This window comes from Solanum dulcamara, chromosome 7 (assembly GCF_947179165.1).
Source record: "Solanum dulcamara chromosome 7, daSolDulc1.2, whole genome shotgun sequence".
NCBI classification, from domain to species: Eukaryota; Viridiplantae; Streptophyta; class Magnoliopsida; order Solanales; family Solanaceae; genus Solanum; species Solanum dulcamara.
In genome coordinates this window covers 64,743,279-64,815,367 of record NC_077243.1, presented here as the reverse complement: position 1 = coordinate 64,815,367, position 72,089 = coordinate 64,743,279, and the positions used below count along the sequence as shown (strand labels likewise).

The 72,089-nt window shown below is 35.3% G+C and overlaps 1 protein-coding gene and 2 long non-coding RNA genes across 3 annotated transcripts; 2 read left to right on the top strand and 1 right to left on the bottom strand.

Annotated features, from left to right (window-relative positions):
- Nucleotides 1–17,903: 17,903 nt before the first annotated feature.
- On the top strand, nucleotides 17,904–35,350 carry LOC129896293 (uncharacterized). The gene is made up of 4 exons (XR_008767940.1): nucleotides 17,904–19,417; nucleotides 20,065–20,143; nucleotides 34,825–34,886; nucleotides 35,178–35,350. It is a non-coding gene; the product is annotated as an uncharacterized LOC129896293 (long non-coding RNA).
- A 2,658-nt stretch (nucleotides 35,351–38,008) lies between these two features.
- Nucleotides 38,009–39,610, top strand: LOC129896662 (miraculin-like). Its single transcript, XM_055972599.1, has 2 exons — nucleotides 38,009–38,563; nucleotides 39,335–39,610. The coding sequence occupies exons 1-2, from the start codon at nucleotides 38,064–38,066 to the stop codon at nucleotides 39,489–39,491; spliced, it is 657 nt and encodes a 218-aa protein (XP_055828574.1). The 5' UTR covers nucleotides 38,009–38,063; the 3' UTR covers nucleotides 39,492–39,610.
- Nucleotides 39,611–67,251: 27,641 nt separating this feature from the next.
- LOC129895095 (uncharacterized) lies at nucleotides 67,252–69,247 on the bottom strand. The gene is made up of 2 exons (XR_008767721.1): nucleotides 69,097–69,247; nucleotides 67,252–68,157 (listed from the first exon to the last, which is right to left on the bottom strand). It is a non-coding gene; the product is annotated as an uncharacterized LOC129895095 (long non-coding RNA).
- Between the last annotated feature and the right edge of the window lie 2,842 nt (nucleotides 69,248–72,089).

The window sequence follows — 72,089 nt, the reverse complement described above, 5'->3', positions numbered from 1 at the left end:
CACATGGAAGCTGCACTAAGAGTAGTCAGATATTTAAAAAGGCAACCTGGACAAGGTATACTACTATTCAGTCACTCAGATAATCAAATCACTGCCTTTTGTGATGCAGACTGGGCAGCTTGTCCACTCACCAGGAAATCAGTCACAGGCTACTTAATCAAGATGGGAAAGTCATTGATTTCATGGAAAGCCAAGAAACAGACCACAGTTTCAAGGAGCTCAGCCGAAGCTGAATATAGAAGCATGGCTTCAACTGTTTCAGAAATTGTTTGGTTGTTAGGAATGCTGAAGGAGGTGGAAGCTGAAGTTGAGATACCAGTGCAGATGTACAGTGATAGCAAGGCAGCAATTCAAATTGCTGCAAATCCAGTGTATCACGAAAGAACAAAACATATAGAAATTGATTGCCACTTCATTAGAGAAAAGTTGCAACAAGGCATGATTAAAGTCGACTACCTACCAACTCAAGAACAACCTGCTGATATATTGACAAAAGGGCTGTCCAGAGCTCAACATGAGCATCTAATGTCCAAGCTAGGAGTTTTGAACATATTTGCACCTCCTAGCTTGAAGGGGAGTGTTAAGATAGTTAAGGAGTAGGTAGTTAGAGATAGGGACAGTTTAGTCATTTACAGTGATCTAGTTAGAACTAACTAACTGAATTAGTTAGTTAGTAACTACTTAGTTAGCTATGTATATATATAGCTAATAATATCTGTAACTAGGCTTCAGGGCATTTCAGCCCCAAAAATTAAAGAGACTACGCTGAGCTCTCTTCTTCTCATCTTCCTCTCTTCTTCTCATTCTCTTCTCTTCTTCTTCATCTTTATTCTTCACTGTGTATGTGTATCTGTGCATTTATTCTCAGAATACTTCATATATCAAATAACATTAAAATATCTTCGACAATAATTAATGATCATGTTCTAGTGCTTTCATTTACTTCCTTCACCTGGTCTTTAGCTATTGGTGGTATTTTAGCCCCCCACATTATTGAAGTGCATTTTACATGTGCTAATTGTTCTATCCACAATTTTTTTGTAATCCATCAAGATTTATTTATACCATTATCTTTTAGTTCCCTTTGTAGCCGCACTCTTTCCTCTCAAAATAATGAGTGTTTTATGTATGGATTATTTATTTTATTAAATTTTAATATCGAGTTGGTTGGGGACATAATTAACATTATATTTTCATGGAAAATGCTATGCTAATACTGTTACTGTTTTAATTAGTTTGGCATATTTTAATTTGGATGGAGTTTAATGAAGTAAAAAAGATTTTTGAATCTTGTAGTATAAAATTAAAGATATGTTAAATGTATCAAAATGTCTTTTAATTTGTGGTCTTAAACATATCATATGAAAATTTGAAATTAAAGAATTGCTAAAAAAGGCAAAGGACATTCTTTTTAAAACGGACTAAAAAAAAGGAATAATAACATGTTTTAAATTAAAAGTCTGCGGTGTACATTTCGAAATTATATATGTACCGCGTGGATGAGCATACAAACTCTAACAAAGGTATGAAATTGGCTTGAAGGGCAATGGTTAAAAAGATGTTGGTGTTGGTTATAGTGTTAATGAATATGTAACAGGTTGTGTGGATGTAATGGCTAATGGTATTGTGCTCTTTACTAGATGAACAGCCTCTGGAAAAGGCTGTCCAACGGTCATCCCGGCCATGGTCCCCAAAAAAGGTATAGGTAAAATTTAGGGTTACGATGGACTGCAATTTTCTAGAAAATAGAACAATTTATAATGAATTATGTAAACTTGATTTCAAAGTTAGTGAAAAGAAAACATTGAATTTCAAAGTGATGATTTTTCTTTTTGAATGAATTATTGACTTGAACATGATTTAATGACTTTATACATGATTTTCAAACTCGATAAATGACTTGATATGTATTTATGAGATGATGATTTTGGAAAGATTTTTAGCTTATAAGTCATATTTGTTCCTATTTGTATTTTTGGCATGTATAGGAAGTTGTGCTATTCCAAAGGATGAATAATTGTTATGGATCCTAACGAAACGCTTTTAAGCAAATTGTGTTAGTCCAGAGGACGATTGACCTACACGGGTTGATAGCCCCGATGAAATAGGGACCCTGAAATGGAATGACTCTCCCAACATGATTCTCCTAAAAGTATGGCACCATCTAAAAGGATGGAACCAAGATTGAGTTGATGTATGTTTACTTATTGATTCGCTCTTTAAGTGACATGATTTGATGAGTTATTTGACTTGATAATGACCTGACACGATTTTTGATCAAAATAACTTGAAATTGATTGATTTTTCAAAATTGGCAATTTTTCTGAGTTTCATGATTTATTCTCTCACTGAATTTGAACTGTTTCATTAAAATTGTTTTTTTTTGTTATTATTATTTTATTACATGAACTTAGTCTTAAGGTACTCATTTAGTACCCAGTACTTAGGCATACCATCGTTGTTTTTGATGGTGCATTAGATATAGGAGAGGAGCAGGTTCTTGAGGATCGCATTGCTTGGGAGATATATTAGTAGTGAGCCCATATTCTTCCTTGTGAAACTCCTTGTTATTTGCTTTATTAGATATAAGTTAATTTATATATCAAAACTTCGGCATCTATATCATTGTTATTTCTTTTAATGGTTATTTCCTTAATCCGTACTTGCATAAGTTGAAATAATTAGATTAAAATAAGTCGATAAATAAATAATGATGGAGCAACTATGTGAACGATCATATCTATAAGATGTTTTTGATATGATTCTAGAGCATCGAATGCCTATTGTTCCGGGATCAAATTTGAAGCGTGACAACTCTGTATAATGCCAATACCATCATTAGAACCTTTGGATTTAGGTAGAGTTCCTTTCTCTATTTCCCAAACATTTGCATTGAGACTTGTACCAATCCGACCACCTTTAGTTTGTGCCTTTCATTGTTGTGCAATGTCTCGTCCTTGTGTGATAATGCCTCAAATTTGTTTTGGGTATCCAATGCCCTATCATCTCCATTGTTACTCTTGCTCTACATTGTATTCTTAGCTCCCTTGCTGTTTGCCATAGTTTTCTATCTTCCGTTCATTTTTAGTTGTCATGATTAGATTTGGCACAATTCTTAAGAAAAAATTAATTAGAAGTGTTGTTTGACTAATATATCGCTTATTAATTATTTAATTTTACTTATATGTATGTCTTTTAATTCTACAATAATTAATGTTAAGGGCAAAGTTGGAAAAAAATAATTAATTCTCTCTTAATTGTTTAAATTGACAATTATTTTGAGACAAATATTTAGTATACATGACAATTAAAAAGAGATAGAGGGAGTGGTTGCCAGGTTTCCCACAATGACATAATTCTAACAAAGTTTTCCTTAATAGCATTCTCCCTCCATCCCATATTAGATGGTCACTTCCAACTTTATACAATGATTAAGAAATCATTAATACATTGGAAGACTTCACCATTTTACCCTTTCTTTATATCAATGCAATACACTCCCTCCGTTCCTATTTACTTATCAAATATTTCCTAATTTGATTTTCGTCCTTTGTCAATTTTGACAAATCAGGAAAGGACAATTGTTTCTTCCTATTATATCCTCAATTTATATCACGACCTAATCCACCAGGTCGTGCGGGCATCTACTCTAACACCTAGATAGGAGAACCCTTACAAAAATAACATGCGAAAGTTTAACAATTATCAAATACCAGCCTAAAAAGTCAGGAATACACCATAATTGAATTTATAAAACTCTAATATTTATTACCAGAAATATATATACTAACATCCCAAGAATACTAGTCTAAATAGGTACAAGAGCTTCTAAAGATACAAAATATAAATAAAGTAATAACACAACTACCACCATAAGAAAGGAAGAGTAGAAGTTGTTGGAGAATCATCTTCGTCTTCACCTAAGAAACATCACTAGCCTACAACCAGACTATGCCAAGTGGATAGCAAGAGTAGTATCAGTACAAACAACATGTACTGGTAGGCATCATAGATCAATCTGATACCCACCATATAATATAAAGAAATTAACAAGAAAAAAATATGCTCTTAAGGAAGTACATCGCCAAATCTTTATACACAACTCTTACTATTCCCGATAACCTCATTAAATTCGTTCAAGTCTAACTCTCATTCCTTTTAGTTGGTCTTCTGCCAACTCTAATACAAATCAAGACCTAGCCCTTCTATCACATAGAGGAGTTTTTGAACTACGGGCCACCACTAACTCTGTCTAACCAGTATACTACCTTTAGCTTTCACACCAACACTTTTTTCTAGAATAATTAGCATCAAACTTGAAAGAGAAAAATATTTAGGTGAAATAAGACTTACCTCATAATCGTACTGGCCAGCCATGATGGGACCAATCCCATTTTGGCGGCCTCGCCACAACGAAATTTCTCTCGCCAGGGCGGCCTGCCCGGAGACAAATCTCTGAATTCTCTCCAATCTCCCCTTTTTCACATGTACCAACAAGATACTATTGATATCTGACTCTATGTCACTAATCTTGCTAAACCATGCTTTAATTGTTCTCTACTTGTTTATCCACCGCCTCATACCTACGATACTGAATCTACCAAACATTGTATAATCCAAACTGGTATACACAGAAGTACATTATCAATTTACAATTTTTAGAGCAATATACCATTGCACAATGTAATATCTCAAATATAACTATTAACATGGTAACACTTGGACCTTCAGTCCTTTTATATCAATGATTATACAGGATGGGCATGCTCAATTATAATCAAGTCAATTTCTCTATCATCACACATATAGTCAAGATCAATTTATAGATAATAGTCATACAATAGTTCTCTCATGGAACTCATACCTAAATTATTAGTGTGTCGGAATGACAAGCAATTCAATATTAAGTATGTGTTGGAATGTGACACCCGATTCAGTATATATATATATATATATATATATATATATATATATATATATATATATATATATATATATATATATATATATATATATATATATATATATATATATATATATATATATGTCAGAACGTGACATCCGATCCAATATATATGTCGAAACGTAACACCCTATCCAATATCACAATCACTAACACAATCACAATCCAAGATGAGTAGTTCACATACTTGTACAGTCAAGTAACAGGTTCATTGTATGCAATTGTTCACAAATAGTCATTTCATTAGTTACATTCTATCATTTTCTTTATTAACAATATTTCATCAAGCCTTCTTTATTCAAGGCATCACTTTTGGTAGAGTAAGTTCAAGAGTATGGATTTCACGGTTTTGGAATTATAGACTATCACTACAACATATCAATCACCCAACCACAACAGTTAAACGCATAGAAAACTTTGCAGCATTACTCCATCACTATAAAAGTCCCTATATGATATAGACTAAATCATAACCTACAACCATAAGTAATTACATAAGTTCATGGCATGGGATTTATCAATCCTAAGTCTTTCATATTCACCCTTTTATTTCATGATTTGCATTACTCAAGTAATTCACAAGAAATAATCAGCATAAACACAGACAATTATCAGTATAATCACATCCCTTAATATACATCAATAACTCATAAAACATAGTCTTAAGACCTCCTAAAAACTCAACAATAGTTTATATTTAACCCCGCAAGGGTCATTGGCCTTCTAAATAGTTTTCACCAAGGTTAACATTCAAAGATTGGACATTTATCACTAGTCACATAATAATCATGATCCACAGCATACATTTCCACTCTAAACATCACTTAAAAATCATTTAACCATCCAAACTCCATGCCCGAAAGCCTAGGCATAAAATCTCCCATCAATCTATATTATATTAATGGAATGAATTTATAACTTCTCAATTGAGAAAACTTATCCTACCTGGGCACCAAGCAATTGTAGAAGGATTATAGCATAATCCTTGACTTTCAGAAGGAGAATCTATGGAGACGGGCCTAAAATCCACGGGTTATAGCCTTCCTTGCGCTAGGAATCTCTTATTCCCTTCTCTTCAAGCCTAAAGCAGCTTTTGGGAGTTTCTAGAATAACCCTTATCTATTTTGGCACTTAGGGGAAGAATGATATAATAAAAATACGTCCTCTTTTCATTCTGTCCCGTCAAATCCTGCCACAGCAATCCAGCATGGACAGTGCTTAGTAAAATGGGCATAACATTTTACTCCGAACTCTAAATGAGGCAAACTAGGTGGAGTTGGAAAGAATACTCATATACCTTTAATTTAATAGGTCATGGTCCACTTAATTTAATATAGCTGAGAGCTATGGTCATATGAAGTTGACTCTAGTTTGAATTTAAATTCAAAACTAAATCGGAAATACACTTTCAACTTAACTTTGAGATAGGAGCATAGTATGACCTTAATTCACAACTAATGCAATCGCATACCAAAGAATTGATCCTTGTCTTATGAAGAATGAGATTTGTATACCTTTACCACAAATATTTTTAGTAACGACAAGTTAGGTCTTTACAATTTATTAACATTGAATTAATGTCTTTAAAAACTACAATGAATAAATATGTTTAAAATTCTATTAATTAATAGGGGTAAAATGGTAAATTCACTATACTAATTATTTTTTTAATAGGTGTGCCAAGTCAAAATTTTATAAGTAAAAGACAACGGAGGAAGTACATAGAGTATAGAAATAGCTTGTATAGGGAATTGTTTACATTCAAAAGGCCATATTAATTTTAAGAGTAAAATTAAAAAAAATTAATTCTATCTGAATTTAGTAAGTGATCAAGTAATATGAGACAAACAGTTTTAGTAAAATTTTCATCTAATATGGGACAGATGGAGAATTTAATTAGAACATGTCTATCACAAAAGAATCCAATGTTCCACTCACTTTTTAAGCCACATTCATCAGGTATAATTTTTCGCATTTCATCCCATGTGGGTCAATCATAAAAATAAATAAAAAGAATTTTCTTTTATCAAAAACAAAACTAAAAGAAAAAAGAACTAAATTCTAAAAAAGAAAAAAGGAATTAAAAAATAATAATTATATATATATATATATATATATAAAGGAGAACCCTTATCCTAGTGACGTGGCTCCACCACAAGCAAGGCATTCCTTTTTAGTCAAATTTATTATATATTCTCTCAAATACCCTTCCCATCCTCCATAGAAACGCCATACTCAAATATCGTTACAACATCCTCAACCCTAAATTGCCGCTTCTCTTCCTTGCTTTTACACTTATTGTGGCTCTTTAAAACGTTGTTTCTTTTGACAACGGACGCCATCGCCTTACAAATTTAACCACCGACTATTATATTTCTCTAAACTACTTCCTATTTTCACCGCTAATCCCTATTTCTCAACAACTTCCATTAACAACCTGCCTTGAAAAGATGTGTCTTTCACCTAATGTCTATTTACTTTATTTTAAAAAATCCATTAGTTGTTCCATAATTGTTTCATCGCTTGTTTTCCTTCCACCCCACTTCTGTTGTTCTATCTCTCTGTAAAGGAGAAAATTAAGGAAATCAATTTTCCCAATTCATATTAGTTGTCTACCATCACCGACTACTTGTTGTTTCTTTGTTGGGTTGCTAACTTCTAACCAATAGTTTTTTTTAAAATTATTATACAAGGTTAGTATTTTTTATGCAAGAACTGAGTGACTACATGTTGGTGTGAAAATAAGGTATGTTGCAGGGTGGAGAGGAGATAATCAATATGGAATGCAATCTGTTATGATTCTCTTTTTTTATTTTTAGGTTCTCTTTCATGCTTGGTTGGTCTTGTGTGTTCTTTATGTTATACTATTTTTTTTTGTATGTTTTGTCCCTTTTAAATAACCTTTCAGTATTCTTCTATACCAAATCTTTCAATGTTTTTGTTCTTGCCTTTGGAGGTATCACGACCCGATATCTCAAGTCATGATGGAACCTACTATCAACCCACCAGTAAGTAAACCTAGCCCCACAATCCAGAACCATAGGCAACGAACCATTACAAGCGAAAGAAAAGAACCAAATAATAATAATAATAATGAGAAAAGAAGAATAATAACAATACAACAAGATAACCCCCAAGACCTGGTATCAGTCGGTAGTCGAGCCACTAGCCCAAATAAGGAAGTACAAGGCTTATATAATACAATAATAATAATAGTAATACAGACTATCTCTGAATACAAAATAAAGACTGGTCCAAGTCCATCATAGAAGGAGATAGCTACTCTAAACGTCAAGAGCTCACCCAAGTCTCCAAATCCAAGAGTTGCTCCACATGATATCCAAATTAGTAGTGAAAACCCGTACTATGATGTGCAGGGTGCAGAAGTGTAGTATGAGTACCAACTAGTGTCACTCAGTACGCATCGGCCGATGAAGATCCAAAGATAAACAACATATAAGCATGGAGTATATATCATCAGTAACTAACAAGAATAATAGAGAATCCTGCAATAAGAACATCTGAAAAAAGGGGAAGATAGGAAACTCTAAAGGAAACAAAGGGCGTATCTGGTGGCGCTAACCCAAGACCTAAACAGGACAACATACTAAGAAGGGGAGACAACTAAATGACAACCTACTAACAGAAGTAAGAACATATATCACATAAAGGCCCAAAGGACCGTATCAACTAAATCCCTGCTCAAAATATAGATAAGTAAGAACAAAGGAAGTAACTACCTCCAAATAAGAAACCACCCTTTATACCGCCACAAGTTCGTAAATAGTAAGACAATACCTCCTGAGCCCCTGTGTACCTGGGAAGTTCACTCACAAACAGATAATACCTGTACAGCATCCTATACAACTGACAGGTGCAAACATCTATGCTGATGATAGACAATACATCTATTCATGAAAGTAATACAGCAAAACCAATAGTACCATTGATGCCCAGCACCTCATACCAAGATACATACACCTATTTCCAGTCTCAGCCAGAAAGTAGGACCCATGCGCCTCTGTGGGATTGCCATAAGGGGCTCGAGAGCGCCCCTATATACCGCCTAGTCCCAATTCAGGTCTTATCTCAATCTGTTACATGAACGCATCCTCGATGCCTCGAATAAATATCATAAAAGGAGCACATTCTCGATTTCTCAAATCAGTATAAAAATGAGTGCATCCTCGATGCCTCGAATCAGTATGATAAAATGAGTGCATCCCTAATGCATCAAATCAGTATGATAAAATAACCGCATCCTCGATGCCTCCCATCTACTGATATAATAGTGAATAGGTAGTATGACCCCCCATTCGAAAATCAGTATAAAATAGTTTGGGTTACAACCCAGATTTCTCAAATCAATGCTAGAACTCATTCATGCACCGGGGTCAACTACATCCGTGAGAAAACAATAATCCAATGCAATATATTTCATCACCAGCACCCAAACAATACGCATAATCACATACAAAAATGACTCCACAAGCACCGTACTATTACACCCCACACTCTTGATCTCGGAATGTTTCTTAAGCTTATTAAAAGTTATCATGTGAGCCGTATAATCTAAGACACTATCAAACAACTCTAAGGAAGGGAGAATATGATACCCCATAGTAGGGAAGGTTGGAAATAGGGTCATGAGAAGTCGGAAGGAGTTGGAGGCCAAGTAATGAGTCGTAGGACTCGACTTACCTACATAAGCTATTAACTTAGAAGTTTTACATACTTGAGCTACTTGAGTATATACCAAGCTTGCGTAGCCGGAATTACACAGGTTCTTAAGGTAAGACGAGATGACGAATCCACGAGGAAGAGAAGAGGATGACACGTAGCAGAAAGGAAAGAGTGCCATATGGCAGCAGGAGGAGGTGTCATATGGCAGCAGCTGAAGCAAGGAGGTGACGCACCTGCCTGTTTGGAGGGGGTAGACCCCACTGCCACATGGCAGCCTAGGGGTGGTTGCATGATTGAGGTGGCCCAATGAGGGCCTGACATGTGTCACCCTTAGGGGCTGACACATGTCACCTACTAAGGCAACATATATATGTATGTTATATGACTCTTAGAGTCATTGTTTATCCAAAACAAGGAACAAAAAAAGAAAAGAGAACTTAGAAACTAGAGAGAGAGACTTGCGGGTTTGAGGGGACCAAGGTAAGGCCCGATTTCATTCCATGAATTAGTTATTTAAGGTATTCTATGTTTATATAGAGGTGTTTAATAACCTAAAATTTCATTTTGGGGCAGCAAGGAAGTGATACAAGCAGTTCGCTAAATTTCAGCATGTTAAGAGAACTTCCGAGACAGGTTTTAGCAAGGTATGGCTTGATTCTCTTCTCCCACATTTTGGTAAGGATTTGGACATTTTATGAGGGTGTTAATAATGTAAAGTTAATATTTGGAGAAGCACCTAGTGGACAAAAAATAGCCACGATGTTTTAGCCGTATTAGAAGAACTTCCGAGGCAAATTTTGGCAAGTTTTGGCCCAAAAATTATATTTTTCAGAGACGGACCCAAAATTGGGTCTAAAATTAGATTGTGGACCCACAATGGGAATCCCAAAAATGACTCCATGATAAGGTCTTAAATACACTATTGAGATTGTACCCCAAAATAGGGCACAAATCAATGCTCAAAACGTCCCAAATCAGCCAAATAATTTAAAACTCCATTAAACCATTAACTAAGCTTGGGCACCCCCTTTGAGGTGAATTTTACCTCAAAACATTGCCCTGAACGTATCTCTGAACACACCAACACATAGGTATGATCAACACGAACCCGTAGTACTTGAAACCTCTCAATTTGGAGCTCTATAGCTCCCAAAATCGCAAAAGAGAGACGGGTCTCGGAGATGTTCGCGTCACTGGTCTTAATTAAAAGACTAGTGAATTGCTCTCTGCAAATGCGGAGGCTAACCTCCCAAGGATTTGCGAACGCAGAAAGTCCACCACGAACGCAAAGGTTTAAGCCATCAGGCTCCGTGAATGCGGCAAGGACGATGCGAATGCGTAGGTCAATGTCTTAGGCTTCCACGAGCGCGGTCCTAGAGGCGCGAATGCGAAGACCTAAATTGGTCTGTACCAGCAAATGCATATCAGCTAGTTTTGGAAATTTCCCAACTCCGGCAGGGTGCTCAAATTTTTTCAAAATCCCATGCACACAAACCGACTATACTACCCCACCAAATTTGATGTTCCAGACTAAATGGCGTAGATTAAATTTCCATCTAAGGTCATCTCAACAAAATGTGGGTCCTACACCCAAGCATAATTTTTTTGCCATTTCCATAAGAGGGATAGAAATGAAACCAGAAGCCTCGGGATATGAACGAAAGGTCGTTCAAGACCAAACTCAATATTTTGGAGCTAACCATACTGACAGAATTTCAATCTGAGAATGTTTTCCAAGAGTGTTGACCAAAGTCAACCTTAGGCCAAATTTCAAAGGTTAAAGTGCCAAATAGCCTCAAACTAGCACTGATTGTCTCGATACTCATGTCGACCATGCTACTAGCATAATTTGGCCATTCCAGAATTGATGGAACCATTGGAATTTTATTCTAAGGTCATTTTCATGGAATTTTGACCGAAGTCAACCATTTAAACTCCAAGGGATCTAAAATAGGGAAACGAGCATAAAACCCAAACAAACTACTATGCAACAGAACTATGAGTGCCAGCAAGTCATAAATGGCTTGGGGTCACTACAGAAAAGCTCTAAATACTAAGAAGATCAGAGAAGGGCGAAAATGACCTTGAGGGTCATTACAACATCCACTACTAAAAGGACTATCACCCTCAAAAATCAAAGGATAGAAAAGAACCCAAGTGCATGAAAAGAGTAGAAAGCTAGGACCGTAAGCTCCACCAGACCTATAGGTACCTTCTCGGGTCGGGCAACGCAACCCAGAATTCAAGCCAAGGAAAAACTCTCAAATTCACTTATCTCTTTTACATTCAAACCAACTTCCAATTTATTTCTTTTGATACTTACTTCAACTCAACAAGAACAAACTCAATCGAACGCAATAGAATCATCCGAGATAAACCAAAACCACATAGATCCTTCAGAATTAGTCGACCAACAGATAAGAGGATACACTAAATAACTCCTAAGATGAATTCTTTGCTTTATACTCCTAACTAAAGACTCTTTTGTCATCATGGGCGTGTTTCCTAATCTAAACCACAGTATCAGCTCCTAACACCATCTGAACATTTCCCCAATAACCACGAAGGATATGCAAGCACCACCTGAACATCGATGAGCGGCAAGAACTCAAAATAACTCAAAATAAATGACTCAGCCCAGGGCACAAACCCAATGTTCAAATCTAATGACTCCCAAAACCAATAACTTTATTTTAGTCTGAAGTCTATCTTTCAAAACTGAAAAGGCTACTATAATTGACAACCAAATCCATGGGTGGAAAGAAAAGTTGTATTGAGACCAACTCTAATGTCACTCTGCTACTAGCAGAGTTTCTAGAAACTAAACCAATATTAGAATCCAATCCAAACTCAATCAAATTTGATGCCATGAGTCTATGTACCACTCAGTGAGTGCAAATTTGAGTAAACCACTAATCCAGTAGAGTCTTATTTATCAGTGTGTTGTGTACCACATCTATAAAAAGGAGGCTATAGTACATTTAGGATATTACTTTTCTTTCATATCTAAGATCGTTCGATAGAGCTGAGTCATAGGAAATAAAATTTCTCATACTAACTTATGATTTTAGCAGAAGGACAACATCGATAGAAGTAGTGACTGGCAATATTAGGAGTTACAGAGCACGCAGGTAAGTAAAGGAACGAAAGATATAAGTCAGGTAAGATGTTGAAATACGACTGACATATGAAGTTGAAAAGTGAAAGGAAAGGTATACAGGAAAGTACAAAAGGCACAGTTCGAGTGGACATACGAGGTAAGTCCATTTTTATACTATTGTTAATATTGGGCGCCATGTGTGGCTGCGATATGAGATGATATGACTATATATATGTGTGCCCTGTGAGGCCTTGTTGGCATTTTCTGCGTGCAGGTGTTGAGATAGTAAGAAATATAGAGGAAATTCTGCCCAAATTTTCCTAGAAATAAAAGAAGAAGGAGATACAAGATTGTAGTATGCCTTTCCTATAATAGGCATAAGATTTGACTAAGCTACAAGTATGGCGGACCTCGAGAAATGAGTTATTTATTGAATTGATAGCAGTAGAAACTAGAAGGTCGATACTGGTATGGTAGAACGGAGTTGGAAAAGACTTATGATCTAAAGAAAATGATTTATAAAAGACCGATAGATCTGGATAGAACGATATATTAAGACACCGACTGAATTGATACACAGTGATAACCTATGACGAGTTATAGTTTAAAGAAGTAATAGTATGGTTAAGACAAGAGTACAAGGGAAAAAGAATTGTGACGGATATAAAATGTCAATAAGACAGCTTGTGAGACATTAAGGATAAGACTAACTAAGAAGGGTAAGTAATCCATAGTAATGATCGTGAAGAAGGCCAAGCAATGTTATACTATGGGACTGAATGCGAACAGGATACCATGTGAATATAACAAAGATCGTTATGAGAATAAGTAAAGCTTAGTAAGGAAGTAGCTAAAAGGTATGAAGTGTTCCATGTGATTGGAATATAAAGACGGGTGTAAAATGGAAAAGCGAGCTATGGAACAAATAAGGAAGACTTATCAAGTTCTGTAAGGAAAGTTTTGAATAAAGGTTATATGATGACGGAAAGGATAGCTAGTACAAGGAAATAAAGAAAAATGTGGGATTCCTTGCGCACAACCAAAAAAATAGACATGAGCTGGAGGAATAATAAGGAAGTTCTAACAGAGGCACCCAAGATAGATATAAGTAACTGAATATGAGGACGGAACGAAAGGAGAATGTATAGTTATAAGTTTAAAGGGGTAGTACAACGACATGGTGTTAAGGTAAACCTGTTATTGAGGCAAGCTTGATATACTGTTGAGAAAGGGAGCATCGGGCGCACGACAAGAATGAAAGCTCATGAGGCATAAAGAAGAATTGTGTATACGTGACTAGAGTACCAACAATTAGACTGGATCAGCACCTCACGATTATGTTAAGATGTCGTACATGGGCAACCAAAGGTATGGATGATATAAAGGAAGGCATAGATATGGTGTAGTATACCAAATATGTTGGAAAAGAATCATACGCATTTAAAAATTTGAAATAAGGGCGTAGGGTAGAACATAAATAGATAGTGACATGGGTATACCCTAAAGGAGGGAAGTGGCTTCAAGTGAGATTCCATACTGGCACGAGTTAACAAGGTCTAAAAGCCAGCAATGAATGGATAGAAACCATAATACCAGAGACAGTGTTGAGAATTACTAGTAAGGACCTTGAATAGTGTGACGTCAAAGGATGGGTGCATGTAAATGGGATGAATACGACAAGAGAATCATAATGGGAACTTAAATATATTATAAGGGATAGCCAGGCTACACTTGACTAAAGGTTAGGATGTTGGTAACAGAGTTATTGGCTACTGGCATTGTGATATACAAGTAGCGAAAAAGAAGGGATAAAGAATCTCTCCTATATTGGAATATCAGAAAACTTAAGTGTAAGTGAAGGAAGCGAAACAAGTATGACAAAAGAGACTATAAGTACGTGTTAGTACAATGACACAGGTAGAGTAGAGTAAGCCAACAGAAGGAAAGACTATGACTAAAATGGAACGCACTTCGTGCAAATTGCACAAGAATAGTTGTGCAGCCTATGAACATTGGTATACTAAGAGTAAGATTAGGTGATTACTCAACAAAAGGAAGTCGGTAATAGCAATGTGATTTCCATATTTAGAATCTATTAAAGAAAAGTGTAATATGGTTTGGGGAAGAACTATTAAGATATAATCAGTATTAAGGATAAAAGCCATAGTAGAGCCCTCACCTCGACTGAGGGAGGTAAGACACTAGTATAGCGACGCTAAGGCATTTTCTGGACTGCTCTAAGTACCTACACATGGTTATGTAAGGATTACAATATGATGTGTGGTAAGAGAACTGGAGAGAAGATCTGAGTAAAAGTGCAGGATAGCATGCCTAAAGGGTTACAAGTTGGATTAAGAGGAATTATACAATAGCTGACACAAAAATTGAGCATCAGAAGCTTGATAGCCTATTATAGGAGATGGAAATCCCGACTCAGAAATAGAAAAGTTAATGTGGGTTATAGTACAGGCTAACCTCGCATTCTACAGAAATATGAGTTTATATGGGTTATGGTAGGTAGGCTGATAGAATCAAACCATTTTCTTCCAGTTAGGAAGACATATTTAGTTGAGGATTATGCGAGGTGATATATCCAGGAGACAGTAAGATTTCATGGAGTTTCCACATCTATTATCTCAGACAGCGAAGTTTAATTTATAGCTAACCGCTGGAGATTATTGCGGAAGGGATTAGAGACATAAGTGAATCTTGGTACAATATTTCTCCCTTCGATTAATGGATAGGACCAGAGGGGATAGTAAGTTATTAATGAAGTAAAGCTTATTCAGGAAAAACTATTAACAGCCCAGAGTTAACACAAGTCATATACAGATAGTCGACGTCGATCTTTCGAGTTGAAGTGGATGAATGGGTATTTATGAAAGCATCACTAAGGAAAGATTTAATAAAATTTGGTAAGAAGGAGATACATTGGTCCTTATCAGATCATTCGTAGAATAGGCAAAGTTACCTATGAGTTGGACCTACCATCCGATTTGAAGCAATACATTCAGTTTTCATGGATCAATGCTCCGCAAATATATAAGCAGCCCTCTCAGACTAGTATCTATGGATAAGGTCCATATAACAGAGAAGTTATCTTACGAGGAGCGACCTATCGCCATCTTGGGTCGGCAAATTAGAAGGTTGCGAACTAAGGACGTGGCTCCCATCAAAGCATGTGATGAGACAAAGATAGAGAAGAAATATTTGTATGGGTTCCCTACGTCTATAGGTAATCTAAACTTCTACATCAATGGGGATGACGAGTAGGAGACCTATAGATGACAACTGGTATAGAGAATTCCCAAAGTCCTAGTAAGACCTCATAAGGTTAATTAACATTCGAGGACGAATGTTCTAAAGGGGGAAAGGATGTTACACCCACATTCTTGAGCTCGGAATGTTTCTTAAGCTTCTTAGAAGTTATCATGTGAGCCGGATAATCTATGACATTATCAAACAACTCTAAGGAATGGAGAATGTGATACCCCATAGTAGGGAAGGTTGGAAATAAGGTCATGAGAAGTCGGAAGGAGTTGGAGGCCAAGTAATGAGTCGAAGGACTCGACTTACCTACATAAGCTATTAACTTATAAGTTTTACATACTTGAGCTACTTGAGTATATACCCAGCTTGCATAATTGAGATTACACAGGTTCTTAAGGTAAGAAGAGATTACGAACCCACAAGGGAGAGAAAAGAATGACACATGGAAGCAAGGAGAGAGTGCAACATGGAAGCAGGAGGAGGTGCCACATGGCAGCAGCTGAAGCAAGGAGGTGACCCACCTACCTGCTTGGGGGGAGGGGTAGACCCCATTGCCATATGGCAGCCTAGGGGTGGTTTCATGATTGAAGTGGCCCAATGAGAGCCTGACATGTGTCACCCTTAGGGGATGACATGTTTCACCTCCTAAGGTAACATATATATGTATGTTAAACGACTCTTAGAGTCATTCTTTATCCAAAATAAGGAACAAAAAAAGAAAAGAGAACTTAGAGACTAGAGAGAGACTTGCGGGTTTGAGGGGCTACCAAGGTAAGGCTCAATTTCATTCCGTGAATTAGTTATTTAAGGTATCCTATGGTGATATAGCGGTGTTTGATAACATAAAATTTCATTTTGGGGTAGCAAGGAAGTGATACAAGCAGTCCGCTAAATTTCAGCATGTTAAGAGAACTTCCGAGATAAGTTTTAGCAAGTTTTAGCAAGGTATGTCTTGGTTCTCTTCTCCCACATTTTGGTAAGGATTTGGACACATTATGAAGGTTTTAATAATGTAAATTTAAGGTTTGTAGCATCACCAATCGGACAAAAAATAGCCACGACATTTCAGCCGTGGTAGAAGAACTTCCGAGGGAAATTTTGGCAAGCTTTGGCCAATTTCGGGTAAGGTAAGGGTTTTCCTTTCAATTTGGAGTTTATGGTGTGGATATGGAGTGTATTACAGGTCTTATATGTGGCTGGAAGTATAAAAATTGCACAAGGATGCTTGGCGTTAGAAATAAACTAAACTAAGGTCATTATAGTTAAATCGAAGTCGAGTAGGGTGTTGTGGTTGTTGTGCTGCCCTTGAAGGTGCTTTTATTGTGTGTTTCAGGGCTTGAAAATGGTCTAAATAATACGTGGGTTCTTCTGGTTTCAGCCACATGACCCTCCATTCTGTACGGTTAAAGGTTTTACAAAATAGCGACTAAAAACCCTATTTTGGTATCGTAGTTTTAAGCAAGTTGTTGGAAGCTTGTATTGCGTAATGTTGCCATATTTTAATTATATATGAGCTGATTATTGTTTTTTTTGGTTGGATTATAAGGTTTGGAGGTTAAATTGAAAGTTCGGATAGGTCAAGTTATAGAGGAGATGTTGCCCGATTTCTGTTAACTCCTTAACTAACTAATAAACTAGTCGAGACTAGACGAGAAGTGTGAGAAAGGAAGTAATTCCTATGGATAATGGGTGGTAGGTTTAGGAGATGGAAAGTTGAAAGTCACTAACCTTAGTATTACTTTAGTGTTAAATAGGTTAAAAAAGTAATGAAGCGAGCTTGGATGCGAGTAATCCATAACAGGTATGTAAAGCCATTCTTCTTTTCTTTTGGCATGTCTTAGGTATAAGTTATGAATGGTTTGTATATGAAATGTGGGGATAATTCCACTCATGAAACTCCAAGTGTAGTTCATAGGCTTTATTCACTTTGTGATGTTAAAACTACTGTAATAGTTGAGTTATTGCCTTTTAAGGCTTTTAGATCATGAACAATAGTATATGTAAAGCCTGTTTCTTCTTATTTTCGGAATGTCTTAAGTATAAATGAAATGGTATATGATATGAGGTGGAGGTAGTTCCAGTTATAATCTCCAAATACGACTCGTGACCTTTATTCACTACTTGATGTTAGAATTCTTAAAGTAGTTACACTACTACCCTCGAGTCTCTTATCTGATGAATAATAATTGAATGCATCAGCTCCTATTCCTAAGGTCTCTGCGATGACAAACGTCTTTAATTCTGTAAGCTGATTAACCTTGTCTCAATACATGTCTACGATTCCTGAAACTCTAGTTGATATAATCCTTAACAATATTTAAAAGGTACTTAAGACGATTACTACTTTGGTCTTCAGGTGATGGTTCACTTGACTGTTTCATTAAGTCTCAAACGATGACTTAGTTGCATATGGTTTCTCACTACTCTACTCGTGCACACTGTAACACATCTTCCTTCGAGTTCCATAAGGGGGTCGGAAATGCGGTCATGCCTAGTTTTACTATTCGTTCATCGAGTCTCGGGCTGGCTATATATATATGTATGAAGTATACGAGGATAAAATGACGTATACGATGAAGTGAAGCATATGATGACGCCGTATGTGATAATGCTCGTCACCGCATCTCGGGCTGGACATATAGGTGATAATATAATGGGAAATTATGGATCGGGCCGTACGTTCCTCGATATTATTTTAAAATATGGATTGGGCTGTACGTTCCTCGGCATTATTTTAAAATATAGATCGGGTCGTACGTTCCTCGGCATTATTTTAAATTATAGATCGGGCCAAACGTTCCTCGGTATATTTTACTATGTGATAATGGCACTGAGTCCCATAGTGGGTCAGGTGTGGTACGACATGTACACTACTCTTTCACCGAGACCCTCACTAAAGGGCCAGATATGATAGATAGGCATACATATGAAAACATAGTGATGTACTTGTAATGTCTGAAATGATGTCGTATACGATGGTATGATGCCGTATACGATGATATGGTAACACCGAGTCTCACAGCGGGCCGGGAGTGATATGTGAGGATAATATACATGCCCTATTTTCATAAGATGCAGGTATAGTGAACTATTATTTGTCATACTTGTTTCCTGCACTCCTATTTCAGTTGTTATCTCAGTTGTGTTATGTTATGCTTTATATACTTAGTACATATATCGTACTAACCCTTCGTTCTTTGAGGGGTTGTGTTTTATGCCCGCAGGTACAAATGTTTATTTTGGAGATCCGCCAGCTTAGGATTTCCACTCAGCGATGTTGGAAGCGCTCCACTGTTTCGGAGCCTAATTTTTGATACTAGCCATTTGATATATATGTTTGTTTATTCAGGAGTACAGCGGGGGCCCTATCCCGCCATATGATACAGTTAACACTCTTAGAGGTCTGTAGATGTTGACACAGAATTTTGACCCTCCACAACGCAAATTAGCTATAAAGTTTCTTTAAATTTCAAACATTTATGAAATAATTAGCTTTTATAAAAAAATAAAAATATTTTCACGTTATTCTTAACTATTTTTTATTTTTTTATAAATTTTAGCATAATATATATATTTCTATATAACTATATCTTTGATTACTATTTATGTAGTTATTCGAAAATCATCTCAAAAAATTTTATTTTTAGCTAAATAAAATCTTAGTTAGGTTATTTTAATTATAGTTTGCATTTTTGAAAATTTTAGTTTTTCTAAAAAATTAAAAAAAATTAAAAAAAACAAACTCCCACATCGAAAATTGTATGAAAATTTGAAGTTTTTGGAGCCTATATAAAAGGCTCATATTCTTATTAATAAGGGGAAGAAGGGGGAGGTTTTTTAGCCACTCAAAGTTAGAAATTTTCTTAACTTGGCTAGAATTTTGGACTCTTGTCACCGGCCTAAAAGTTGTAAAAATTTCTAACTTTCAATCTATATTTTTCTTCAAGAAAAATAGGAGATTGAAGTCAAAATTTAGATTAAAAATAGTGTTCTTACAACATCGAACCCACGAAGGTTCGAGTCTAAATTTTTAATTTTTTTTTTGTAGGTTGAAGTTCCATCAAGCTTTTGGGTGGTGATGAAGTTGTTTTCCGCTCATCGTCTTCAGTCTTGATGCCAAGATAGAGGTAAAATCTTTTCTTAGCTTTATTTTATTTAATTATTTCATATTTTATATTTAGTTGATTTGTAGTCTTTTGTTTAGTTAGCATGTATTAAGAATAATTAGATTAATGATAAAATATTCTTATAGTTAGCATGTGTTAGGATTAATTAGCTATCATATGTTAGGATTATTTCATTAAAACTCTTAGTTTTGTTCATTATTTTTTCAAGTAGTCTTCTTTGACAATATAGATTTTCATGTTTTCAATTTTTCTTCTAACATGATTTAGATAACAAAATATGCTTAAAGTTGTTATGTAATTAGAACTTTCATTGCCTAATTTTCATTAAAACTCTTAGTTTTGTTCATTATTTTTTCAAGTAGTCTTCTTTGACAATATAGATTTTCATGTTTTCAATTTTTCTACAAACATGATTTAGATAACAAAATATGCTTAAAGTTGTTATGTAATTAGAATTTTCATTGCCTAATTGATTAAATTCTTTCTTTAAAATTGAGCTAGTTAGCATGTTGTTAGTCACTTCTAGGTTACCCATCAATTTGATACCTTAACATATCATGATATATTCCTTTATTTAGTTTAAAATGAGTAGATGCTTATGTAATTTTATTTTGGTGCATGTGATATCAATTCGAGTCTATCTTTGGACTCTACCCTTGCATATTGTTGAGTTTTGAGTCTCTCATCATCGTGCTCAAATGACTGAAAAGTTGATACCTAGAAAGGAAGGTAATATTCATGATTTAAATATTAATATTAGGGTGTATACATAGAATACAGGTGGAAAGCTTTATCATATACACTGATATACAGTATGTATACAGTTTGGTATATAGAAATAATATTATATACACTATATACAGTGTATATGCAGTCTGATATATAGTGATATATAGTAGATATAGGGAACAAATATTATATATAGTGTATATAGAGTCTGATATATAATAAATACAGTAGATACAGGGAATAAACACTGTATACCATATATATATAGTGATATATAGTGATATACAGTGATATACCACAGATACAGGGAACAAACGCATGGTATACAATGTATGTAGTTTGATATATATAAATAATATTGTATATAATGTATATAGTATATATACAATCCGATATATAGTGTATATACAGCTGCGATATTAATAGAATTGTGCTTAGGATGAATGAAGGTGATCCATTGGTAGGAAATAAATGTGTTGTCCATCGGTAGGACGAATGAAGATCCATTGGTAGGATATAAATGTGTGTCCATCAATAGAACGAATGAAAACCCATTGGTAGGATATGTTGGTCCATCGATAAGATGGTGATGATGATCCATTGGTAGGATATGATGTATGTCCTTTGGTAGGACGAATGAAGGTGATTCATCGGTAGGATATTTTGGCATAATAATTGTCTGTCCATTAGTAAGATGAATGAAAGTGATCCATCGGTAGGATATTTTGGCAAAAATACTGTATTTCCATCGGTAGAACGAATGAAGATCCATTGGTAGGATATAAATGTATTATCCATCGATAGGATGAATGAAGATCCATTTGTAGGATATAAATACGTCTCCATTAATACGGCAAATGAAAATCCATTGGTAGGATATGTTGGTCCATCGATAGAATGGTGATGATGATCCATTAGTAGGATATGATGCATGTCCTTTGGTAGGACGAATAAAGGTAATCCATCGGTAGGATATTTCGGCAAAATAACTGTTTGTCCATCGGTAGGACAAATGAAAGTGATCCATCGATAGGATATTTTGGTAAAATAATAGTATGTCCATCGATAGGACGAATGAAGATCCATTAGTAGGATATAAATGCGTTGTCCATCGGTAGGACGAATGATGATCCATTGGTAGAATATAAATGCGTGTCCATCGATAAGACGAATGAAAATCCATTGGTAGGATATGTTGGTCTATCGATAGAATGGTGATGATGATCCATTGGTAGGATATGATGCATGTCCTTTGGTAGGACGAATGAAGGTGATCCATCGGTAGGATATTTCAACAAAATAACTGTCTGTCCATGGTAGGACGAATGAAGATGATCCATCAGTAGGATATTTCGGCAAAATAATTGTTTGTCCATCGGTAAGATGAATGAAAGTGATCCATCGGTAGGATATTTTGGCAAAATAATAGTATGTCCATCGGTAGGACGAATGAAGATCCATTGGTAGGATATAAATGTGTTGTCCATCGGTAGGACGAATGATGATCTATTGGTAGGATATAAATGCGTGTCCATCGATAAGACGAATAAAAATCCATTGGTAGGATATGTTGGTCCATCGATAGGATAGTGATGATGATCCATTGGTAGGATATGATGCATGTCCTTTGGTAGGACGAATGAAGGTGATCCATCGATAGGATATTTCGATAAAATAATTGTCTGTCCATCGGTAGGACAATGAAAGTGATCCATCCGTAGGATATTTTGACAAAATAATTATATGTCCATCGGTAGGACGAATGAAGATTCATTGGTAGGATATAAATGCATTGTCCATCAGTAGGAGGAATGAAGATCCATTAGTAGGATATAAATGCGTGTCCATCAATAGAACGAATACATCATACCATCGTATACGTCATCATATCATTGTATATGGCATTATATCATCGTATACGGTATCATATCATTGTATACGGCATCATACCATCGTATATGATATCATATCATCATATATGGCATTATATCATCGTATATGGAATCATATCATCATATATAGTATCATACCATCATATACGATATTATATCATCATATACGACATCATATCATCGTATATGGCATCATATCATCATATTATACGGCATCATATCATAACATATATTATCATATATATCCAGCCCGGGACTCATGTCTTTGATAGAAGCTTATATGAGGCCACGGTGACTCGCATCTTAAATTTGTGTTCGCTCTATTTTAGCAATGTTAGAGATCATTTGAGGTTGACTTCGAACTTCAAATAATTCTTGACGGAATTTTTGAGATCTTTCTCAAAAATTCTATCCCAGTTAGATCTCTTGACAAATGTTGAGTTGTTGAAAAAGGATTTTGACATTCTTGTGGAACTTTTGAGATCTACTCAAAAAATTATGTCCCAGTTGCATATATTAACATGATCTTCTATCTTGACTTGCTGGAGATAGTATCTTCTTGTGAATTTTTGAGATCTTCTCAAAAATTCTGTCCCAATTTTCATTGTAAGGGAGAAACGAAAATCTTACGGGGAACATGACCGAGCCATTGTGGCGCCTACATATCCTGTTGGTGTAGGAATCAGGTCAAATGTAGTTTCAAATTCTCTAGATAATGAATGCTGCAAAATCTGAGACAAGATAATCAGTAGACACATGTGTAATATGAGCATAATGATATGGAAAATTGTATTCATTGCAATATTTACAACTTATAAACAAGAGATATGCCGCTTATTTGAGATGGATGATCCAATGAAGTCAAATAGGCACCTCACACCGATGGGATTAGCCTAATGTCACATTATTTAAAGTACACCATCCAATTTCAAAGGAAAAATGCAATTTGTTTTAGAGAATGTAAAGAGATAGTCAAAGTTTGACTATAATTGGTGCCAACAATTAGGATTGCATAAAAATATTATTCATTTCCTTTCTTATAACTGAGATTGACTTCAAGGTAATTCATACAACTTCAAGTAGTACCTCAAACATACTTAAGTGTCGACAAGACTTTTTATCTTTATTCAAACAAAGGTTTAGAATTATACTAATCATCATGTTTCAAGTGCCCTCACAATAAAGAAAGTCTTATTTCGCACATATCCGAAGTGTTTGATTTTAGGACATTTTGCAAAGTGCACTCACACTCTCAAGAAAGTTCAACGCATGCAACTGTGATACCATATGCTTGGCCTGCATGTAAATCTCCACTAATGTGAGAATAATTGGAATGAGATCATGTAGGGCTGTTTATTGGCTTGTAATGTAGGCTTAGGGACGGGTGGGATATTTATTTGGGATAAAAGTGACTTAATCTCTCCTTGAGCGTCACACTGAATTAGTGCTTTTGATGATTGATACGCCTTTTGGCGCCCGATCCTCTTTGTTATCTCCTTCTAAGATTTTGACTTCTTTTTGAGTCTTTATTTTAGAGCTTTTTCTCTTTTCACCCATTTTTTTGTCTTGACTTCTTTGAGTCCTTATTTGTTAGATCTTTTATCTTTTTACCCCTTCCTTTTGAGGTTTCTCCTCTTTTGTTGGAGTAGTTTCCTTTTCTTCTTACTTCGACCTTGTAGGAGTTTTTTTTTTGAAAGTCGTCTTTGCTTTCTTGACTTTGGAGACTTTACGTCTTTTGCCTTTAGCAATTTCAAAGTTGGATCTTCTTCTATAATTTGCACATCTTCGGTGTGCTCAAGGAGGTTGGGCCAAGAGAGGGATAGTTCATATAACCACTTAAAAGGGAAAGGGCTAAGATGTGGTTGTCCAAAGAAAAGGCTTTAGGCTCAAAGTAGAAAAACTAGGGATTAATGTTATTTGGTAGGCTTTGAAAGGCACAATCGGGTTAAAAAAGGCCTATAATCCTTTCTCAAATCAAACATAACTCAGGATTTTGCTTCAACAAACATTCAGGCCAAGTTCTAAATCAACAGTGCGATGCAATTGAATTTTAGTCTAAAGCTCACCACACAATGCACATGAAGCTATGATGTTCGTTTTATTCTTACCTTGAAAGCCTGCAAGAGAATTTTCAAGCATCACAAAAGTACAAATGAAAGATACCAACAGAAGTTATGATTTACCACAAAGCCAATCCTTTTCATCCAACCGAATATTTTGCATGCTCCTAACTGTATTGTCCCAATCAAGAAGATATGACTCTTAAAATATGTACACAGTTTATATTATTATTATTTTTATTTACTATTATTTTTTTGGTTGAAAAAGAAAATACCAAACCCAAAAAAGGCTGCCTACATATCTCACCGAGATGATAATCAGGTGTGCATAGTTCTTGCAGATATGATATATAAAATAATTTAAATATTTAGACAAACTCAGAGTGACGTCTTGTAAGTCTAGTGCTCGTTGACATCTTCAGTTGGGGAGTGTCTTTTGCCTATTTACACCAACACTTTTTTGTGTTCTCTCAACCATCGGTGAGAACATCTATCGTTGTATTGTTTTTCTGATATTTCTCAGAGATTATGTATTGGTGTGTTCTTCCAATTTCCTGCAGGAATCACTTGTTGTGTTTTTTTTGGTGATTGTCTCTTATGACTTGAATTCTTCTAACTATTCACGAGAATCATACATTGTTATAACCACCTCGACTATTGTCGGGGATAGTTTTCCTGCAAAGATATGAGAAAAGTGTGAAATTGGGGCCATTATAAAAAATAAGTAACATGATATAGGAGTAAATCTTTATAGTCAAAGACTCCCCCGATTTATCTTTCAGGCTGTGTATTGGTGTCTTGTGAAATTTAAGGTCATCGTTATTTTCTATGAACTCTTTGTTCTTGCAAGATCCATAAGAGAAAGGGTTATATTTTTTCTTAGATTAAAGAATTGAAAGATATTAGGGTTAAAGTTTGTGGTTGAATGTTGCTGTCGATTTGGGATTCCGTGATTCCCTCTCTTGAAATAATGTCGTCTCTCCTGCGTACAAAGAAAACTTCTTAGTTAAGGAGCGGGTGTTGACCTCAAAATTGAGATCCGATCATTTATCGCATGATGTTCTTTGATAACATCCTCTACAAAAAAAAGAATCAACTTTGTTGAACCCTTGATCTTCGAGAAGTAAGCAAGTTTGATTTCCAACACAAATCACTCCCTCCGTGAAAAAGAAGAATAACTCAGAAGTCAAAGTATTAATCCGTGTTTGTAATATTTAATGCAAAATATCACATAAAGAACTAAACATATAAATGTTGCTTTGTTTGAAAACAAACTAATCCGTGAGTGAAGAAAGACTAAATGGACAGAAATTGACCCATTTTAATTTTATGATTGATATGTGAGAAAGGTTGACTTGCGCTGAATCACATATTTCTTGCGCTTTAAATTTTGTACCCTCATTCTTCTTAGATGTAGAAGAAGTTCTCAATTTCTTTGAAAGAGTGAGGAAAAATAGAAAACTTCAAAGACAGGACCGAGCCCCTTTTTTTGAGATGAGTGAGTAAGGTTTATGATTTGAGAGTAAACTTCGAATTTTGTTGGGAAACTAAAGACTCATGAAGTATTTGGACACACTTTCGATAGTGACTCGATATTTATGCCTATGAGGCTCTAGAAAAAATTCAAAAAGAGTGGACTAGCATGTCTCCAAATGAAGCAACATATTCACAAAAACAGTTATAGCATATAATACATAAATAGTTATTACGCATCCTAAACAGATATGTGACCTTTTTGAGCCAAAGATAGGCCTAACGATTTGAAGGATGTATAACGTCATTTGAAATATTCCATTGCCCCAAAAAATCATATTTATACAAGTTTTATGAATAAACTGAAATGGGGATACATAATAGGAAAATGGGATACAAAATAATCAATCCCACCTAGGGGTACAATCCTAAACTAAGGCTTCGTGGAAAATCTTTCATTCTTGACTTTTTGATATCTCTGAACGCCAACGCCTTTTGGATGAAGTAGAAGCCTATGAAGATCCTTCTTTGATTAGACTAATCTACTAAAATTAACTTCCAACCCCAAGGGACAATGGTTTGTCAAATGGCGTATACAACCTTCAAATATAAACACATAAGCATGATCATCCATTTAGGCCGAGGGCCATTTTGGACTCAAGGTGGTCTTTCTAATGGGTCCAATATGCCTTGGGTATTGGGTCGTCTTATGCCAATGCGCTAAATTAGGATTTTGGTTTCTCTCTACGCTAGGTGGACTAGACTGGGATTTGAAAAGGGACTGGATACCCGAGTCGGACAAACTGCGAGCTTAATATAATAAACGGCGTTGGACGACCACGAACCAACTACCCATTTATTAATTCAAGAAGTAATGGCTATTTTCTGAAGAAACAGCTTTAGATGACTACATAATCGTCCTTAATCCTAATGCAAACTATTTACCATTTGGCGGAATTTAATGCCATGAAGCGCAACAGTTATAATTTGTGAAATCTAAACAAATAAGAACAAATAAACATTATTACAAACATAGTCAAATAATCAAATCTAATGGTTAGAACCTATTAAATTCTCCGGCGGAGTCGCCATTTCTGTTATGTCGGAAAAAGACAGTTTTAAAATTAATTTCAACTTTATATAGAAAAAATCAATTTTAGCAAAGAAGAGTTACCACTTAATTTTTTAAAGAAATTAAGAAAACTTAATTTAAAAGACCCTAACAGATTTAAGTCTTAAAAATTCAGAGAAAAGATATGAGGTTCTTATTTCCACTTTGAGAAGGTGTTAAGCATTCAAAGTGCCCGCTAACGCGCGGTTATCCGACGATTTGAAAAAAAATTATTTGACTAACGTTTGAAAATATTAATTTAAAAAGAAACTAAGACTTTGAAATTATTTTTTAGAAAAAAGATCAAACTTAAATATTGAAAATAATATACATGTATATATAAAAAAGTAAAGTTTATCAAATGACTAAGTAAATGTAGAAAATCATTTAAAGAGTAAATTAACATGAATTGGTTTATCTTTAGGGGAATCTAATTAAATTAAAACAAATTAAAATTAATATCTAAGCAAGCATAAATAACATAAGTAAATAAATTATTACAACCTCAATCAATATAAATACAATAAATAACACATGAAAATATGGCCTGACACACCCGCAATGGGAATTCTGAAAGTGATTTCGTAAAAAGGTCTTAAATATACTATTGAGATTGTACCCCAAAATGGGGCATAAATCGATGCTCAAAACATCCCAAATCAGCCCAACAATTTAAAACTCCATTAAAGCCCTAACTAAGCTTGGACAGCCCCTTTGGGGAGGATTTTACCTCAAAACATCGCCTTTCATGTTTCCCCGAACATGCCAAAACATATCCATGATCAACACAAACCCTTACCACTTGGAATCGCTCAATTTGGAGCTCTATAGCTCCTAAAATCGCAAAAGAGGGAAAGGGGTCGGAGAAAGGGTCCGCGAATGCGGAGGCTATAACCTACCAAGGCTTCGCGAATGTGGAGGGTTAAGCCATAAGGCTCCTCGAATGCGGAGGTCAATGTCTTAGGTTTTCATGAATGCGACCCCATATCCTCGAATGTAGAGAATAAGATCCTTGGCTTTGGCGAACGTGGCCCCAAAGATGCAAAAACGAAGACCAAAGTTGGTCTGCACAAGCTGATGCATATCAGCTGGTTTTGGAAATTTTCCCAACTCCGGTAGAGTGCTCAGAATTTGTTTAGAATTTTGTGCACACAAATAGACTATGCTATCCCACAAAATTCGATGTTCTAGACTCAATAGCGTAGTTAAAATTTCCAACTGAGGTCGTCTTGACAAAATATGGGTCCTACACCCAAGCATAAATTTTTGGCATTTCCACAAGAGGGTTCAAAATGAGATCGGAAGCCTCGGGACACGAACGAAAGGTCGATCTAGACCAAACTCAATATTTCAGAGCTAACTAAGCTGACAAAAATTCAATCTCAGCACGTTTTCTAAGAATGTTGAACAAATTCAACCTTAGTCCAAATTTGAAATGCTAAAGCGCCAAATGGCCTCAAACTCACACTGATTAGCTCGATACTCGTGCTGACCATGCTAATAGCCTTATTTGGTCATTACAAAGCTGATGGAACCATTAGAATTTTATTCTAAGGTCATTTTCATGGATTTTTTATCGTAGTCAACCATTCAAACTCAAGGGCTCCAAAATAGGGAAACGGGCATAAAACCTAAATGAACTACCAGGAAACTGAATTGTTAGTGTCAGCAAGTCATAAATGGTTTTGGGTCTCTACAGAAAATCTCTAAATACTGAAATGATCGGAGATGGGCAAAAATGACCTTGAGGGTCATTACATGAGGATTCATTCATCATTTGGCGGGTTTGGAGTTGTGACAAATTTAGTATCAAATCCCTAGGTTCATTGATCTTATCGTACCAAAATAAATCTAGTAGAGTCTTGTGGAATAGTACGGAAATGTCTGTACTTTTCTTTGAGAGGCAAATGGACTATAGGAAAAGTTTCTTTATCTTCTTTCTTTTATGCTATAACTTGATTATAATTGGTATCTGGTGATCCAAATTGGTATCTAATTTCCTTCACTCTTTCATCCTTTATCAAGCCCTATAATGACCGGTACTGAGAATGACATACTCATAAAGTTCCTGAAGCTTAAGCCTTCAATCATTCATGGTTCTGAGAGTGAGGATGCCTACGAGTTCATTCTTGATTTCTATGAGAGATTGCACAAGTTAGGCATAGTACATAAACATGGGGTAGAATTTGTGACTTTCTAGCTACAGGGCGAGGCCAAGCAATGGTGGAGGAATTATGAGGAGTGTCGCTCGCCAGTGTTTCCCCCACTTACTTGGGTCTAGTTTCATGTCTTGTTCTTGGAGGAATATGTGCCACATACCTTGAGGGATCGGAAGAAGGACGATTCATGGCATTGAAGCAGGGTGGTATGTTAGTGGCCACTTATGAGGCCAAATTTCATGTGTTGTCCAGGTATGCTACTCAGCCGATAAATACAGAGAAAAAAAGAATTTAGTTATTTCTGAAGGGGTTGAGCCCCAAATTGTAGATGTTATCAGTTTATATAACTTCGTTGGGATGGAGTTTCAATGAAGTCACTGATTTTGTGAAGAAGGTAGAGGGTGTAAGAAGAGATGGGCAGACCAAATCTTTGGCTAAGAAGCTGAAGAGCACTGGTAATTTTCAGGGATCCTATTCTAGAGGGTTAGGCAAGCCGGTAACTATAGCCTGGTCGATTCAGTCACCATTTCCCACTTCTACTGGCAATTGTTCAGGTACTCCACAGCAGCATCCAACCCATGAGGGTTAAGGATCATCTTTTCCAGGTAGCAGGCCATCATTTGAGCGCAACACAGATTCAACACCCCAACAGGCTAGAGCAGTGATACCCATGGGCGGAGTAGGAAATGGTAGAAGACATCCACAAAGTGGTAAAAAAAACTAGAGAGGACATGGAGGTCGAGGTAATGGTAATGCAGGTCGAGTAGAGGCGCATATAGGCAGGGAGGTAGCCATCAGGATGATAGGGCTCAGTTCTACACCTTTTCGAGCAAGACTAAGGCTGAGGAGTCTGACGCAGTGATCACAATTACTATTCTTGTCCGTGATCGAATGGCTACAATTTTATTTGATCTGGGTTCTACTTATTCATATGTGTCAATGAGGTATGCCTTGGGTTTTGATTCACTTTTTGATATACTTGATGCCCCCATCTATGTTTCTACCCCTGTTGCAGAGTCTGTAATAGTCACCCATATTTATCGTGCTTATTCTATTATGTTTATATATTCTAGACTTAGGTTGACTGGGTGATCTTAAGCATGACCAATTTTGATGTAATCTTAGGCATGAATTTGATTTCCCATATTTTGTTGTACTTAACTATAATGGTAAGATCGTGGATCTAAAAATCCTAGGAGGGAAAGATTAGAGTGGAAAGGGGTGTACACGTCTAAGCCGGCCAAGGCCATATCCTTTTTTCAGGCTAGAAAAATAGTAAGGTGGGGTTATTTGGATTATTTATCCCACGTTCAGAATGTGAATGTGAAGTCTCCATCCATTGAGTTTATTCTGGTAGTGTGTGAGTTTATAGAAGTGTTTCCTACAGACTTTCCTGGTATGCCTCCCGATAGAGGTATAGATTTCTGCATTGACTTGGAGCCAGGAACCTCCCAATTTCTATTCCTCCCTACTGTATGGCCCCAGCTAAGTTGAGAGAGCTTAAGGCTCAAATCCAAGAACTACTGGATAAAGGATTCCATCCCAATGCTTCTCTGTGGGGTTCTCCAGTGTTATTTGTTAAGAAAAAGGATGGTAGCATGAGAATGTGTATAGATTATCGATAACTTAATAAGGTCAGTATCCGTAATAAGTACCTATTGTCACGTATTGATGACCTTTTTGATCAGTTACAAGGTGCATCAGTCTTTTCAAAAATTGATCTAAGGTCTAGATATCATCAATTGAAGATTAGGCGTGAGGATGTGCCCAAAATAACTTTTACAACCAGGTACGGATACTGTGATTTTTTGGTGATGTCTTTTGGATTGACCAATGCACCTGCAGCCTTTATGAGTTTGATGAATGTGGTTTTCAAACCATTCCTAAATTCATTTGTTATTATGTTTATAGATGATATCTTAGTGTATTCGAAGAGTGAACAGGAACATGCAGATCATCTTCGTATTGTTCAAGGTGTTCAGGAAAAGCAGAAGTTGTATGCAAGACTCTCTAAGTATGAATCCTGGTTGCCTTCAATTCCCTTTTTGGCCATGTTGTTTCAAAGAAAGGGTAATGGTAGACCCACAAAAAATTAAAGTAATTAAAAACTAGGCTCAGCCTAGTTCTGTGATTGAAGTTAGGAGTTTTGTGGGACAGGCCAGTTATTATCGTTAGTTCGTAAAGAACTTTGCTTCTATTGCTACTCATTTGACCAGACTGACTAAAAATAAGGTGTCATTTGAGTATACTGACAAATGCGAAGAGAGTTTCCAAAAGTTTAAGACTATTCTGACCACAATACCTATTTTAACCCTGCCGATCGAAGGTAAATACTGTATTATTTATGGTAATGCTTCATATTCAGGTTTGGGTGTTGTATTGATATAGGATAAGAATGTTGTGGTTAATGCTTTGTGGAAGTTGAAGGTGCATGAGACAAACTACCCTACTTGTGATTTGGAGTTGACAGTGATAGTATTTTCTCTAAAAATCTGGAGACATTATTTTATGGTGTCAAGTGTGAGGTATTTACTAATCACCACAGTTTACAATATGTGTTCACCCATAAAGACTTGAATTTGAGATAGTGGAGGTAGATGAAGTTGCTCAAAGACTATGATGTCACCATCCAGTATCATCTAGGTAAGGCTAATGTGGTAGCAGACGCATTAATCTGGAAATCGGTTAGCATAGGTAGTCTAGCCTGTATGGGAGCCTGCAAACTACCCCTGGATAGAGATATTTAGGCCTTGGAGTCCAGGTTCATGAGACTAGGCATCTCAAAGAAGGGTGGGTGATGGCCAGTATTGATCTAAGGCCCACTTTTTAGAGGAGATTAAGGCCAAATAGCTTGAAAATGTAAATTTGAATGAGATTAGAGAACAAATTTTGATGGGCAGCGCCAAATATTCAGCAATTGATACAGGTGGGGTGCTTAACTTTAAGGGAAGGATTTATGTTCCCCGAGTGGATGGCATAATTCAAAAAGTTATATCTGAATCTCATGGTTTGCGGTACTCTATTCACCGTGGATTAACCAAGATGTACCAAGATTTGAAACATCTATATTGGTGGCCGGGTATGAAGAAAGACATAGCCAAATATGTATCCAAGTGCTAGAATTGGCGATAGGTGAAATATGAAAGACTTGTAGGGTTACATTAAAGAATGCCTATTCCTAAATAGAAGTGGGAGAGAATAGCCATGGACTTCGTGGTGGGACTTCCCAAGACCTTGGGGAAGTATGATTCCATTTGGGTGGTGGTTGACAGGTTAATAAAGTCAGCACAGTTTATTCCGGTTAAAGTGAACTACAATACACAATAGTTGGCAAAGATTTATATGAAGGAGATAGTAAGGCTGCACAGGGTCCCCCCTTTCCATTATTTCAGACTGTGGTACGCAGTTCACCTCTAAATTTTAGGGAAAGTTGTATGAAGAGTTGTGCAATCAACTCACTTTTAGCACTGCCTTTTATCCACAGACAGATGGACAATCAAAAAGGACTATCCAGGTGCTGGAAGATATGTTGAGGGCATGTGTGATCAACTTTCGTGGATATTGGGACAAGTTCTTGCCCTTATGCGAGTTCTCCTACAACGATAGTTACCATTATAGCATTGAGATAGCACCTTTTAAATCTCTTTACGAGAATGGATGCTGGTCTCTCCTAGGATGGTTTGAAACTAAAGAGGTGGAGCCTTTGGGGATAGACTTAGTGAGGGGTGCTCAAGATAAGGTAATAAGCATCCAAGATAAGCTTTTAATGGATCAGAGTCGTCAAAAAGAGTATGCTGACCATAAAGTGAGGGATATAAAATTCTAGGTAGTTGAGCAAATGCTCCTAAAAGTGTCACCCATTAAGGGGGTAATGAGGTTTGGTAAAAAGGGTAAGCTCAGCCCTTGTTATATTATCCCTTTTGAGATTCTTAACTGTGTAGGTCCAGTGGCGTACAGATTGACCTTACCACCTAGCTTGTCTGGAGTATATCCGGTGCTCCATGTGTTGATATTAAAAAAGTACCATGGAGATAGGGATTACGTTATTAAATGGGACTCAGTTTTGTTAAACAAAGATCTTTAGTATGAGAAAGAACAGTTGCAATCTTTGATCATAATGTCCGATAGTTTAGGACTAAGGAGATCAACATGGTAAAGGTGAAATGGAAGCATATTTCAGTGGAGGAAGCTACTTGGGAAACTGATAAGGACATGCGAGACAAGTATCCTCAGCTGTTCGTCGAAACAAGTACTACTCTTTCTCTTCTTTAGCCATATTTTCACTAGTTGGTCACTCAGGGATGAGTGATGGGTAAATTGGTAACAACTGTAATGAACTTTTCTCGTCGTTATAGATAGGGCAGTGGGAAGGAATTTGAGCAAAACAACTTTGGGTAGTAACTTCAAAAAATTTTACCGTAGGCCAGACTTGAATGAATTCTGAGTCAGACGAGGTCTAGAGTGAACTGGTGATAAGTGGGGGATCGAATTGGTGATTTGATTAAATTAGCTGATAGCCAACACAATATGGAGCATTTACAACTTCACAAAATCTTATTTGGATGAGTAAAACTCCCAAAATTTGATTTAGCATAAAAGGTATGATTTAAAATTCCATGGGATAAGGGTGTTTTGTGAAATGGGAGTTTGGAGCTCAAGTTTTGAGCTCTTTGTTTCCGTGCAACCCGCCAGAGCGGTGGCAGAACAATCTCGACTTATTACGGGGTAAAAACCCCAAAATAGTTTTCTGCATAGAAATTGTTCTAAAGACGTTAGAAGGCGCCCCAAGACACTTTTTATCACTTTTCCACGAGTAAAGTATACCATTATGTTGATCCTTTATATTTATTTAATGTTTTTAGACCAAGAAAAATCCGGAAAGGGAAAGCTCTTGCATCTTAGAGTTGTTGAAGCTCGAATTTGAGGTAGGTGATGGTTTTGTTTCTCGTATGTGTTTCATGTACTTGCTAAATTACTTTATTGTGTGCATATGTGTATATGAATAGGAAATCATGCGATGAATTATGTGAAATGATCACCACTAGCCTGATTTGCGATAAACCTATTCTTGGTGATATAATGTATACTATTGATTGTAGTTGTGGCTGCCTTGTATGTTTGGATCGGGTGTCACATTTCGACACACATTTGGGTTTACTCGTCTATGACTCGCTTACTGGCTAGCTGCGTGATCCTACCAGTACACTGTTGATTTTGTGTACTAATATTATACTTGCTCTATCTTTGTTGAGTACAGGGCATATTCAGTCGGCCGCGAAGAGACCTTGCTTAGAGGAGTGATAGTATTTGAGTTCAAGGGTGAGCTATTTCTTTCAGGCTGTCGTAGACTCTCCTTTATTTAAAGTCCTTTTTTCGGGACTTAAACTTCAGTCACTATTGTTATGTTTCTTTCAGGGTTGCATGTCCTTTTCTCGACTTGTTAGTTGTTTAGAGTTTTGGTACAATTGACTTTTAGTTCCTAGGATGATTTTTCGCATGTTTGGGTTGATAACTAGACAATTCTGAGTTTATGGGAACTCAACCTATGTTTTATTGACTAAACCTTCTTTCACATCTTTAAAATTATTTATATCTTGTGATTGTTGTTAGTTGGGCTGTAGTAATGATTCTCCCATCAGAGGGTTAGTGTGGCTTCCATTCATGGTGGGTTCGGAGTCGTGACAATTAAGTAGGCAAATATTCAATGGAAGCATCATCCGATTGAGGAAGCTACTTGGAAAATTGAGAAGGACATGCAAGACAAGTATTCCAGTTGTTTAACGATTCAGGTACTACTCTATTTTTGCTTTAGCCTAATTTTCCTATTTTGATCACTCAGGGACGAGTGATGGGTAAATTGATATCTATTATAACGACTTGTTACTATTGTTATGCATAAGAAAATAAGGAAGGAATTTGGGTCAGCAAACTTCTGAGTATTAACTTGGAAATTCCGAGCCTAGATCAGACTTGGATGAAATCTGAGTCAGATGAGGTCTGGGGTAATATGCTAATGGATGGGTGATTAAATTATGAGTTTGATCATTTAAGTTGATATCCAATACATTAAGAAGTGTATGGTTTTACGGAATTAAATTCGGGTGAGTAAAACTTCCGTAATTGATCTTGACATGAAAATATTATTTCAGAACATCAAGGATTGAGGGTGTGTTGCAAAATGGGGGCTTGTAACTTAAATTTCAGAGTTTTTGTCTTCGTACAATCATCCGCAATGGTATTATTCCCTCTATGGCGGGTTATTCTCGCTATGACGGGTCAGTCGCGAACAAAAACAGGGAAAAATTTTAAAAATATTATTTTTTTACAAACTTCATGTTTGGAGAGCAAAGGGAGACTTAGGGACATTTTTTTCAGTTTTCCACAAAATTCGTCGATATAGGTAAGTAGTCCGTTCCTCTAACGTATAACTTAATTCTTAGTCATTAGAATCTATAGAAATTAACTTGGGGAAAGGTTTTGGCCTGAAATTAATGGTGGGAAAAGCCCTAGTTGGGTGATAGAATCATGAACTTGGCCAAGGGTTAGTATTTTTATATAATCTGGACAAATTAGGCCATTGTCATTGATTCTTTGCATTAATTTTTTGTTTTAAACCAAGAACAAGCCAACTGACTCCGGAAAGGAAAAGCTCAAGTTCTTTAAGAGCATCCAGGCTTGATTTCTAAGTAAGTGATGATTTATTTTTCTGTCTGTGTATATGTGCTTGTTAAATGCATTGATAGTATTTATGCATGTATGTGATTAGGAAAAGATGAAATAAACCTAATGAAATGACTATTGTGATCAATTGCATGCAATGAACCTGTTAACTTGATTATGCAAGTGTGTAAACTATTTATTACGGATTGTGATTGTGATTGTGATTGTAATTGTGATATTGAATCAAGTACCAAGCCGGTACATATTGGATCAGGTGTCACACCGACACATATTAGGGCACCATGCCTGTATATATTGAATCGGGTGTCAGCTCTTTTAGGCCACCGTGGATTCTTCTCACTCTTGGTCCTTTTCCTTCGTAGTTAGGCTATTTCCAGACTTTATTTTATATTATTATTTTTGGGGTTGCATCCCCTTACTCTAGACCTTTAGTAGAGTTTTGGTACAATGACTTTTAGGTTCTAGGGGTTAATTTCCGCACGTTAATTTTATTGATTTGATTATTTTTCTGAGCTTATGAGAAATCAATTTAAAATTATTATAAAGCTTGTTTCCACATCTTTAAATGCATTTCTTTTATTAGTATTGCTTAGTTGGCTTGTAGTATTGGTTCTCCCACCGGAGGGTAGTGTGGGTGCCACTCATGGCCCGGTTTGGATCGTGACACCTAAGTATGGAAAAATCCTTCGTAGGGAGTGATTCCCACCGAATGGGGTCTACACGGTGCAAATCTAAAATAGTCGGGCTTCAATGTGGGTACTGGACACCGGGTGGGAACAAAAAAAAAGAAGACATTTTCCAATGTATTATTATTTTCTTTTTAAATATGTTATATATTTGAAAAATACGTAAATATTACTATAGATCATAATAATTAACTACTTAAAATAGTTTTAAAAAAACATATAAAGAATTTATTTGACTATCGAAAGTCCTTTGTGCCACAAAATTGGGACATGCGGAGTAGTATATATTATGTGCAAATTATGTAAAAAGTAATATAAATCATAATAATTAATAACTTAAAAATATTTTAAAAGACATGAATTTTTTTATTGACTATATAATTTCATTTCTATCACATAAAATGAGACAACCGATCCTGCCATGCGACTTACCCTTAACAGTTGACTAACATTCGTCAACTGACAAAGGGTAAATCGCATGGCAGGATGCATTTTTATTTTTTGATTTCATCTTGAAACCAATCTCCCTTTTGGAATTTTTACAAAAAAAAACACCTTTTCGGCTCTGAACGTCTTATTTGAAGGGTATTCTCTGTGTTAGTTTGTCGCTCTAATATTCTAGTTCTTCATTCTATATAATATAGATAATATGTAAATTAAATTTTCTCATATATTATAAGTAGATCCAAACGAAAAGAGTAATCATACATCTAATTTCATAAATTTTGTTGTGTCGTTTTAATTTTTTAATATTTTTTATTGAAATTAATAATGCAACACCCTTTAATCTTACCATCTTAAACATAACATGTAAAAAGTTTAAATTAAAATAGTTATCAAAAAATGAAAGACATTATTTTTGAAATAGACTAAAGAAAAAAATAGGACAAACAAAATAAAATTGACAGAGTATTACTTTCTCGTTTACGTGATACATTATTATTAATATCTTTCTTTGTTCAAAAAGTCTTTTATTTATTTTAAATTTTATTTTATATTCAATCAAATACGATCACATGATAAATTGAAACGGAGAGCGTATGCTGAATCTATAAATAGGAGGTGAAGAAAGGCTCCCTTGTACCACCATCAAATAATAGAGAGTAGAGAGTTTGGGTAATTTGCAATAATGAAAAGCCTTTTGGTATTTCTGTCAATTGCACTATTTGTTCCCGTATCTTTATCATCAACATTTTCTTCAGATCTCTTACTTCCCTCTCAACTTTCTATTGGTAACTCCTATCCTTCAGTACTTGACGTTGATGGGTATCCACTCGAAGTAGGTGCCAAATACTCTGTGTTACCATCTTTAAGGGGTAGTGGAGGTGGTCTTACTTTGTCTAGAGTTGTTGACAAAAATGTGAAAGTTTGTCCACAAGACATTGTCCAAGTCCCTAAAGAATTTAACCCTGGTCTTCCTGTGGAATTCTTTCCTGCGTACCCTGGTGAACTCATCAAAGTTAACAACCCCATAAATGTTAAGTTCATTAGTGAGATGTCATCTTGTGCTAATTTTACAGTGTGGAAGATGGACAAGAAATATAAGTATGTGGTAAGTAGAGGGACCCTAGGGGCTTTGAACCGCATAAGGAACTGGTTCAGGATTGTGCCATATGGAGAAGACTACAGGTATATATATACTTGTCTTACCTTTTTATTTTTAGGTCGGTTTAAAGAAATATTTTTTTTTAACAACGCTTCAATTCTAATTTTTCACATAGCATATTTAAGAAAAATAAATTGATAAAATTATAAAAATTCATAAGTAGGTAGGCGTGCTTTGTCTTGGTGTCCTTACTAGTACTCTTAGTATTATGCTTGTTGTTTCATGTTCTTTGATTTTGTTGATACCTATTGTTTTGTGTCAATTGTAATATTATTTAGGTATAGTATTGTTTCTACTATCTATTGTTTTGTTACTATCTAATCTCTTGTACTTTCATTACCTTTTCTTTTAGTTTGTTTTTGTCTTGAGCCGAGTACTACAACAACAATAACGACCCGGTAAAATCCCACAACGTGGGATCTGGGGAAGATAAAGTGTACGCAGACCTGACTCCTACCAAGGTAGGACGACTGTTTTCGAAAGACCCTCGGCTCAGTAAAATCAAAAAAGAAGTCAGAGAAGAATAGAGAAGAATAAGAAGTTCAAAGCAATATGAAAAAGCAAGTATCGAGTGACTATTAAAAATAATCTAAAATTTGTGTATATTTTACTTTTTCCTCCAAACCTAACTCTATGAAAATACAGTGGATATGTTGTTGTTGTTGCATAAACTGCAAAAGTATTTCATTGTTTTCTTAAATTTCATATTGAGTGAAAATCACATAAACAAATTGAAACAGAGCGAGGTATTACTAATAGATAAAACTCATTATTTTTAAAATTGGTGTGTGCAGGTTTGTCTACTGTCCTTCACTCTGTGTTCCTTGCAGGATTAAGTGTATTGACTTGTATATTTCTTATGAGAATCAAGGTGAGAATGTTGACGTTAGACGTTTGGCAGCCTCAGACAATGCATTTCCATTTTCTGTTTACTTCAAGAAGGTAGAGTAATGCCTACCAGCCAACGTGTATTGCTTTTAATTATTGTACTAGCCACTAGTTAAAATACCTATGTATGTGTATCATGACTACTTGGCAATAATAAAGATTTTTGTCTTTTTAGTTTGTTATGTTCTTGATCTCATACTATAGTACTATAGTGCGCTGCATATATTTTATTTGAGTATGGAATTTAAATGATGGATTGATAAGCTCAAATTACATCGTAAAAAGGTACCAAAGATATCGTTATATTAAATATATAGCCCAACAAGGGTACAATAATGAAAAATACATCAATTTTTTAGTGCAATATCCAACTTAAAAATCTTAATTTCTAGGAAAAAGACAAGGTAATAATTAGAGATTTTACTTGCACAAAACAATGCTAATTTAATGTTTAAATCATATGATAAAGGCAACTAGCTAGGGTTGTGCTCCCAAAATGTAGGTAATGCAATTGGGTATATACTTAACTCATTCAAATGCCAAGACGAACTAGCTAGACAAGGATTTCATAGCTTAATTAAAAGTCTCCAGACCAAATTAATGAATTTAAGCATAATCAGTAAAACCTCAAGTTAATTTTTCCATCTCTACCTTGAGTTATTAAATGGAGTTTAAAGCTTTAAATTCTTGTTGTTTACTATTTTACTAATCTTTAATTTTCTCTCTCAAGAAAAATCAAGACAAATAGCCACATTTAATATTTGCAACCTTTAAATAAAATCAAAATTGAAGAGATAAATAGAGAACATCAATGTCAAATTTTTAATGATTGTATTTATTTAGATTTTAAATTATTTTAAATTATAATTTATGTAATACTCTATCAATATCAATTAAAATTTATTAATATATATAGACAAATAGAGAATAGCTCCGTCGTTTATATTACTTGATCTTCTAAAAATAGTTATTTTAATTTACTTGTTCAATTTATGAAATCAAGAAAAAAATTAAATATTTTTTAATTTCTACCCTTAGTATTTAAAAATCGCAGAAAGTAGTAATAGTCAAATTAAATTTTCAAAACATTAATAATGTTAGTTTAGTAAAATACATCTCTAATTAAATTTTCTTAAGAGGTGTCATCATGTAGAGCCAAGTAATATGAAATGTATGGAGAAAGACAAAAATATATGCATACATATGTATATACATGCTTAATGCATATTATATTGAAATAACGATTATAAAAATAATATTAAGTTTTGTGACAAATTCATAAAAATAGTATTCTACTTATAATATTAATAAACTTAAAGAAAAGCTATAAATATCCAGCTTATAAAAGAAATTTTATATAATATAAAGAAGTATTACATATATGTGATATAACAAGGATAAAATGAACAATGTATAAGATAAAAGAAAAGGTTTGATTATTATTTAAAAAAGATTTAATTTTTAATACAATTCGGAGGTGAAAATCAAGTCGCCAAAGATTTAAGAGTTTAATCTTATCGCCTTATGTTATCCATCGATGGGATATTGCAAGAATAGTTATAAATGAATGAGTATACCAAGAAACACTTACATTAAGTTATTTGTAGTGTTAGACTAAATTTAGAAGTTAAAAGGGAGACTTAAAACAAAATTCCAGTTGAAGATTTTATTAGGGAGAAATATTTCAAATAGTCTTTCAGCTACCAACATGAGTTGTGGTGTATTAGTGGGGCTGCTTCACCCTTAATCAGATGTCTCAGGTTCAATTCTTAGGTATTGAAAAAATCCTATGGGAGCGCCACCTCCGAACGGACCCTACAGTGCGTGATCCGAATCTAGTCAGGGCTCCACAGACTCTCGACATCGGATGAAAAATAAAAAAAAAGTCTTTCAGCTATTGGTTGTAGCGCCACCTCCGAACGGACCCTACAGTGCGTGATCCGAATCTAATCAGGGCTCTACAGACTCTGAACACCGAATGAAAAATAAAAAAAAAGTCTTTCAGCTATTGGTTGTATTTAACCTCCCCCCACCCCGCCACCCCCTACATTATTGAAATGCATTTTACTTGTGCTAATTTTTCTATCCACAACTTTTCAATCATTCATCAAAATTTGTTTGTACCACTAGTTTTTAGTTCCTTTTCTTGCCGTACTTTTTCCTTTCAAAATTATGACTTTGTTTTATAGAAAAAGGGCTTGTATCCTTTTTAATTTTGTGATTTAGAATTGATACAACTCATGTTATATAAATGACATAAATATATTATTTTTATCTAGCGAAGTGAAAAGAATAATTTTGTGAGGATCAAAATAATCAGGTGTCATGCAGAATCTTGCAAAACAAACTTCGAAATACTGTGAATAAGAAGACAAATGAAAAATATACTAAAAGAGACACAATCATTTAACGTGGTTCGATTAACCGACATATATTCAAAATAGAGGATGAGCAATTCACTATATAAAAGAGAGTACACAATATCGAGAGAAATAACCTCACCAAATTCATTCAGAATAAAAAAAAAGGTTCACACAAGTGTCACGTAACACTTGTGTCTCACCGTTTTTCCCTACACAAAACTCTTAGGACAACATCGTGAATGCTACATGTTAGAAAGAATGAACCTCTATTTATAGAGTCATTAACCTTTTTCAACAAGAAAATGACTAACCAAATATGGAGACTTTCTGTTTTTCTTTTAGGAAAAGGAAAATCAAATTATGAAAAGAAACTCTGGAAAATACCCAACAAATCTCCTCCTTGACTTGAATTGTTGACAAATTAAATTTGCTCTACCTTCTTCACATAATTTTCAACAAGATCTCTTCCATTAAATCTATGTCTCGACACAGAGAACCACTCTGAAAAAATTTCTTCAACAAAAATCTTTATTACTGTCAAATAGGTTTCGGGTAGAACTGAACCTGCCAAGATGAGCACCTATTTTTAACCTCGCTTTAATGCCACTTGTTAGGATCGAAATAATCAGGTGTCATGCAGAAGCTAGCAAAATAAACCTCGAAAGACCATGAATAAGAAGATGTAACAATCTGAACCGCCGCTAATTTCGATTAAAAAAAAATCACAAGAATCTAGCTTGACTGGGTCCCTCTATCCAGCCAGAGTAGGATGATCCCGCCTCGGCGACGTCGCTAGAGCGGGAGGTCGTGGGACAGAACTTAAGTCGTGAATTTCTTATTTTTTTTCACTTCTCCTAAGTATGAGTTAGAGGCGGGGGTTTCTGCAAAACCCTCCAAAAAGGCTGCTCTTGAATGAAGAAGAGGAGAGGAGGGAATCTCAGCTTTTGAAAGGCTTCAACTAGTGAAATTCAATATGATCTTGCCCGTGGAACATCTGGAATCAATGATTTCAGCTGTGTTATCTCTCTGTGAATGCTTGGCGCCCAGGTAAGCTAGGATTCTCTTTTCTGAGTAGTAAACATATACCTACTGTGTAATATAGAAGGAAAACTAATGAGAATTCATATACTAAGTTGTGGATGGATTAGGAGTACAGATCCAATTGTGATAGGGTCAAATTCGAATGTGATTTGGATAGAAAGGTGCTGCGGAGAATTAAGAAGTTATTGATTGTTATGTTTTTGTGTGCAGCTGGTTAATTTATATCAGGGCATAGAATCTCGTACAGAAAAGTAAAACTAGTAGATTTTGAGGTTAAACCTGTAAGATTTGTTAGTGCGGACGTTGATTGTTCACGAAATTATCTTATTTGTGTAATTGAGTTACTTAGGATATGCTTAAACATGTACAGATAAGGGTAATAGGTTAGTCCTTATATAAATGAGTACTTGCTGGCCTATTTTTGTGATAAAGCTGTTCCTGGTGATATAAATATTGTGAATACTGAATGTAATTGTGAATGTGGTATGTTTAGATCAGGTGTCATATTCCGACACATATATGAATCGGATGTCACGTTCTGACACGTATTTGGATCGGGTGCACATTCCGATACATTCTTGGATCTGATATCACGTTCTGACACAAATATGACTGAATTGGATCCCCTGAGAGGACCAAGTAAGTGTGTGTGGATGGTCCCATGAGAGGACCTGATGATATATGTATTTTCATGTAATAATAAGGTTTGTGGTAGATGATTCATGGACTAAGAACTATAAATGAACTCTTGAGTTAAGGTGTGTTAGATATAGAGAATTATGATCATCAATACACTTATTGTTGGGTAAGAGGATGGGCCGGCCCTGTTAGGCCTGGATGTGATCTATATGGTATAATCGTATTCTACACTTAGAAGTTGAGGTTTCTAGTTGCCAGAGAGTGTTACCATTGTGATTTTCATGAATAACTGGGTAGGGATAATGGCTATTCAGAACTCAAGTGAGTTGGAGAGTGTAGTTATGAGACGGATATATTTTATGTTGTGAGACAATTAGACCAACTAGTGAGGGTTAGGCAAAATCATTGAACGGTTAAGGGTTGCTAGGTGGGGACTATTGGGGTGATGGAATAATAGTAAGGTGGGTCCCTAACCCACAGGTTTTAAGCTGTGACTAGGGTGGTAGTGGAACCGTGTTGCTTAGGGTGGTGAATACCCTAAGGGTGAGAATAAGGAGTGCACTTATTGGGCTGGGGTGACTAAATTGAGAAAGTTTAAGTATTATGATATCTCTTATTTTTCTGTTCATATATTATGTGGTGGGTATCAGATTGAATGATGATGTCTACCAGTACATGTTATTTGTACTGATACTACTCTTGCTGTGCCACTTGACATAGTCTGGTTGCAGGGTCAGTTATGTCTCTTTGGTGAAGACGAAGGCGATCCTCCAGTAACTTCTATTTTTCTCTTATCTTGGTGGAAGGTGGGTCATTGGTCTTCTATTTTATTTCTACTCTTAGTAGCTTTTGTACCTATTTAGACTAGTATCCTTGAGGGATTTTGTATAATTGTATAAGCTGCTCTTTAATATAATTTTCTTTAAAAATTTTGGTTTAATTATTCAAGTTTGTTTTAAATTCCGCAACTGTTCATATATAAGGGATTAAGGGTTCTCCTGCTCAGGTCACAAAATGGGTGCCCGCAATGCCCGGTGGATTGGATCATGACAGAAGGCAAACGAGAAATATATCAAAAGATACACAAATATTTAATGTGGTTCGGTCAACTGACCTACATTTACAAGAGAAGATCAATAATCCACTATATAAAAGAGAATACACAATATCAAGAGAAATAACATCTCCAAATTCATTCAGAATAAAAAGAGGTCCACACAAGTGTTAATGTAACACTTGTGTCATACCGTTTCTCACCCTATACAAAACTCCCAAAGCCCCTTGTGAATGCTACATGTTAGAAGGAATGAATCTTTATTTATAGAATAATTAACATTTTCTTATAAAGAAAAAGGACTAGCCAAATATGAAGACTTTGTGTTTTCCTTTTAAGAAAAGAAAAACCCAATTATGGAAATAAACTTGGGACAAATACCCAACAAATTTAAAATTTGAAATTAAAATGTGAAAACTATAATATGAAGATTACATTATAACGAAATATTTGATAAATATATTTTTGTAGATGTTTGGCATACTGAATTCAAAACTTACACGCAGTGCAACATAAAATGAGTATTTGGTTTATAATAGCTACTAGATAAACTAGGATAATTGTATCTGATCAAATTTTAACTTGACATTCTTAAAGAACTTTGGGGAAAATATTCAGAGGGGGATTTTTTGCGTTTGGTTAATTTATTCCATGAATAGCTAAGTCTGAAATATTATGTCAACGCTGAATGTAACATAAAAATAGTATTAAAATTGTCGTATAAATAATCTGAGAATTATTTATATTGAAATATATTTTTTAACAGAACATAAAATAAAATAATCTCATATTTTATGTTGATATTCTAAGCTCATATTTGATGTCGATATTCTAAACTCATATTTTATGTCGATATTCTAACCTCATATTTTGTGTCGATATTCTAGCCTATCTGTGATATCAAACAACTGCACAAAAGAGCAAATCATACTTCTTCCGTTTATTTTTATTTGTTCATTTTAAACTTTTCACGCTCCTTATTAAGAAATAATAATTAATGAAAATATTTAATCATAATATTTATATTAATTTATATTTAATATTTTTTGAAAATATTTTTTGAAATAAATAAATAATGCTAAAATAAATTATGATTCTTTTTTTAATCTTTTGTTGATATACTAGATTGGCAAGGGCCCGTGCTCAACACTAACAATTTGTTCTCAGACAAAACAATTCCACTTGAAAATATTAATAATCCAAGACTACTTCAGAATATGAATAATATTATGCTATAGTGTACAACAGACACAAGTATACTACAAAATATGAATATGTACAACAGACACAAGTATATTGTCTACTTAAATCATCTTCAAACATTGTTATATACACAGAATTTAGTAGATGTAAAGTGATGAGTCGGAGTTCTAATTTTAGTACATTCTTCTAGATTTCAAAAAGCTATAGCATAGCGAGTTGTTGAGCTTTCTGACAAAAATGTGCAACATTAGTAATCCTGCAAAGTTGAGGCAATTGTTGATGGAAGGAAAACTCATAAGAAAGAGGCATATTACATAAAAAAAAAGTGGTATATCACGTCACCTGAAGAGTAAGGATATTGATTTCAGCCAAGTAATGTCTGGTAGGAGGAATATACCAATTTCCGCAACAGAACCTAGAGTCATTTGAGCAATACAGACAAAAGTTATGATATTTAGCTTGGTCGGAGGCGACAGTGATTTCTCAAGCTCTTCAATTGGTTTGACATGTTCAATTAGAGCTTCTTTATCAAGCACCCAATAAAATTTATGTATCAATCTTCCATATGAAGTTAGTGAAACTTTCACTATGGCAGTGGAGATTAAGTATGTATATCAACAGTCTAAGTTTCTTTGCATAATAGTCGATATCATCACCATATACAACTGCCCTGATTTGTTGCTCCTGCAAAGTCGATATTGACTTACTTTTTGAGATTTAGATGAATAGTATAATTATGCATATAAGATGAGATGCCACAATTATAAGCGAGAGTACTTGTTCATCTTTCAAAATCAGATTTTGAAACTAATTTTCTTTCCAGACTTTGTTGCGGTCGACTCATGACAATTTGGACTTTACAAGTCCAATCGGGAGTGTCAGTTGTTATTCCTTCAATATTGAATCTTAGAGCCATTTGTGTACCAAATATATCTTGACAATAATCTGGGCAAGATTATTCAAAGAGACACAACAGTTAAATACTGTAAATTTTTAACAATGTGAAGCGAATATAGACATTTAGGGAACTTAGAGGAATAAACAGATAAAATGCATTCATAAAGAAGAATGTTTTTCATTTGCAATAATCAAGGACAGGCTATTGACAACTTTCTCTATGTCAAAATTCTCAAATTCAAACATAATACGGTACAATTGAATTTTCTTAGACAACTTTTTATTTTTTTTCTCATAAAGATGCAAACAGAGAATTGACATCAGTTGGCTACACTTAATCTTTGTTTTAAAAAATAATTATAAAATTTCTATTTTATCTAGGTGAGAAAAATATTCTTCAAGGCACAATTGTAAGTAGTGAAGAATAGTATGATTCATGGTAATATAGAACAGAACACACTCTGGTGCACTTTTTATCTAATACAGAGTAAAGACAATAACAGAACTAACACACAATAGAAAATAACAAATCAAAAAATGAAAGCGAGCAATAATAAAGTCAACCCAAACAAACAAAGGATTCCTATTGCAAGACGATTTAGATGTAGGATACCTATTCAAAAGTTTTCGCACAATTCTGGAAAGTATTCTTGGTTGTGTTGTTCCACTATTACATACTTGACATTTTAGATATTAAACATGAAAAGAAAGAACATGAGAAATAGTTATCCCTCCTTCAAGCTATGTTTTGGAGAATTCGACACGAGTGCGACATCGAAAGTGAAGAGTCTGTGCAATTTGGCCCTCAAGTGTGCTACATTTTAATTGTTAAATTTGTTCTTTTTGTTGTAATAGACATTGTTGTGCAATGAAGATTAAGAGGGGGGTGAATTAAAATTTATCCCTTAGTCGGCTGCTTAGGCCTGATGGTCGATTAACGTGCAGGTTAGTATAAACAGTATACAGCAAAAATAAGAATGCAGGAATAGAAAGAAGACAAAAGTTTATCTTGGTTCAGATCACCGATATGGTGCCCAGTCCAGTCCCCTTGAGTGTTACACCCGGTAAATTACCAAAATACCCCTAAACTAAAGAACTCTCGCACAACATATTATTCTTAACTTTTTTTATCAATTTGAGTCCGGAGTATCGATCAGGGAAAAAATCATGTGGAAAAGTTATTTCGATTGAATTTTAGGCCAATCGAATCAAAAGATAATTTTTTGAGGCAAATGCAATTCCAGAGAAGTGCACGCCAGGTCCGCATCGCGGACTTGGCCAATCTTGGTTCAAAAATCACTTTTGAAGACTTTCGAAAAAATGAACTATGAGGGAATAAGTGTGCGACGCGGACTTGTTCCCCCACAAGTTAAATTTTCTGCCTGGTTTTATTTTAAGGAGGGGCCTTTCGATCTTTTCCCCACCCCTCCTATACTTAACGCATGACTGATATAGGTATTTTTGACTTTAAAAGACTTTCTAAACATTCCTAAGTCTATTCTACGCATTGTAACTAGAGACCTAGGGCTAAGAAGTGGAGAAAAAGCTAAGGTTCAAGAGATTGAAGCGAGCTCTTGCCAGATTGATTGTCATGTACTCATCCCAATTATGTAAGGCTAAACTAAAGCATGGAATTTGTTCTTCCATGTTCTCCAAGATTGTGATAGGTTGATTTGTGAATGAATTAAGTCCCCAAGATTGTGATAGATTGATTTATGAATGAATTGAGTCCCAATGATTGTGTTTCTTGAAAATTTTCTTTAAACTTAACATATTTTAAAATAATATTGCATAATTGATAATTAATGTGAACTTGTTTTTGAATAAATGATTTTTGACTATTTACTTCATAAACCCTCACGATATTTTGACTAATATTGGATGAATATGATTAAGGATTGAGTCTAGAACCTTGAACTTGTGAATGTATGATTGTGATTGGGATGTGAGCATGATGATAGTCTTGATGAAACTTGATAGTATTTGCATCTTCATTATTGAACTAAATTGAATGGTCTCAACTACATGTTGTCATAAATAATTGTCCCAACTACTCATAAATGAATGATTTAGGAATGATTGGAAGATTGATTGTACGAAAGGATTGATTGGATAGAACCGGTGAACTGAGAAAAGTCCATATGAGACTTGTTGATTGATTTGATTGGGAGATTGATTGTCCGAAAGCACTGATTTGATAAAACCGATGAACTGATAAAAGTCAATATGAGGCTTGTTCACTGTTTGATTGGGATTTATTGTCTTATGAGCATTGAGTTTTGGGAGTATTGAGCACCGAATAGAATAAGAGTAAGTAATAACTCAAACTCAATAACTATGTAGCCAGCATAGGAGAGAATTGAATCATTAAAGTTGGATGTTTCCCTTTATTTTAATGCCCTGAAAAGATAGGACTTGATTATTTGATTGGATCCTTGATTGGACGATTCATCCTTTACCCTAACAAAGTATTGGGTGATTCTGGCAACAACAACGGGCTTGTTGTATGATCACTCGCTCATTAGTAATTGTTGTCAGATAAGAGAAACTCTCATATAATTCTTGATAGTACTCTGATTTGATTGGATTGGATCAGGTTGGATTGAATTGAATTGGATTGTATATGATTGGTCTCTGTCTAAACCTTACTCTTGCTTTAGACTTATGACATCCTAATTGAATTCATTATCTTTTTGATTGTGATATCTGAACTGGTATTATTTTACCTTATGCATATTTTATTCTGTCATATTACATACGCGTACATTCCACGTACTGGCGTCCATTTGGGCCTGCATCATTTCATGATGTAGAGATAGGTTCTAGAGTTTATCAATAGGCGTACCATTGAGGATCCATTCGCATTCTAGCTGATTAATGAGTCCTCCCTGCTTTCGGAGGATTTAATTCTTTTATCATCTAGTTTTAGAGTTTATACTTTTACTTTTATTTAATTTGAGGTAGTCATGAATCTGTTATTGGCACCACTCAGACAGTTGATAGAGGTTTCATAGACTAGATTGCTGACTTTTTGATTTGAGGTTGTCTTTTGTCTAGTTTCATTCGTACTAGTCTTGTTGATTGGATTAAATAGATTGTTGGACTTTGGCTTTATTCCATAAGTATTTATTTGATCATCTTGATGACTTAAGTATTCCGCTAATAGAGAGTTGATTGAATGATTGTGTGAAATACTAAGTGATTCACTTGGGGACTAGCAATAGTCTCTAAGTGTCGGTCACGTATAGAGTACCCCTCCGGGGAGTGACAAACTTGGTATCAAAGCATAGAGTTCAAGAGTCCTAGGGAGTCTATGAAGTCGTGTCTAGAAGAATCTTGCTTATGGGTGTGTTGTGCACCACAATTATAATCAGGAAACTAAATGACATTAGAAATTATTTTACTTCTTAATATTCTGAGTTTGTGTGATAGAGTTTAACTATATAAAAGTTCACTTATAATTTGTGCGTTCACGTTTTGACTTTAGATCATGCCTCCAAGAAGGACTATCGAACAAGCTAGGGGTAGAGGAAGCCTAGCCAGGAAAAGTGTTAACCAACCTGAACAACAAATTCTTGAAGGACAAGGAAACCCAGTTGTGCATGTAGAGAAGCCACCACAGGCTGATATCACAAATGCTAAGCTTCACTAGGCCATTCAAACCTTGGCTCAGGCAGTGATATCGCCAGTTGCTAGATAGGGAGCAGGTAGATGGGATACTCCGGGAACATCTAAGGTCCATGAATTTCTGAGAATGAACCCACCTGAGTTCATAGGGTCTACACCCAATGATGACTCAGTGAACTACACTGAGGAGCTGCAGAAAGTGTTTTGGGTAATGCATGTGGCCGACGATGATAGAGTTAAGTTGGCTGCCTACCAGCTCAAGGGTGTGGCCAGACTATGGTTTGATAAGTAGAGAAAGAATATAGCAGAGGGTGCACTAGTGCTGACTTGTGCAATATTTGAGGAAGCTTTCTTGGGTCATTTCTTCCTGGGAGAGTTGAGAGAGGCTAAGGTAAGAGAGTTATTAAATTTTAAACAGGGCTCTATGATTGTGCAGGAGTACAGTCTCAAGTTCACACAACTGTTCCACTATGATCTGGAGATGGTTGTTGATATGAAGAGTAGGATGAGTTTATATGTGGCTGGACTGGGTCGTTTGACAAAGAAAGAGGGAAAGGGACTGATGATGGTTTGAGACATCGATATTGGTAGGTAAATGACTTATGTACAGCAGACAAAGAGGAAAAGCTGCAGGACAGGGAGGAATTTAGGAGCAAGAGGGCTAAGACATTCAGCCATGAGGGTGTTAAGAAAGGAATGGGAATAGGAGCCATATTTAGACAGGGCCATCTAGACCAACTCCTTCATCTGCTAGTGCACTTGCTCCTAGGATCATAAATGAACATGAAATCCAAAATTTCAGAGCCCAAGGTTCGCAGATATAAGCTAGTGTGGCTCAAGGATCTAAAGGTAAGCCACTATGTGGCAAGTGTGGCAAACTTCACATAGGAGAATGTCGTGGATGAGGGGATATGTGCTATAAGAATGGCCAAGTGGGTCACTTTCAGAGAGACTGTTCGAGGTGGGCCAGTAATGCCCAATATTCTACACTAACACCACCAGTTTGAGGGAACCAGAGGAGTGTTGCTTCTAGTACAGGCGGAGGTTTAAACCATTTATATGCCATAGATAGTCGCCAAGATCAGGAAAACTCACCAGATGTTATTACTGGTATGATTCGAGTCTTTACTCTTGCTTGTTATATTTTGATGGACCCGGGTGCCACTTTGTCATTTATAACTCTTTGTATAGCTAGTAGATTTGATAGAGTCCCCGAGTGTCTTCTTGAACCTTTCAGTATGTCTACTCCCATTGGTGAGTCTATCTTAGCTGAGAGGGTCTATAAAGATTGTACTATGTCAATCTATCACAGAGATACCATAGCTGACTTAGTTGAGTTGGACATGGTTGATTTTGATGTGATTCTTGGCATGGATTGGCTTTATGCCTGTTATGCCTCTGTTGATTGTACAACTCGGATTCTTAAGTTCAAATTTCCGAATGAGCCTATCTTAGATTGGAAGGGTAGTCCTGTTGTGCCTAAGGGCAAATTTATTTCCTACTTAGGTCCAAAAAGATGATCTCCAAAGGTTGTATTTATCACATCGTGCGAGTAAAAGATGATAGTGTTGAGTCTCCTACTCTTGAGTCAGTTTCGATTGTGAATGAGTTTCCTGAAGTATTTTTTGAGGATCTACTTGGAGTCCCTCTTGATAAGGAGATTAACTTTGGAATCGATGTTCTTCCTGATACTCAGACTATCTCTATTCCACCTTATAGAATGGCTCCCGCTGAGTTGAAAGAATTGAAAGAGCTATTGGAAGATTTGCTGGATAAGGGTTTCATTAGTATGAGTGTCTCACCCTGAGGCGCTCTTATCCTATTCGTGTGAAAGAAAGATGGATCCCTTAGAATGTGTATTAATTACCGATAACTGAACAAAGTCATAGTAAACAACAAGTATCCTCTCCCCAGGATAGATGATTTGTTTGACCAACTTCAGGGTGCCTCCTATTTTTCAAAGATATACCGCATATCAGGTTACCATCAACTAAAAGTGAGAGAATGTGATATCCCAAAAATAGCCTTTCAGATCCGTTATGGCCATTTTGAGTTCTTGGTCATGTCCTTTGGGTTGACTAATGCACCAGTAGCCTTTATACATCTCATGAATTGGGTGTTCAAGCCATATCTTGATATGTTCGTAATTGTCTTTATTGATGATATTCTGGTCTACTCCAAGAATGAGGAAAAGCATGCCTATCACCTTAGAGTTATCCTCCATAATCTGAAAGACAAGGAGTTGCATGCAAAGTTCTCCAAATTTAAATCCTGGCTTGCATCAGTGGCTTTCCTAGGCCACATTATATCTGAAGATGGTATTTGGGTTGATACCCAATAGACTGAAGCAGTGAAGAATTGGCCCAAACCCACATCCCTAACTGATATAAGAAGCTTCTTGGATTTGGCTGGCTATTACTAAAGGTTTGTAAAGGGATTCTCATCCATATCATCCCATTGACTAAGCTAACCCAAAAGAAGGTTAAGTTTCAATGGTTCAATGCTTGTGAGGAAAGTTTCTAGATATTGAAGACTAAATTGACCACCGCTCCTATTTTGACTTTGCCTGATGGAACAAAGGATTTTGTAATCTAATGTGCTATATCTAGAGTTGGTTTGGGCTATGTGTTTATGTAGAGGGGAAAAGTGATAGCTTATGTTTCTAGACAACTCAAGAAACATAAGAGAAATTACCCAACTTACGACCTTGAACTGGTAGCTATGGTATTTTCTCTTAAGATTTAGCGCCACTTTGTATGGAGTACATGTTGATGTGTTCACCGATCACAAGATCCTGCAATATGTCTTCAGTCAGAGAGAGCTCAACCTGAGGCAGGAGAGATGGCTAGAGTTGCTCAAGGATTATGGCATGAGCATTCTCTATCACCCGGGTAAAGCTAATGTTATCGCGGATGCTCTTAGAAAATTGTCTATGGGTAGCACTTCCCATATATAAAAAGGAAAGAAAGAATTATCTAAAGAGATGCATAGATTGGCTCGATTGGGAGTTCAGTTTGAGGAGAATAATGAAGGTGGAGTCAATATTCAGAATAGGTCTGCATCATCCTTTATGGCAGAGGTGAAAGAGAGGCAAGGCTAATATCCAGTCCTTCTTCAGTTGAAGGTAGCTGTTCATAAACAAAAGATGTTGATTTTCTCCAAAGAGGGAGATGGTGTGTTGAGATACCAGAATAGATTGTGCGTCCCGAATATTGATGATGCCCGATAAAGGATTATGGCCAAAGCTCATAGTTCTAGATACTCTATCTATCCTAGTTCTACAAAGATGTACCATGACTTGATTGGTGGAGTGGAATGAAGAAAGATATTACTGAATTTATTTTCAAGTGTCTAAATTGTCAACAAGTTAAAGTTGAGCATCAAAGGCCATGTGGGTTGCCTTAGATTATAGAGATTTCAGAGTGGAAGTGGGAGATGATCAATATGGACTTCATTAAAGGTTTTCCGAGGTCCCAAAAATATCATGATTCGATTTCGGTGATTGTGGATAAGATGACTAAATCAGCCCACTTCTTAGCAGTTAAGAATATTGACACCACAGAGGACTATTTAAGATTGTACATCCAAAAAATTGTCAGATTACATAGGGTTCCCTAGTCTATCATCTTAGACAGAGGAGCTTAATTCACTTCCTAGTTTTGGAGATCCTTTCAGAAAGGATTGGGTTCAAAGGTGATCATAGAACAACCTTTCATCCCCATACAGAAGGCTAGGCAGAATGCACCATTCAGACATTGGAGGATATATTGAGGGCGTGTGTACTTGACTTCAAAGGTAATTGGGATGATCACTTACCTCTCATTGAATTTTCATACAACAATAGCTATATGAAATATTCAGATGGTTTCTTATGAAGCTTTGTATGAGAGGAGATGTAGATCACCAATTGGGTGGTTTAAAGTTTTGGAAAGTGAGTTGATTGGTCTTGACCTTGTTCACCAAGCTACGAAGAAGGTGAAGTTTATTTGAGAGAGGCTGAAAAAAGCCTAAAGCCGCCAAAAATCATATATTGATGTGAGAAGGAGAGACTTAGAGTTTGAGGTTAATGATTGGGTGTACCTGAAAGTATTACCCATGAAGAGTTTCATGAGGTTTGGCAAGAAGGGAAAGCTTAGTCCTTGATACATTGGTCCTTACCAGATTGTGAGGAGGTTTGGAAGTGTTGCTTATGAGTTGGAGTTACCTTCTGAGTTAGCCGCTATTCATCCGGTATTTTACATCTCAATGTTGAAAAAGTGTTTGGGAGACCCATTATTCGTAGTTCACATTGATAGTATCGGAGTTAAAGATATCTTGTCCTATGAAGAAATTCCATTTCAAATTTTTGATCGTCAGGTTCACAAATTAAGAAACAAAGAGATTGCCTTAGTCAAAGTCCTGTGGAGAAATCAATTTGTTGAGAAAGCCACGTGGGAAGCTGAGGATGATATGAAAGCTAAATACCCACATCTATTCGTGACTAATGATGAGAATATTAAAGGTCATGCCTCTACTCTTGACTTGAACAGATTTGTCTATTCTTGAGTCTGAAAAGTTGATTGTCTAGATTGCTTGATTTGATTGATTGGTCGATTTGATTGAGTCTTGATTGTTATTCATGCCTCAAGTCTATTTCTAATGGTTCTTCATTCGAGGATAAATGATTTCAAGGGGGAGATAATGTTAAATTCAATAAAATTATCAAAATACCCCTAGACTAAAGAACGCTCGCACAACGCATCATCCTTAACTTTTTTGGTCAATCTAAGTTTGAAATATCAATCAGGGAGGAAAATCATATGGGGAAGTGGTCTCGGTTGAATTTTAGGCAAACCAAATCAAAAGATATTTTCTATGGGAAAAAATGCAATTCCAGAGAAGTGTGCGTCACCGTTGAAGATTTTCGGAAAAATATGAACTATGAGGGAACAAGTTCGCATCGCGCACTTATTCCCCCACAGGCCAAATTTTCTGTCCATTTTTATTTTAAGAAGGGACATTTTGGTATTTTCTCCACCTCTCCTATACTTAATCCACGACTGATATTGGTCGTTTTTGACATTAAAAAACTTTCTAAATATTCCTAAGTCCATTCTACGCATTGTAACTAGAGACCTAGGTCTAAAAAGTAGAGAAAAGGCTAGGGTTCAAGAGATTGAAGCAAGTTCTTGCCAGATTGATTTTCCTATACTCATCCCAGTTATGTAAGGCTAAACTAAAGTATGGACTTTATTCTTCCATGTGCCTCAAGATTGTGATAGATTAATTTGTGAATGAATTGAGTCCCCAAGATTGTGATAGGTTGATTTGTGAATGAATTGAGTCCCCTTGATTGTGTTTCTTGAGAATTTTCTTTAAACTTAACATATTTTTATATAATATTGCGTAATTGATGATTTTTATGAACTTGTTCTTGAACAAAAGATTTTTGACTAATTACTTTATAAACCCTCATGATATTTTGACTAATATTGGATGAATATGATTAACGATTGAGTCTAGAGCCTTGAACTTTTGAATGTGAGCATGATGACAGGGATGTGAGCATGATGATAGTCTTGATGAAACTTGATAGTATTTGCATCTTGATTATTGAACTAAATTGAATGGTCTCAACTAAATGTTGTCAAAAATGTTGTCCTAACTACTTATAAATGAATTATTAGGAATGATTGGAAGATTGATTGTTCGAAAGGATTGATTGGATAGAACCGATGAGTTGACAAAAGTCCATATGAGACTTGTTGATTGATTTAATTGGAAGATTGATTGTTCGAAAGGATTGATTTGATAGAATTAATAAATTGATAAAAGTCCATATGAGGCTTGTTCATTGGTTGATTGGAATTGATTGTATTATGAGCACTGATTCTTAGGAGGAGTATCAAGCACAGAATTGAGTAAAAGTAAGTAATAACTCGAACTCAATAACTATGTAGACATCATAGGAGAGGATTGAACTGTTAAAGTTGAATATTTTTCTTTATTTTAATGTTCTGGTAAGATAGGACTTGATTATTTGACTGATCCTTGATTGGATGATTCATCCTTTACCCTGATAGAGTACGGGACGGTTATGGCAACAACAACGGCCTTGTTGTACGATTACTGGCTCATAAGTGATTATTTTCTGATATGAAAAACTCCAATATAGGTCTTGATAGTACTTTGATTTTATTAGATTGGATTGGATCGAATTAAATTGGATTATATCAGATCAAATTGGATTGGATTGTAGATGATTGGTCTCTGTCTAAACCTTACTCTTGCTTTAGACTTATGAAATGCTGATTGAATTCCTTATCTTTTTGATTGCCATAGCTGAACTGGTATTATTCTATCTTATGCATGCTTTATTTTGCTATATTACATACTCGTACATTCCATGTACTAGCATCCATTTGGGCTTGCATCATTTTATGATGCAGAGGCAGGCTCTAGAGATCATTAACGGGCGCATCATTGAGGATCCATTCGCATTTCAGATGATTGGTGAGTCCTCCCTTCTTTCAGAGGATGCCATTTTTTTATCATCTAGTTTTAAAGTTTAGACTTTTAATTTTATTTTATTTGAGGTAGCCATAAATCTATCATTGGCACCACTCACATAGTTGATGGAGGGTACATAGACTAGATTATTGACTTGTAGATTTGAGATTGTCTTTTTGCTAGTTTCATTCGAACTAGTCTTGTTAATTGGATTAGACAGATTATTGGCCTTTGGCCTTATTCCATAAGTATTTACTTGATCATCTTGATGTGTTAAGTCTTCCGCTTATATAGAGTTGAGTGAATGATTGTGTGAACAGGCCAGGTGGTTCGTTGGGGGACTACAAATAATCTCTAAGTGCCGGTCACGCCTAGGGTACCCTTCCGAGGCATGACATTGGGTTACAAGGATTTCCTTTAGAGCTTGTAGTAAGTTAATAGGTATTGTGTAGAACAGAAATGAACACGCCTGATGTGCAAATCAAAATTCTTTGACTTGAGTCATCTCTACTTGTATAACCTATGGTAGAGATAGTTCTTTCTCTCTTCTGTTACAATTGTAAACTCAACTGAGTATAAAGCTTTTTTAAAAGATGAGATAAAAAAATAGAATAAGTTAAAGTGAAGTTTTCATAACTCTCTAACTAGGTGAGGATAACTTTATATATGACTGAATATAAGATAGCCATATCTACTCTAAAAGGAAAACCCAAGGGAATTTTACCAATCAAGGATCTGTAGGGATTTCTGAATTGATGATGCACGTCCATACCATATATGTTCGTACGTAGTCTTTTTCTTTTCTTGATATGAATCTCTACCTTGTACAAAGGTCTTCTTTCCTGATTGGTTTGATCTTCAACCAGCTTCCCTGCCTTGTGTAGCAGCTTCTGATTTGATATTCCATCTATTGATCGTCAATATTCAATCGTCAATCTTCAATCAGTAGTTATGTCAATCTCCAACGATTAGGTGTGGTCTCTCTTTCCTTTCTTTTCTTCAATCAGAATCAATCAATGGTGTCAATCTTCAATCAGCAGGTTTGGGAGTTGTTTTTCTTTCCTTTCTTGGATTACTATTTTCCTTAATTCATGATTTGCAATCGTCAATCAGAATCTTCTTCGTTTGAGGAAGCCCTCAACTTTATTCATGAAAAAAAACTATGTAACGATCATCTTCCTGCGAAAATAAAACATTATTGAAACACATTAGTGCTAACTATCTCCCCCTTTTTGATAATTACAACTAACTATGTAACTTTTGCTCTTTAACTTTCCTGTTAAAAGATTGTCTCCCCCTGTCTTTATGATTGGCTTCCATAAGTTTTAGCTTGCTCCCCTTGACTATATTCCTATAAGTTATCTAGCTTGCTCCTCCTGACTAGATTCCTGTAAGTTTTCTAGTATCTTCTCCCCCTTTGGCATAATCAAAAAGGAAAACAGCGAGAAAAACATATATATACACATAGTTATGCATGCCAAAACTGAGATATGCACATAGTCAAGCATGCCAAAACAAGGAATTCCAAAGTATGAGGAAGTATCCTCAATTAGGGGTGTACATGGACCGGGTTGGTTCGGATTTTTTATAAATCAAACCAAATCATTTGTGTCGGGTTATTAAATCTATAAACCAAACCAAACCAATAAAGTCGGATTTTTCGATATTAATTTTTCTCGAGTTTTTCGGGTTTTTTCGGGTTATTCGGGTTTTTTCGGGTTTCTCGGGTTTTCATAGTATCTAATAAAAAATAAAGAGCGGTGCTTCTTAAAAAGAATTCTAGTACAAAATATCAACATATAAGATGGAGGCAGAACACTGTTTAAAGTTTTAACTTTATAATATAACTTTATAAGATTGCCTTTTTTTGTATATTATTTAGATGAGTTTCTCAAGTCCAAAACTAAATGTAAGAAAGAAAAAACAATTATGAAAAATTTTAAAAAAATATTTATAAATTACATTTTAATAAATATTTTTATGTATAACATAATTTAAGAGTAGTATATCTATAATCGGGTCGGTTTAGGTTCGGTTGACTTTTTTTAGTTAAAACCAAATCAACCCTATAATGGTCGGGGTTTTTTTCCAAACACCAAACTAAGTCAAACCAAACCACTAGTCGGGTTTTTTTTCCGGTTTGGTTTGGTTTGTCAGTTTGGTGCGGTTTATCGGTTTGCTCTGTACAGCCCTATCCTCAATATTACAGCCCAAAAGTACAAAGAGACACATCCCTCATAAAATAGAACGAGTTTAAAAGAGAATGAGATAGAGTTCAGAAAAAACCAAGGAAGTATTTCAGAGTGTTTAAATCATTCCTACAGAACGTATTTGTAATGACTCGTTAGGTCATTTTGAGAACGAGTCCTCCTCCTTTCATATGAGACCCTTCCCGTAAAATTTTAATGGATTATTTGGATTATTCGATAACTTTGATTAATTAGTTGAGAGATAATTTTAGAGAATTAATTTAACTGATGGGATAAAGTGTTAATTTATTTAATACCCTATACCACTTTTTTTATATTTAATAAAATATGTTAGTAGGGTTTGTCACTTTTAGTAGATGATTAATTTAGAAAAGAAAAAGAAGAAAAATAAATAATATATATATAATCTGATGGCATTAAGCCATCAGATGAGCGACGGCGACGAACACAAAAAAAACCGGAGAAAAAAAATACGGAGGAAGAAAGAAAAGAAAGGGGAAGAGAAAAATAAAGGAGAAGAGAAAAATAGGGATTTTCATTCCAAAGCGTCAAGGTAATTATTCTCATCCTTTCCATTAAATTTTCATGTGATTATGAACATATTTTTAGGGTATATCGGTGGACAAATAATGTTGAAATAAGAAAATATGACCCTAGGGTTTTTCACATAAAATCATGATTTGGGGGTCGAATAACAATCCGTTTTAGCTGAAATTTGACATGTGAGTTTATTTTATCATGAGTGAACATAATTGGAAAGAAAATTTCAGATTTGACTTCAATGATATAGAATGAGTTAGTTCCCGAATTTTGATATATTGAGATAGACAATTAAATATTACGTATATTATATTTTATGAATTCTATTAAATTTATGATATTGGGGACATTAGAACCTAACCCTAGGATTAAAATTTAGAAATATGAGAGTTGACATGTTATTTGACATCAATATTAGGAACTTGATTATAGATTTGAGTAAGTTTTGGGTCTAGGCTAGACATATAATAATATGGGTGTTATTAATTTCGAAATCTTATTGTGGTTATTTATTTGATTAGATTATACTTATTTGGAGGCCCAACGAAAAGGAAAGGCTCAAGTACCGGAGTAATTGCTTGATTAATTAAGGCAAGTGAATTTCTAAACCTCAGTTTAAGCTTGTAGATGCTTGTATTTCTGTGTTATATGTAGTAGGGAGTAATGAGAATTAGACTGGGTTATTGACTATATGATTGGCCTTAAAAATGGAGATGAGGGGTATAAAATGGTGATCTAATGACATGTATTGGTGGAATTGATATGTTGTGATTGTGGATTTATTTTGGACATGTGAAATGACTATATTGATGTGAGATAGGAAAAAATATTGTTATTGTCATGTTATTATCGTGAATTATATGAACATGAATTGATTGCATTGGTTCTGACATATTGTGTTGAGATTGAAAATAATATGAAACAAAAAGGGTCGGGCCATACGCTTCGTGGCAGATATTATGAAATAAAAGGGTCGGGCCACACGCTCCGTGGCAGATATTATGAAATAAAAGGGTCGGGCCACACGCTCCGTGGCAAGATATATATGTTGAGGGGATGGGCCACACGTTCCGTGGCAGGTTACATGGACAGAAATGTCCCCCATGGGTTCCAGACTGTAATTCAGCGGATGTGTACCGATATGACAGACATGCATCATCTCATTGCATTGCATCGTATTTTGTTGATATTTGTGAATTCATCTTTACCCCTCTATTGCTTATATGCTGAACTTGACTTGATATGATTCGTTGATGAGACTATTGATAAGTATTCGTGGACTATATTACTGTTATTATTGTACAAGTGGAGAGTTGGGCTGATTTTATGTAGATTGTAGTTAAGGAGGTTCGATTGGGAGGATAGGAGTACTTGTATTTATTGAGCTTTGCTTAGTTTTAGTTATCCACTTGCTGAGTACCGTGTTGTTTGGTACTCACCCCTTGCTTCTACACTTGTGTAGGTTGTGAGCCCGGACCTGCTTGATCTCCTAGTGTTTCCTACCAATTCTGAGGCTATCATCTCGAGTGTTGAGGTAGCTGTTACATCCATCTAGCGGACACCTCTTACTCTTTTATTATGTTTTAGTCCTATTCTAGAGACAAAGACATTGTGACTGTATTTTCTTTCATATTTCGGTAATGTATTAGTGGCTTGTACACCTGACAATCAATCTTGGGGGATTTTGAGTTTATTTTACATATTTTCGCTTAAGTTAAATTTTAATTCCTTTTTTTTCTTCCGCATATACTTTTCGTTGGGTATTAGGCTGACTTATCTCGGTGGGTTGAGATGAGTGCCATCACACCCGTATTTGAGTCATGACAGTATTGTAGGATTCTTCAACATTTTTGGAGAAGTTTGAGTAGGATGTCTGGATAGACACAGCAAGATCATTGTTGGAGGAGTCAGCTCCAGCTCTGACTAAGTCGACTTGTCTTATTAGCCTATTAACAATCCTCACACTATCCTTCTTCAAATTTTCCATGGACATCCACAACTTACCCATATCTGTACCTGTTTATCTACATACCTATAAAATCATACCAACTGATTCCTATAAAGAAAGCATGCCAAATTTCAGTGTATCTAACTATGGCTTCATCTCCTCTGCTTCATGAAGAAGGAGCGAAGCTCAATCAGCAGAAACTTGAGAGGCCTTAGGTGCATCCATCTTAGCCTTCATATACTCTTTTTTATGCCATTTATTTTCAACTAGAACATATCCCATATTTGACAAAGTTCTAGTATTGTAGGTAGAAGCAACTTCTATGGCCTTGTATGGAGAAAGGTCAACTAGGGAGTGAATAATAATGCGAGAGATGAGCAGCCTATATGGCAAACTAATAGAGGAATTTGGATCATTAGAATTTCTCACATATACGCCGTAATCCAGGTAGCCCAGTTGATTTTGTACTTCTTCAAGAGACAGTACAGTACAAAAATATCTCTGTTTAAAATACTATTGAGAGACCCTTTTCTAGGAACCAGAGTGGTAGCAGTAATATGCGCCAAAATACAATTTTCGAAACAGAGAGAGAGTGGACCAAAATCAGATAAGTCCGAATTTGGCTCAAAGACTTCCACCTTAGCATCATCCAAAGAGACTTCAAAATTATCAGGTCATATGTCATTCACGAAGGGAATGTCACCAGAAAATTCAGAACCAAACACCTCCCTAAATAAAAACTCATTTACAACAATGCAATTACCTAAAACTAGGGTTTCAAAATCCCTAGTTTTTTCACAAATACGAAGATTGGCATAGAACAAATGCACAGGCTCCTCGTAATACTCAAGACCACATAACCTTAAAAGAAGAAAAAGCTTTTGAGTTCGAAAGAAATAACTTAGTGGCAATGATATTCCTCCAGTTTTCCAAGTTGACTAATCATCTTGGAACCACGGGCCTCTTCTTGAAGGCTTCAAACTTACGCTTTCGTTCAACACTCCAGAATTTTTGCTTGTCTTCAGGAACAAAAGAGACTTTAGGATCTCGTTTAGCCGTTTTAGTTTCCTTGTTTTTGAGGGAAAGAGGTTGCTTTTTTGAGGTGGAGGCTTTGGTAGAGGAATCTGATTCAGAGGAGTCAGATGAAAGAGCCATAAAATTGATTTCAAAGGACCTAGATTTATCAGCTGAGGGTTTCACGGAAGCCATGGATCTGGTTCTTGTCATTGTGAGAAGAGAAGAGAAGAGAGATGGAATGAAGAAGAGAGGGATAGTTCTATTTAAGAAGAAAGAGTGAAGCACAACAGTCACAGCAAAATTGAGGTGGTGGTTGATTGAAAGGACGAGAATGGGAAGAGTCTTCTGAACAAGGAAAGAAAATATCAAGATAATAATGACATGCAGAGACGTAATAAAGAATACGGAAAAGTAGAACATATAAGGGAAGAAAATTATTTTGAAAAATTAATAATGTCAAGACTTTTTCTAAGGAAATAAAATCTCTCTTCAAGTAAAGGCTTGGTAAAAATATCAGCGAGTTGATTTTCAGAATCAACAAATTCAAGCAAAAAATCTCCATTCTCAATATTATCTTTGATAAAATGATGTTTAATATCTATATGCTTGGCTCTAGAATGATGCACAGTATATTTAGATAAACTAATTGCACTAGTATTACCACAAAAGATAGGAACAACTTCAAAAGAAAAAATTATAATCAAATAATTGATGCATCATCCACAATATTTGAGTTCCTCAATTTTCAACAACACGATATTCAGCCTCAGTAATTGATAGAGAAAATGAGGTTTGCTTCTTACTATGCCAGGAAATTAGAGATTGTCCTATTAATTAATATATTCCACTAGTGCTTTTTCTGTCATTTTTATCACCTGCAAAATCAGCATCTGAATAATCGATTAATTCAAAGTTAAAAGGATTGAGGATGCCATAGTCCCATCTCAGAAGTACCAATGAGATATCTTATAATTCTTTTAACAGCAGTTAGATGAGACTCTTTTGGAGAAGATTGAAATCAAGCACACTTGCATACACTGAACATAATATCCAGTCGACTAGTTGTTAAGTATATTAGCGAGCCAATCATTCTGCGATATAATTTTTTATCTATATTTTTTCCGGCATTGTTTGTTTCAAGGTATGTTGTTGGACTCATGGGAGTTCCAAAAGCTTTTCCTTTCTCCAATTCGAACCTTTTTATCAATTCTTTTGCATACTTACCATGACTTATGAAGGTACCCTTTGATGTTTGCTTAATTTGTAGCTCGAGAAAGAATGTGAGTTCTCCCATAAGACTCATTTCAAATTCTCCTTACTATAGGAGAAAAAGTTTCATCATAGTCGATACCTTCCTGTTGAGAATAACCCTGGGCCACTAATCTGGCTTTATTTTTTATCACTTTTCTTTTCTCATTTAATTTGTTTTAAAAGACCCATTTGGTTTCGATTACAAAGAAATTCTTTGATCTTTTAGTAAGGATCCAAACGTGATTTCTTTCAAATTGGTCGAGTTCTTCCTTCATAGCTTGAACCCATGATTAATCTGTTAAAGCTTCATCAACTCATTTGGGTTCAATTTGAGAAAGTAGAGAAACGGATGCTTGCTGCTTTAATGAAGCTCTGATTTGCATCCTTTTATGTGGATCACTAATGCTAAAATCATTTGGAATACTTTTGCTATGTCTCCATTCTCTAGGGACAGAGATTTTCTCTGGGATGGCAGTCGACTCATCCCTAGACTTAATCAACTCTATCTGACTATTTTGACCTGTAGCTTTAGAATCATGTTGAGATGAAGTAGTTTGTGGAGAAACTTCTTCTTCAGACTCTAAAATTAAAAATCTGCAAGCTTGGGTTAGTATCATAAAAAACGACATGAACAGATTATTCAGCACTCAAGGTTCTTTTGTTAAAAACTCTGAATGCACGATTGGAAGGAGAATACCCAAGAAATATACCTTCATCACTTCTGGGATCGAATTTTCACAGATTGTTCTTACCATTATTGGGGATGTAGAATTTGCATCCAAAGGGATGAAAGTAGCTGATATTAGGCCTTTTTATTTTTCACAACTCATAAGGAGTCTTTTTCAATAGTAGTCTGATCAAGCACCTATTCAAAATGTGACATGCAGTACTTACAGCTTCAGCCCAAAAATGGTCTGGAAGACTCCAGTCAAGTAGGAGAGTTCTGGAAGTATCTTGAAGAGATCGATTTTTCTTTCTACAACTCCATTCTGTTGAGGTGAGCAAGGAGAAGAGAAGTTTTGAGTAATGCCATGTTTATTACAAAATTCTTCAAAAAAACTATTTTCAAATTCTCCTTCATGATCACTGTGAATTATAGAAATAAAATAACCCGCTTCTCTTTGAATTTTTCTACAAAACACTTTAAAATTAGTAAAAGCTTCATGTTTATATGATAAGACGATAACCTAGGTAAATCGAGAGTAATCATCAACAATAACAAAAGCATATCGTTTACCACTGATACTTGCAATTCTAGTAGGATCAAATAGGTCCATGTGCAAAAGTTGAAGAGGTTTAAAGGTAGACACGATATCTTTGACCTTGAGGGATGTACGAGTCTGTTTGCCAAGTTGACATGCATCGCAGATATGATCCTTTTCGAATTTAAGCTTTGGTAATCCTAGAAATAACTCTAGCCTTGATAATTTTTCCATAGCATTCATGCGGGTATGGCCTAGCTTTCTGTGTCAGATCCAAGGATCATTTGTCACAGTTGTTAGACATGTAATTCAGCACATAGATATTTTAAACTCATTCTACAATGATTGTAATTTTGTTTCTTCATTGTTGATGATGCATTTTACAGCATTAAATCGAACATCAAATCCTACATCACATAGCTGACTGATGCTTAGAAGATTATGTTTTAGTCCATCAACTAAATAGACTTCTACTAAGTCGCAAGAGGGACTTATAGTAATTGAGTCAATTCCATTAACTTCTCATTTTGCATTGTCATCAAATCTAACATAGCCTCCATCAATTTTCTCAACTTTATTGAAATTCTCTTTCTTGCCGATCATATGTCTCGAACATCCACTTTCAATAACCCACATTTCCTTTTTGTAGGTCTTCTTTTGATGTCCCTGCAAAAATAGTGATTCAGTTTCTTTTTGGTATCCAAGTTTTCTTGGGTCCTTGAAGGTTAGTGTCAAAATTTTTTGGTCTCCAAACACATTTACTAGAAGAATGATTTTTGCACTTAAGGATTTATGACCGATTTTTCCACAAGTATAACATTGCGGTTTGAAAGAATATTTAGTACTGTGAAAAGATGAATCTTGATAGAGAGCTTGAGAGGATTTGTTAGAACGGACTAGACTTCGTCTTGGTGACTTTTTATTATTCTAAAGCATTTTGAATTTACCAATTTCTTCATGTAGTAAGAAGTCTTCAACTTGACTTACTTCTAAAAGAATTTGTAAGTCTATCTTCTCTTTTGCAAGTTTGTTATATTCATTAATAACTTTTTCAAGTTCATCAGCAACCATGTCCAAAGAGTATTGTAAATCAATGCAGTTTTGACATATTGAGTTTCTTACCTCGCTTGGTTCAACCATAGCCATAAAGAAAATGTTTGTTGTTTCTGTTGGATCTTCTTCTGAGATGTCTTCCTCACTCCAGGCTCCAAGAGATTTTGGATTGTTGTTTCTACGATAGTTTTTCTTTTTTAGTTCAGGACAGTTTGGCATGGTGTGTCCTAGTTTTCTACAATGATAACATCTATCATCATTTATTTAGTAGTTGTTATTTATAGAATTATTCTGAGATATTTGTCTTCTTTGTCTAAGCATTTTTCTGACTCCTCGATTTATGAGAACACCCCTTCACTTCTTGTTTCATCGATTTCTTCTGTAGTTTTATAGACTTCTGCATTAATGGCAATTGATTTCTTCTTCTCATCCTTATTGTATCTGTTGATATGATTTTGTTTATAGGCCATAAGGTTTTCTCTGAGTTCATCGTAGGTCATTTTCTGAAGATCACCATCTTCAAGAATGGATGCTTTAGTTTTCCAGGCTTTAGGAAGACTCCTGATGAGTTTCATAACTTGCAAGTTGTTTGGGTATATCATACCAAGAGACTTGAGCTCACAAACAATTTTGCTAAATCTGGAAAACATGCTTTTAACATTTTCATTGTCTGTCATTTTGAATAACTCATACTCATTTACTAGAGAACTGATATGAGCTTTTTTCACTTTGCTGGTTTTCTTATATGTAACTTCGAGTTTGTCCCACATTTCTTTCACAGTATCACATGTTGAAATTTTATTGTATTCTGCTCCGCTAACTGCATAGTATAACAAACTTATAGCTCTAGCATTAGTTTGAATTACCTCTTATTGCTCCTTTCTGATATCGAAGGATTCAAGATCTAGATCTTTCTCAGCAATCTCCTTATCTTTTAATCATGGAATAGGTTTTAGTTCTTTCTTGATCACTACCCATAATTGAAAGTCATTTGATTGAACAAAAATTCTGAATCTGTCTTTCCAATGCAAGTAGCGTTGCCTGTTGAAATAAGGAGGAAGATTTGACAAGTTGCCGTCTTGAAGAATTACACCTGAAATTTGATAATTTGCCATTGATTTTTTCTCACGTGCGGTTAAACACTTGAAAGTGTAAGACCTACTCTGATATCAATTGAAGATTTAGAGAAGGGTTAATTAAAATTTATTCCTTAATCGGCTGCTTAGGCCTGACAATCAATTAACCTGCAAGTTAGTATAACCAGTATATAGAAAAAATAAGAATGCATGAATAGAAAGAAGACATAAATTTATCTTGATTCGGATCACCGATGTAGTGCCAAATCCAATCCTTTTGGGTTACAAGGATTTCCTTTAAAGGTTGAAGTAATTTGATGGGTATAGTGTAGAATAGAAATGAACACGTCTGATGTGCAAATCAGACTTTTTTGACTTGACGTTACCTCTACTTGTATAACCTATGCTAGAAATAATTTTTTTCTTTTCTATTACAATTGTAAACTTAACTGAGAACAAAGCTTTTATGAAAGATGAGAGAAAACGCTAAATAATTTCAAGTGAAGTTTTCGTAACTCTCTAACTAGATGAGGATGACTTTATATATGATTGAAGGTAAGACGATCATATCTGCTCTAAAAGGAAAATCCAAGGGATTTTTATCAATTAAGGATTTGTAGGGATTCCTTGATTGATGATGCACGTCCATATCAAATATGTTCGTGCGAAGGCTTTGCCTTGTACAGAGGTCTTCTTTCCTGATTGGTTTGATCTACAATCAGCTTCCCGCCTTATATAGCGGCTTCTAATTTGATCTTCCATTTGTTGATGGTCAATCTTCCATCTCTTCCATCTTCCATCTTCCATCTTCCATCTTCCATCTTCCATCTTCCATCTTCCATCTTCCATCTTCCATCTTCCATCTTCAATCTTCAATCTTCAATCTTCAATCTTCAATCAGCAGTGATGTCAATCTCCAACGATTGAGTGTGGTCTCTCTTTCCTTTCTTTTCTTCAATCAGAATCAATCAATGCAGCAGATTTGGGAGTTGTTTTTATTTCCTTTCTTGGATTGTTGTTTTTCTTAATTCATGATTTGCAATCGTCAATCAGAATCTTCTTCGTTTGAGGAAGCCCTCAACTTTATTCACGAAAGAAAACTATGTAACAATCATCTTCCTGCAAAAGTGAAACATTATCGAAACACATTAGTGCTAACATGCAGTACATGTGAAAACACACACCAACATAGCGAATATTTTGCCTCTCACTGCACTTGAACATCAATACCAAACTGATGTTAGTTCATTCTTTTCAGATGATAAGAAAAAGAAATGAAATTTTAAAGACAAAAAAATGATAGCAAAAAGAATTGAAGTTTAAAAGATAAAACATCTACTACTTAAAGTGTAAGTATTGAAATAAAAAAAATCATCAAGAAAATAAATCTATTGCAACCAGCTTAAGGCTCACTCTCTTTTTCTTGATATTTCTCAAAATCAATCAAACATCTTTTGTAACAAAGAATATACAAAATGCTTTTCCATCTTAAAGGAGTTAAATCCATAAAAACTCTTCACACCTATATTTAAAAACTATATGCTTTGACTACAAAAAGAGCTTCACAAAAGGAGCTCTTTACAAGTTAACTTCAACCAAACAAAATATATTCCTAAGTTAAAAATCCCTAGCAGAATGTCTGGAGCCACAAGAAGATAAAATAAAAGTACATAAATATTATAGTAATGGAAGGAAAAAATTACTTTGGCATACTATCTTACGGGTCAAGTGCATAAAAAATGATTTCCATCTATCTAATGTGTGTCTGGAATTTCAAAAGCTACAGAGGAGGAACCAATTTTCAAACATGAAGTAAATCAAATCAAATTAGAAATATGCAACCATAAAATCTCAAAATAAACTATTCCAAAAAATAGTAACTTTATCACATACCATCAAAGAAGAGTTAAATTTGAAACAAATTTTAAAAAATAAAAAGGAAGAGCTAAAGGAAGAAAGAAGAGCTTTTACAATTACCACATACTATCAACAACAAAAAATATGGAAAAAAGCAGAGATTTCAGGAGAAGAAAGGGAAAAAAGAAAAGAATAACTCACCTGAACATTCGTCGGCTCTTGTCGTGAGAGAGAATAGTCCAGTATCATCTTCTTTTAGATATGTACATACGTCAAGCACACGTGTTTTGTGCAGACAAAAAGAGAGACATGTGGTTGAGAATATTAGAAAGCATATATTTTCATGGGAAGAATGAAGTAATAGGAGGATGTAAAAGGACGAGTGTTTATTTACCAATAAATAGGGCTCAATAGTGGAGTACAATTTTTCAATGCTATTGGTACAACTTTGTAGAGCTGTGTTAGTCCTCCACCTTGTTGGTTTATATATAAGGGTAATTAAATATGATAAGTAAAAAAATTGAACAAGAAAGTATCGTGTACCAATTGCATAGTAACTTTCGCAAGGTAAATAGTAATGTAATAAGTAGGAAATGACAATATTGATAGAGACATCACGAAAATGATAAGTCTCCTATTCTCTCAGCAAGAAAAATAAAATAAATCATCTATTCTTGTTTAAAATAAATTAAAACCCCCTAGAAAAAATATAACCAATATACTATCAAAAGATATGGTGCGGTGGATATGGTTGTCTCTATCTTAATTAGAGGTTTTAGGTTCGAGTTCTGAATATGAATTATTTTTTTGGTAGGGAGCACTTTTCACATAATAGGATCTTATACAACGTGAATTCAAATTAATCGGATTTCAATGCAAGTATCGAACAATGAATGGAAAAATAACCAAGCGTGTGAAAGGCTATATTCAACACACCCTGTCAGGTGTCAACCTTCAATGTATTTTATTTGAAGGGTCAAAATTACCCCTCAACTATCGTTTAATAGCTAATTTTATCATTTGTGATACTATGTGGCTACCCTCGCCGTCTGCAAACTTACCATTCATAACCCTCAATTGGATGAAAAAATCAAAATCAATTAAAATTACCCAATTTACTTAGATTGCCCAATTTTAACCGATCCGACCCACCGATTCATATCATCCATTTATCTTCATCTTCGTCATTTTACCTTGTTCTCCTTTCCAATTCTACTCTCCAAGCTTTTCTTGCTCCTCTTCGGCAAATGGTCCTAGATGGCCAGCCACGACGATGCCACCCTCCCCTCTCCTCTCCAACAATGGCCCTACATAAGATTTCTATTAGAACCGAAATAATTAGGTGTATGCGCAAGCTAGCAAAGAAAATCGCGAAAGACAATGAGTAAAAAGACATACGAAAAATATATCAAAAGAGACACAAATACTTAACGTGGTTCGGTCAACCGACCTACATCCACAAAAAGAGATGAGCAATCCACTATAATTATGAGAGTACAAAATATCAAGAGAAATAACCTCACACAATTTCCTAGGAATACAAAGAGGTTCGCACAAGTGTTAACGTAACACTTGTGTCGCATAAATTCTCCCCCTACACAAAACTCTCAAAGCCCCTATGACTACATTGTGAATGCTACCAAGTTAGAATGAATGAGTCTTTATTTATAGAATCATAAATATTTTCCTATAAGAAAAAGGACACGCCAAATATGGAGACTTTGTCTTTTCCTTTCAGGAAAAAGAAAACTCAATCACGGTAAAAAACTAAGGGCAAATACCCAACAAATCTCTCCCTTGGCCTGAATTTCTGACAAAATATTTTTTCTCTACCTTCTTAACATAATTTTCAACAGGTTGCATCTCTATCTCCAAAATCTCCTCCATCAACTTTTTGTCTTGTGCAGAGAACCTCTTTGACAAAATTTCTCAACCAAAATATTCTTCATTACTGTTAAATAGGTTGCGGCTAGAACGTAACCCGCCAAGATGAACACTAGTTGATAACCTTATCCTGATACCACTTGTTAGGATTGAAATAATTAAGTGTCATGCGCAATCTAGCAAAGCAAACTGCAAAGTGATGCCTTGAAATAAGAAGGCTCGATAAAATATTGTTAAAGAAGGAAAAGATATGATGAAGCTCAATGAAATGACTACTATGATTAATTACATGCAATGAATGAACCTGTTACTTCATTATGCAAGTATGTGAACTATTCGTTATGGACTGTAATTGTGCTTGTGATTGTGATATTGGATCAGGTGTCACGTTCTAGCACATATATTGAATCGGGTGTCACGTTCCGACACATATAGTGGATCGAATGTCATATTTCGACACATACTAATTGTTGAAAGATCAAGGAGATTATATAACCCCATAGTATGAAGAGCTGCTCGGGGGATCGCACCCCTTAGCCTAGGGTATACATTCAGAAAGACGGGAGCACGAACGAGGTAGCTTATGCTTTTTTTATCCTCACTACCTGGTATATAGTAGAATTTGGAGAATATGAACTTCTCGCATTCTTCTTTTTGGTACGTTGTTATAAGCAGCTCTGGTGCTCGATCTTAGGTCTAAGGTATGGATCGAATCATGATAAAGAAGGTTCGGTGGTTGTATAATTCCCAAGCGGAAAGTATGTATTTTATTTGAAGGGTTAAAATTACCCCTCAACTTTCATTTAATAGCTGATTTTATCATCCATGATACTATGTGTCTACCCTCGCCATCTGCAAACTTACGATTCATACCCCTCAGTTGGATGGAAAAATCAATATCAATTAAAATTACCCAATTTTACTTAGATTGCCCAATCTTAACCGATCCGACCCACCGATTCATATCATCCATTTATCTTCATCTTCACCATTTTACCTTTTGCTCCTCTCCAATTCTACTCTCCAACCTTTTCTTGCTCTTCTTCGGCAATGGCCCTAGATGGCCAGCTACGGCGATGCCACCCTCCCCTCTCCTCTCCGATAATGGCCCTACATAATATTTCTATTAGAACCAAAATAATTAGGTGTTATGCGCAAGCTAGCAAAGCAAATCGTGAAAGACAATGAGTAAAAAGACATACGAGAAATATACCAAAAGAAACACAAATATTCAATGTGGTTCGGTCAACCGACCTACATCCACAAGAGCATATGAGCAATCCACTATAATTATGAGAGTACAAAATATC

Coding starts and splice junctions, on each gene's coding strand:
- LOC129896662 (XM_055972599.1), top strand. CDS start 38,064: ATGAAAAGCCTTTTGGTATTTCTGTCAATTGCACTATTTGTTCCCGTA. Junction 38,564..39,334: donor CCATATGGAGAAGACTACAG/GTATATATATAC, acceptor TGGTGTGTGCAG/GTTTGTCTACTGTCCTTCAC.